This window comes from Toxorhynchites rutilus, chromosome 2, assembly GCF_029784135.1.
Source record: "Toxorhynchites rutilus septentrionalis strain SRP chromosome 2, ASM2978413v1, whole genome shotgun sequence".
Lineage (NCBI taxonomy): Eukaryota > Metazoa > Arthropoda > Insecta > Diptera > Culicidae > Toxorhynchites > Toxorhynchites rutilus.
Window position 1 is genome coordinate 226821845 of NC_073745.1, and position 72089 is coordinate 226893933.

The 72089-nt window shown below is 39.2% G+C and overlaps 2 protein-coding genes across 2 annotated transcripts; one reads left to right on the forward strand and one right to left on the reverse strand.

The window, feature by feature from the left end:
- Window positions 1–12452: 12452 nt before the first annotated feature.
- Window positions 12453–14642, reverse strand: LOC129770284 (neurofilament heavy polypeptide-like). Its single transcript, XM_055773013.1, has 2 exons — window positions 12866–14642; window positions 12453–12805 (listed from the first exon to the last, which is right to left on the reverse strand). The coding sequence occupies exons 1-2, from the start codon at window positions 14596–14598 to the stop codon at window positions 12547–12549; spliced, it is 1992 nt and encodes a 663-aa protein (XP_055628988.1). The 5' UTR covers window positions 14599–14642; the 3' UTR covers window positions 12453–12546.
- A 15987-nt stretch (window positions 14643–30629) lies between these two features.
- On the forward strand, window positions 30630–31440 carry LOC129771837 (uncharacterized). Its single transcript, XM_055775911.1, has 2 exons — window positions 30630–30748; window positions 30826–31440. The coding sequence occupies exons 1-2, from the start codon at window positions 30662–30664 to the stop codon at window positions 31384–31386; spliced, it is 648 nt and encodes a 215-aa protein (XP_055631886.1). The 5' UTR covers window positions 30630–30661; the 3' UTR covers window positions 31387–31440.
- Window positions 31441–72089: the final 40649 nt, after the last annotated feature.

Below are 72089 nucleotides of genomic sequence, written 5' to 3' on the forward strand. Positions count from 1 at the left end.
TTATTCAACCCATTTCCATTTACGTTTTAAAACCAACGGAACACGATGTGAATTTCAATTGGGCTAACAGCAACGAATATTTCTCCATTTTTCCAATTTTTCTAGTCGCATAAACTTTCCTTGGGTGAAAAAAAATCGTTTCATTATTCAAGTCATTTGAACACAACCGCAATTTTACACTTACACTTGTGTTAAAAGTTTTACAATGCATGATATTGATATAAAATTACACGAAGCAACCAACATCATCTATTCAGTTCAATAAAACATCATTCTTCAACCAATCCATCGAAAGATTTTTATTGGAACGAGAATAAATAAAAACCAATTGCTTTGGTTCGCACTCATTCATCGCTCCCAAATTGTGTGCCAGCGCGTATGCAACCAGCAATACTCACACTAGTTACAATGAGCACAATCCATTTGTGCGCGTCGCTTGTCGAACCATCGATCACGAGGATATTTACATGCTGATTTCTCCAAGACACCTTGAATTTGAAGTCTCTGTTAGGGAATACATGTCGGGAAAAACAAAAGCTCCCCCTGCTTTCATATATTTGCAATGCCGATTTTCCCCAGGCAGCTTGGTTTAGATGTCTCTGTTAGGGAACACATTTCGGTGGGAACAAAAATTCCCTCTACTTTAATGTATTTGCAATGACGTTTCCCTTCAATTCCGACCAATCAGAACGAGGTATTTCCGTTTGGGGATTTTTCGATCGTTTGATCGTTAGTTTCATATAATATATTATTTAATTCATTGTGATGAATTGTTATGGAGTGCTCGGATCGATTGATGTAAATACCTCGCAAATCCAGCAGGAAATAACTGGCCAATAATTGTAAGTACATGACTCGCCGCATGTGTCGTCAATTTCGATCAATCAGAAGTGGGTATTTCCGTTAGGATAGGGGTTGAGATTTTTCATTTGTTCGATAGTTAGTTTCATGACTTACATTATTTTATTCAATGTGAAAAATTGTTATGGAGTACCGAAATTGATTGACGTAAAAATCTTATAAATCCATCACGAAATGACTGAGCAATAAGTGTTTGAAATTGGACAATTTTCACGATGTGGACGATTTCCGATTTTCAATTTGTACCCCAATATGTTCCCGAAAGATGTAATCCTACGTCAAAAAAAAAAAAAAGAACGGAAATCGTATTGTGTTATCATTCGACAATGTGCTAGCTAAAAAAAAATTAAATGAATATATTAGGCTGTCAAAAAAGTCCTGCGGTATTTTTTTTGAATTTTCATTTGTTCATAAAATTAGTTACAATCATCTGTTTTAAGTCAAATATGCGCCGTTTTGTTCGATGACTTGTTCCCAACGAGATGCCAACTTCATAATACCCCTGTTATAGAAGCTCGCTTCCTTATTGGCAAAAAACTCGGATAGCCAATTTTCACAGGCCTCTTTTGTGGCTAACTTCTGACTACCTAGCTCGTTCGCCATGGACAAAAACAGGTGGTAGTCACTTGGTGCAAGGTCCGGACTATACGGCGGATGCAAAAGAACCTCCCTTCCGAGCTCCCGTAGCTTCTGGCGCGTCACCAAAGAAGTGTGTGGCCTGGCGTTGTTCTGATGGAAGACAATGCGGCCTCTGTTTATCAAAGATGGCCTCTTCTTCATGAGTGCTACCTTCAAGCGGTCCAGTTGTTGGCAGTACAGGTCCGAATTGAGCGTTTGGCCATTGGGAAGCAGCTCATAATAGATTATTCCTTGACAATCCCACCAAACACACAGCAGAACCTTCCTGGCCGTTAATGAGGGCTTGGCCACCGTCTGGGCCGCTTCAGCGGGCTTCGACCACGACCGTTTGCGCTTCACGTTGTCGTAAGTGACCCACTTTTCATCGCCAGTCACCATCCGCTTCAGTAACGGGTCGATTTTGTTGCGATTCAGCAGCGATTCACATGCGTCAATACGGTCAAAGATGTTTTTTTTTGCCGCAACGTGTGTGGCACCCATACATCGAGCTTCTTTGTGAATCCAAGCTTCTTCAAATGGTTAATAACGGTTTGATGACTTATCCCCAGCTCTTGGCCGATGCTACGGCTGCTACTATGCCGGTCTTTCTCGGCTAATTCAGCGATTTTGTCGCAATTTTCGACGACAGGCCTTCCGGAGCGTGGTGCATCTTGGACGACCTTTACACCAGAACGAAAACGTTGAAACCATCGTTGTGCGATGGAAATGGAAACTGTATCGGGTCCATAAACTGCACAAATTTTATTGGCAGCTTGAGATGCATTTTTGCCTTTGTCATAGCAGTACTGTAAAATATGTCGGATTTTCTCTTTATTTTGCTCCATATTTACGACACTATAACTCACAAACGACTTAACCAAACAAAACACTGTCAAGGACTTTATTATAGGGCGCAAAATACCTTTCCAACAAGCTATAGTATGACTCGATACAATGAATACAACTAGAACTACGCGCTTACAACGACACCTCGCGGAAATACCGCAGGACTTTTTTGACAGCCTAATATTTTTACTTACATGTCACTCATCCAGTGTACGAATACGGAATTAAAGTACCTGGATTGTAATTGTTATCACTTCAAATCAAGAATTTTCAGTTAGGGGGTTTGAGATTAGTATAAAAGTTGACACCTTTTACAAATTTAAATTCAGCAGTTGTATTTCCCGTTCACATCATACAGGGTTTTCCAACTTTAAATTCCGAAAGTAAATTGAAATAAAACACACTTAGAATTCGAATTTCGATGAAACTTTTATTTCAAATTAAAGTTTGGTTTATGCCATTATGTGTGAAATACAACATCATTCAAATGTCCACCTAGGGCTTCTTGCACACCTTGATCCGGAACAGGTAATTTTCGATGACTTTTCGGCACATATGGGACGGTATCTCAGTCATAAATTCACGAATGTTGTCTTTCAAATGTTCAAGAGTTTGCGGAGAGTTGGCATAGACACGGTCTTTCGCATAACCCCACAAAAAAAAGTCTAGCGGGTTCAAATCGCATGACTGGACGGCCAATTGGCATCACCAAAACGCGAAATTATGCGTCCCTCAAATTTCGTTCGCAATATGGCCATGTTCGGTCGTGTTTTGTGGCACGTGGTGCCGTCCTGCTGAAACCACATGTCATCCGTATCCATATCTTTAATTTGTGGCAAAAAGAACAGTTAACATGCGCCAATAGCGCTCACCATTCACAGTTACCGTCTCGCCGTCCTCATTTTCAAAGAAATACGGCCCGATGACTCCACCAGACCATAATGCGCACCAAACAGTGACTTTTGGCGGATGCAATGGCCTCTCAACAATCACGTGTTGATTTCCTGAGCCCCATATACGGAAATTTTGGGTGTTCACATAGCCACCGAGCTCGAAATGTGCCTCATCGCTGAAGAAAATTTGATGCGGAAATTCAGCATTTTGCTGCTGTTGTTCGTTCACCCAATCGACGTATGCCCGACGCATTCCATGGTCACCACGCTCTAATTTTTGTACCAGTTGGACTTTATATGGATGTAGGTGCAAGTCCAAATGCAAAATTCGCCACAATGATGTGTTTGACAAGCCCAATTGCTGAGCACGCCGTGGAATTGAAACATTCGGTTCATCCTCCACACTGGCAGCAACAGCAGCAATATTTTCGGCCGAACGCACATTACGATGATGCACAGGTTTCACAATATCCGCTACGGATCCAGTTTGTTCGAATTTACGCACTACATTAGCGATTGTGTGCTCTGTAGGCCGTCCATGATGACCAAAATCCGTCCGTAATGCTCGAATAACATTTGCCGGTTTTTCATCATTTTTATAGTATAACTAGCTAACCCGGCAAACATCGTCCCGCCCATTTACTTGATTAATTCTCGAGTAATGCAGAAATTTGTGTTTTATTTGTATGACAGCCCACCCTAAGAGAGGGGGGAGGGGTATCTAACCACCATAGAAACATTCATTGTACCCTAAAGTTTCCATATGCCTAATTTGGTTTAATTTGCTTGATTAATTCTCGGGTAATGCAAAAATTTGTGTTTCATTTGTACGGCAGCCCCCTCTAAGAGAGGGGGAAGGAGTATCTTAACACCATAGAAACATTTATTGCATCCTAAAACCTCCACATGCCAAATTTGGTTTCATTTGCTTGATTAATTCTCGAGTAATGCAGAAATTTGTGTTTCATTTGTATGGCAGCCCCCCCTTTGAGTGGGGGAAGGACTGTCTAACCATCATAGAAACATTTATTGCACCCTAAAACTTTCACATGCCAACTTTGGTTTCGTTTGCTTGGTTAATTTCCGAGTAATGCAGAAATTTGTGTTTCATTTGTATGGCAGCCCCCCCGTAGAGAGGGGGGAGGGGTCTCAAAATATCACGAAAACCTTCCCCGGCCCCAAAAACCCCTACATACCAATTTTTATGTCGATCGGTTCAGTAGTTTCCGAGTCTATAAGAATCAGACAGACAGACAGACATCACTCCATTTTTATATATATAGATAGATGGATAGATTTAACAAAATTAACACGTTGTGCGATGCTAAAACGATCCATATTGTAAAATGGCAGACATTCAACTAACGATATGACGCTTTGGTTGACAGCTATGTCAAACGGTTGTCAGCGCAGGGCTGTATACTTTCGGAAGCCCGAAATGGAAAACCCTGTACAACAGCAATAAAGTCGCTGTACAGCAAGAGGCAAGAATATATGTCTCTAATGCCGAGCGATGGTTTCGGATTAATTCGAAAATGAAATATGCCACCATTTATGGGCTGCAATTTATATCTCTGATTGGATTATCCACGTTTAGATGTGCTGCTGACGTTTGTGGCGAGTTGAAATGGATCAACGAGGAATCAGTGCTGCGGTCTGAGAGGGTGTCATGATGGATTGATATGTGGGTCATACATGCATGTATGGTTGGTGAAGGAGCGTCGAGTGTAAAATGTGTGGATAATGCAAATTATGTCATGTTTGTTCAACGATCCAACAAATTATAATAACAAAATAACTGACGTTCTTTTCACATATTCGCTGTCAGCTGTAAATACTCGTTATGCACAAGAAAACCATATTTATTCTGCATCAAATTGTTATTGATTTACACATGGTCAATATACATGTCTCCTGTCAATTTGACAACTGCGTATGTTAACACAATTAGCAAAGCCATAGGTATGTATATTTGATATGATTTTTCTCAGTTATAATTCATATTCCTGAAATTTTTGTAACGCATTGCAGGAAAACATTCATCATTAAAGTGAGTGAGAATGGCATTACAAGAATTGCGTTTCGATGTGGATGGCCAGATCATAAGCAATGCTCTTGTCATCGGAACAGTAGCAAGTCGAGTTAACTCCCTGAGCAGCTGCAAGATAATAATGACATCTGAGGTTAGTAAATTCTCTAATCTAATAACACCAGCTGGTTCTTGCTCGCAGATCGGTCCCCTGCAGGTTTATATGTTGTACAGTAAGAAAAATGTCCGAGGGAAGAGTGTGACTTGTATAAAGTGGATTCCAGCCTTCGGCCCTTCTCACGGTGGCTCCGCTTTCGCCGAAACAGTTTGCAGAGTCCCATGGAGCATTTTCTCGTGTCTCCCTGTAGTACTCTTTTTCCCCCCTCATTCGCCCACTTATGTTTCCAAGTAAGGCTAAAATGATACAATTGTACAGCAAGGAAAGCGGTCCTCTAGCAATGTGTTTTTTTTGCTACAAAGAAACTACTTTTTTCGCGCGCCAATATCTTCAAGACTTGAACTGAAGATTTGTTCCTTCGCAAACACAAGCTGATGGAATTTATCATCGCTGATACGTTCCCCTCCACAGTCTGGCTCCCGCAACAGCTTCCCGAATGGTCCACTCAGCAGTGTAGCATACAAAGAGAAATGGCGTTAAAAAGCGCTTCCGAGTGATACATTAGCTTTGGAGATGAGAAATTGCTTTGTGAAATATTTGACAATTAGATCCGCTTGACTGATTGTTGGAAGTACCGAAAATGGATATTGCACTTTTTCCTGCTGTCATGAGCTTTTTTTTCTCTCTCCTGAAACGATATATCCGTCCGGCATTAGTGACTGACTGTCGACGACTGACTTTGTGCCGTCTTCTGTTACCGTGGACATGTTGACAAATTTAATTTTGGCTAGGTGTATGAAATGAAGCCGGTGTTTGATAATAGAATAACGACCAGTTGATGGGGTGGAGGCGAACCGACGTGGATGTTATGTAACTCGTGAAACACAATTATATCAGGTCGATTTGCAACCTTTGAAATTTATTTTTGAGAACCAATTCATTATATGTTTTTCGTTTTTTACATGTAAAGGGTACCCACATAAAATTGCATCACGGCAAAACACTGTTTTTACCTAGTTGTTACCTAGTTGACTGATCCTTTTCAAACTTTCAGACAATTAAATATAACCCATTAGTAAGCTTTTGGCATATTTATTTCATTCAACTTCAATACCATAACCGTATGCTCGCACCTTTTGCTTCACTCCACTCATAAGGTTCTGTACAACTTCTGGCTGAGCTTCTTTTGTGCGTAAACCAACTTTTTCTTCATGTCTTCCTCAGATTTGCCCTCCTTGGGATGCTTCCATAGTGCCTGCTTCATAATAGCCCATTTTTTTCGATGGGTCTTAGTTCCGGTACGTTGTGAGGGTTCATGTCTTTGGTTACGAAATTGACCCCGTTGGCTTCGTACCACTCCAGGACACCCTTTGAATAGTGACACGAAGCTAGGTCCGGCCAGAAGATCGTAGGGTACTCCTGTTGCTTCAACAGAGAATTCAGACGCTTCTGTAATCACTCCTTGAGGTAGATCTGCCCGTTCACAGTCCCAGTGGCCACGAACGGCGCACTTTGTTTGCCACATGAGGAGATCGCTTGTCAAAACATGTATTTCTTGGACATGTTTTCATGTATGGACAAACCATGTGTTTTCAAACTTTGAAAATTTCTGCTTCCTCACTTCCTCGGGAACATCAAACTTGTGTTGTGCGATGGAGAACAGTAGCAGGAGACTTACATCATCATCTATTATTAGACAATAAGGTTTCGTCAGCATCTGGGTATACAGTTTCTGGGCCCGTGACTTTCCCACCGCAGTTTGCCGTTCGTCACGATTTTGAGCCTTCTGCACTTTGTACGTACGCAGTCCCTCCTGGCCCTTGGTTCTCTGAACAAAAGACTGGGACAGGTTCAACTTTTTAGCCACATTCCTTGGCGAAGCATTGGGATTCCGCTTGAACGCTTTCACGACACGTGTGTGATCCTGATCACTAATAGAACATCCATTCTGACCGCATTTCTCCTTCCATTCGATAGTTTCGTAGTAACGTTTAATTCGCGACGTTGCTTTCCGGATGATACCATTTTTTGCTATTGTGTTATAATTTATCTAAAGTTTTTTTTCAAACAAACGTTATCCGGCCGGATAACGAGTAACTATTAAAAATTATCCAAGTAGCTGTTCGATTTTTCGAACACTTGACCTAAAATGGGTTGAACATTATATTTTTTAATTCTCAAACGTTTAGCTGGAGAAAGAAACTAAACTTTGGAGCAGGGGTACCATATACACAGAATAATCTGTATTCATCTAGATTTTTCAGACTTCTGTAGTGAATCTGTAGTTTTTTGACAGTTTTTTTTGAGTTTTATCCAGAATTTACAGATTTTTCAAAATAACGTTCCAATATGTGTTGTATCTTTAAGTCGATAATATTTTTCCCAATTCAATTTGATGTGTAGATTAGTGATGAAACGGATAGTGGTTTGGCCGGATATCCAGCGGCCGGATATTCGACTCTTTATTAGCAAATACAAAATTAAAAGAAACGACATGTGGCAAATAAACGTTCAATGTAATAATGAAATTTTTCGTTTAGAGTTTTCTATGAACGTATCTATATATATATATATATATATATATATATATATATATATATATATATATATATATATATATATATATATATATATATATATATATATATATATATATATATATATATATATATATATATATATATATATATATATATATATATATATATATATATATATATATATATACTGAACCTACTGAACCGATCAACATGAAAATTGGTATGTAGAGGTTTTTGGGGCCGCCGAAGGTTTTCGTGATATTTTGAGACCCCTCCCCCTCTCTAAGGGGGGCTGCCATACAAATTAAACACACATTTCTACATTACTCGGGAATTAATCATGCAAATGAAACGAAATTAGGCATATCGAGGTTTTAGGGTGCAATAAATGTTTTTATGGTCGTTAGACTCTCCAGCCCCCTCTTTAAGGGGGGGGGGGGTGCTGCCATACAAATGAAACACAAATTTCTGCATTACGCGAGAATTAATCAATCAAACGAAACCAAATTTGACATATGGAGGTTTTAGGGTGCAATAAATGTTCCTATGGTAGTTAGATACTCCACCCCTCTTTTTAAGGGGGGGGGCTGCCATACAAATGAAACACAAATTTCTGCATTACTCGAGAATTAATCAATCAAATGAAACCAAATTTGGCATATTGAGGTTTTAGGATGCAATAAATGTTTCTATGGTGGTTAGATACTCCACTCCCCTCTCTAAGGGGGGCTGCCATACGAATGAAACACAAATTTCTGCATTACTCGAGAGTTAATCAAGCAAATGGAACCAAATTTTGCATGTGAAGGTTTTAGGGTGCATTAAATGTTTTTACGGTCTAACCTCTACCACACTCTGTGAGGGGGAGCTGCCATAAAAAGTTAAACGGGGTCGATTAGAAGATCAATCAATGAACAGTTCTGCGATTGGACCCATGAACATGCTCATAGTAAGAAAACGTGAATGTTTGAAGGTATTGATAACAAAAAACAAATTTTGGGCGGGACGAAGTTTGCCGGGTCAGCTAGTATACATATTTTGCATCTGTTTACTTCACCCTGATCATGCTCAAATTAGTTGTTATGAAACATTTTTTGAAATTACTGAAAATATTTTATTTTATCACATACACAGAGATTTTAATCAAAGAAATGCGGATTTCGTCATTGATTTTGATAATGAATTTATTTTGCTTCCAGTTGTGGGTGATAATAAGACTCTGCAACTTATTTTTGATAAAATAGCCGGTCTAGGATTGAATCAAATAAACAATGTTTATAACGGACAGAAATGCTATTTGAACTTCTTGTCGACAAATATGACCGAATATTTCTGTGTGACTGAATCATCAACTCTACTTTGGAAAAAATGAAGCTTTCCACACAGCTTTCGAATATTTTATATTTATAGAAAACATTCAAAAACCATTTGATTATGAATTTGAGAAAGTCTCTGATTACATATTTTTGGTTGTACTAACGTAAGGACATTCATCACTATTCACTCACGAGACGCGACACGGAACTAGGACACAACACTTATAATCCTTACAAAAATTCAATGGGTTCAAATTACCTTTTTTGTCGACCGGGCGACCGGCTCGATGTTGCCCATCTACTGGACGAAAAAGGTAATTTGAACCCTTTTAATGTTTGTAAGGATTATAAGTGTTGTGTCCTAGTTCCGTGTCGCGTCTCGTGAGTGAATAGTAAGTCTCTGATTACACTAAATTAAACTTCCAATTAATTAGGTGTAGGCTTAACAACATCAATTGGCAGGGCATATTTAGAAGTGTGGAAAACATTGAAGTTGCAGTGACGATTTTTCACTCGATAATCAAGGAAATTATAGAGGATGAGATACCAACAAGACGAAAAAGAAGAAACATAACCGCAAAATATCAGGTTTGGTTAAATCGAAACATAAAGAATCTAAAAAATAAAAACCAGAAGGCACATAAAACTTATAAGAAATACAAATTTGACGCAAATATTGAAAATTATCTGAACATTTGCGAACAGCTCAACTCAACTGTTAAAAACGGCTTTGAAGATTGCAATCCAAAAACAGAGTCTGACATAAAGTCTTGCCCGGAAAGATTCATCAATAACATAAAAACAAAATTAAAAAGTAACGGTTGTCCATCACGCATGCACCTTGAAGAAACCGCGGGGAATAACCCAGAAAAAAATGCATCCACTTTGCAATATTTTTTCAAGAGTTTGATATTTAAACATAGGAGGACGACCGAGATCGTAATTTCTTTGCATTTCTTCCAGAATTTCGATGTGATGTTGGCGTCAGACAACTAACTTACAGTGAAATTTTAAACGCATTAAATAAGCTTGACGGAAATCCACCGATACTTATAAAAAAATTGGCATCTGAATTAACTCATCCACTTTTATGGCTTTTCAATAATTCATTGGAATCGGAAAGGTTCCCAAAAATATGGAAATACTCCTTTCTTGTACCAAATTATCGTGGAGCAGCAATTATTTCTTGCATCCTAAAATTCTGTGAGGCCATAAAAAAATCATAAACTGTGTGAGTGGTTCTGCCATAGAAATGAAAGACGAATTTCTGCATTACTCGAAAATTAATCGAGAAAATTTAACCAAATTAGGCATCTGGAGGTTTTAGGGTGCAATGAATGTTTCTATGGTGATTAGACTCTCTACCCCCCTCTCTAAGGGGGGTGACATACAAATGAAATACAAATTTCTGCATTACTCGAGAATTATTCAAACAAATGAAACCAAATTAAGCATACGGAGGTTTTAGGGTGCAATAAATGTCTCTAAGATAGTTAGACACTCCACCACCCTCTCTAAGGGGGGATGCCATACAAATGAAAGACAAATTTCTGCATAACTCGAAAACTAATCGAGCAAACGGATGAAATTTTATAGTAAAAAAATAATTTTAAATGGTAAATTGGAAAACCGATCAATGAACAATTCTGCGATTGGACCCATGAACGTGCGTTTTGTAAGAAAACGTGGATGTGACGAAAAATAAATTTTGGGCGGGACGAAGTTTGCCGTGTCAGCTAGTTTTTTATAAAGAAAAATTAATAACTTTGAGTAGAGTTGAGAAATTGTTTGCAAAGTTTTGCATCGCAAAATGTTTTGCAAATGCAAAATGTAAGCTCTAAAAGTCTTCTGAAGACAGTTTGCATGTAAAATTTGCAATATAAAAGTTTAAAGCAAAAAAATCGTTTTTTATGGTGACCCTAAAGCAAAAAGCACTATATCGGTTATTTCAAGAGATAGAAAAAAAACTGCAAATTTCCACTTAAATGCACCTCCTGGATCATTGTGCAATGGTAATCAAGTTGGAGCTCTGTACACTGACTCTAGTAATGTTTGCGATCGTGTTTATACACCTACTCAAAATGAAAGGGGTGTAAGTGACATGTTCGATTTTCTCTTCATCGTCTTTCTCTCTTTCTCACACGCATAGCATTTTGTTGTTTTGGTACAGTTTGCAATGAAGAGCTCCTCTAATTTACCCCAAATTTTGATCGAGGCTAGCGAAAACGGTTGAACGTATCAAAATGAAACGTTCAAGTAGTTTATTTATCTATTTGTCGCCAATCTAGGTAGACCAAAACACCCTTAAATCTAATTGAGGGGCTTAGAATGCAAGGGGTATAAGTGACTTGATCGATTTCTCTTCGGCAAAAACGTTCCTATTTGAGTTTGCTATAGAACCCGATAGATGAGGTTCTGACTTAGCTTCCACATAGTCAAATACAGCTGGGAATGAGTTTGCAGCTAAGTTAGGACCGAAGGAGAGAGAGAGTCGATGTAGAGAAATCGATCAATTCACTTACACCCCTTTCATTCTCAGCCCCTCAATTAGATTTAAGGGTGTTTTGGTCTACCTAGATTGGCGACAAATAGATAAATAAACTACTTGAACGTTTCATTTTGATACGTTCAACCGTTTTCGCTAGCCTCGATCAAAATTTGGGGTAAATTAGAGGAGCTCTTCATTGCAAACTGTACCAAAACAACAAAATGCTATGCGTACCCTCAAAATGAACGTAACTTGAGCTGAGTTTTAGTGTAGAAATGTTTCCAGTGGATTGATGCAAACAATACTGCCATTTATCTATAAATGATTCAGTTATAGGCGTTCAAAATCATTCAAGGATTCGTTACATGTTCAATGTTTGAGATTTATATTTTCACACCCTATACAAGCACCATCAAGCACAGTAAAGCGTAGTCCTATGATAAAATCGTGTACTTCACTCTCGGTTGGGTTCCGACATTTCCCCAACGATTTCGAAGTTTCGTTTCTGGATCTTTTTGGGTAAGATTTACTCTTGTTACCAAAAATAACACGATCCAAAAATTTTGAGCCCAGCGTGCTCAGCGCTTGTGGAAACGCTGCTAATGTTCCATTGAGGAACGACGATACGCATGTTTAGTGATAGGGTAGGAGCTATGATCGGATTGATGGTCTCATTAAACAACCTCAAAAAAATCGTTTTATTCTGAAGAATTCCATCCGCGAATTGACGAATTGAGTTCCATAGAATATTTTTGTGGGACAGGACAGTAATGGTGTTCTATCAAAATATATTTTCACATTTAAGTCATACGAGCAATGTGTTTGCTTCATCCAAAGTTACATCGACGCTGTAGATGACGGCCGAAACTTCCTCGACGCGGTAAGTAAAACCGAACCGGGTGAATTTGTAGTTTGTATCAATCCTGGGTAGCCGGGAAATATGACATGATATCCCGGGAACCACGTCGGAAGTGATGAACCCTGCAACTGAATGAAATTCTCTTTTTTGGGTCGATTGAGTTTCAAATCAATGTCGTAGAAACTGTCCAGCTTTTGGGGCTCTGCTTGTATTGCTTTTGTCGCTATTTTTTGCATGCTATAATAAATATTTTGCAGTTATGTTTGAACAGGATGAACTGGAAAGTGGCAAGCTTACCTCTTTTCCAGCACCACTTTGGCAGCAGTTTCACTTGGTGCCGGGACCAGACTTGCATTCAGTGCTATCTCAGCCGTTGCCCGATCCAAGCTGTTTATTGTGTTTATCTCTTCGACTGGAATGTTTTCAGGCACTATTGCGTCACCAGCGGCACCGACTATTTCCGTCGTGGGAACTGTCTCGGGAAATAAGCATTCAACAGTTTTTTCAGGAGAATCGGTCAGTGACACTCCCTTTTCTGTCAGTTCCATTATTTCTGCCATTTTTATGGCCTTATCCAATTCTTCCTCGGTTGGAGCAATGTACGTAAATTCCTGTGCTTCTTGATACTGCCTTCGAATATCCTCGCGTTCCTCTCTGGAATAGGGTCTTCTACTAGAAACGTGCTTTTTCCGTTCCTCAAGTAGTCTACGGTATTCTTTCTGGCACTCTGCACGTTGTTTATAATTATCGATTCTCTCGCGTCGAGCTAACTCACGCTGTGCCCGTCTTGCTTCAAAGTTGGGCGAAACATCACCCGGAGATTCCTTTATGCAACCCAACTCCGGTCGTAGACTTTTTCTTTGTCTAGCAGCGATCGCTTCCGCTTGTGCTATTTTTTCTTCGAACTCCCGATTTTCAAGAATCTCTCGATTCCACTCGGCAGTGACCTCTAGGAGTTGTCTCATTTTCGGACTTTGCGTTACACCATATCTCTCGCGAAACGCTGGCATGTCCAGCGTTTCAGTTTCTGCCAGAGGGCGACTTTCTCGGGTGTAAATTGTCTTGAGTCTCTCCAGAATTGCACCTTTCTTAGCTTTCAACTCCTGCATCTCGGCGGTCGCCTGCTGAAGCCGATTCAAATCGGCCCTCAGTGTTCCCGCAAACTGTTTCGTTGCAATCACTGAGGGTTCCTCGGGGAACTCGTATATTTTTTTCTGCTTAGGTTCTGCCCGAGTAGGTCTCTGGACAGGTTTGCGAATTGGCGTTTTAGCGGTAGTGGCCTTCGGTGAGGGTGTCGGGGCCCAGTCAACAAACTCTACGTCCCGTCCAGCGACCTTGTATGTGACGGCGGTCTCATCGAACTGAAGCTTCCGAACTGGCCTCGGTGGAGTGGGTGGTGTAGTTCGCAAAGTGGGAGGTTTTATCGTCGCAGTAGAACTAGGCGTGGTAGCGGGTCGGGTTCGGGTAAGTGGTGTTCTTAGCTGTGAATCTCCACGCGGGACCGATTTTGGGATGAGCTTAGGTGTTTTAATATACGCCGGTTTAGGCAGCAGTGATGTAGACACCACTCGAGCAACGGGGATTGCAACATGAGCAGTGGTTGGTGGTCGAAGTCTCGTTGGTTTTGGTATTGCGGCTAGCTTCGATGATCCTGGAAGTGGTATGAGTTTGGCTTCCCCCGGTCGGGGTAGCATTCTTCGAGGAGTTTTCAGCAGGATTTCGGTACTTGACGATGGTTTCTGTAGCGTAGAAGTTAGGAACTGCCTTTGAGCAAGTGGCGGAGCCAACCTTGAGCGGGACGGCGTTTTCGGAGGTGCGTTGCGACTCAATGGGAGTGCTGCTCCACTGGGCGCTCGGATGTCGCTACGAGGTGGTGCAAGTCCCCCTGGAGGAACACCAGAACCAGGTGGTCGAAGCTGTCGTGCTTGGCCAGGGTTGCGACTTGGCGGTTGTATTCTGCTGACGGTGGCTCTAGTGGGACTTTGACGGAGGTGCCGAGGCGAAATAATTTCGGTTAATTGAGGATTCATCACGTCTAAAATTTAAGTACTGGCAGGAGTTTACTGAATTGTGACTGATATTAAAACAGATAAAAAAAAACTTGTAATGGCTTGCTTTGTCGCAAAGAGATGATGAAAATTTATAATTAAACATATAATATAATAAATTTGTAGTTTTCCATTTTATATAAAGAAACAACCCTTATCGCATTGATGTCATAATATTAAAATCACGGCTTGTTTGATCAGTATGGCGATTTGTATAAGCAACGATTACCTTCATCTCCAATCAAGACTACATTTTCAAAAGGTGTGAATGTGAAAATTACTGTAGTATACTAAAAAATATTGATTTACCAAAATGATATGTATAATCACTGATATGCTTATTGATTATACAGCAAAAATGTTTACGGTGGCGTTACGATTTTAATTATCATATATACTGTTAAAAAGATTGGTTTTGGTAGAAATTTGAAGTAACGTGCAAATTTCAAAATGTCATGAAAAATCATTTTTCAGTTGTCTAGGATCAGTTTTCTACCAGTTGTTGGAGATAATATGGACTTTATTGTGTCAAAAAATTATATTTTAAAAAAATGTAGTTCTTGAGATATTCCAGTTTTGAACATTATTTTCAATTTTTTCGGACAAAAATAAGTATTTTTCTGTGTGTATTTTTTCAGAATTGTAATCTATAATTTTGCCTAAGACATCATTTCTATCAAATAATCCGTTATAGTTTATTTTCCGAAATGATACCATTTTTGCATAAGTCCTTTTCAAAAAATGGTCGTGATCGTATTTAAAAAACTAGTAACGCGAAATGGCATCGTACCTAGTTGGAAAGGTTTCTGCCAAATCAAAAGTATGAATTTAAAATGGTTTCGTGTTGATTGGTGGAATCCCTCTCCTATCAAAAACGGCACTATCTTAAAATGAAAAAAGACTCGAGCTTCGAGAAGCAAAAACATTTCGAGCCGAATCCGATTCACTTCGCATGATTTAAATTGTTCGTTATTCAGTTACTTCTTGCACATATGTTTTAATATAATATGTTATTATTATTATCGACCATAAACAAATCATAAAATGAATTTCATAACTTTTGTTCATTATTCATGTCTGGTCAAAGATTATAATGGAATAACAACCAAGTAATAAGTTTTATAAAAATCAATAACTGATTTCTTTCAAAGAATTGGTGCCAACACAACGCGTGTCCCCCCTTTTGTACAACTTCTATGTAAGCGACATTGACAATTGCCTTACACAAAATTGCAGCTTAAGACAACTTGCAGATGATGGAGTAGTGTCTGTCGTAGGATCAAAAAAATCCGACCTGCAAGAACCCTTACAAGATACTTTGAACAATTTTTCAACCTGGGCCATTGGGCTAGGGATCGAATTCTCCACGGAGAAAACAGAGATGGTGGTTTTTTCTAGGAAGCATAGACCAGCAAACTTCAACTTTTGGGTAAACCGATCACTCATGCTATGTCATTCAAGTATCTTGGGGTATGGTTCGACTCCAAATGTACTTGGGGGGCCCATATTAGGTATCTGAGTAAAAAATGCCAACAAAGAATAAACTTTCTCCGTATAATTACCGGCACCTGGTGGGGAGCCCATCCCGAAGATCTTATAATGTTGTATCGAACAACTATTCTCTCAGTGATGGAGTATGGCAGTTTCTGTTTTCAATCAGCTGCCAAAACACACCTCATTAAACTCGAGCGAATTCAGTATCTTTGTCTCCGTATCGCGTTGGGATGTATGCCCTCAACGCATACCATGAGTCTCGAGGTTTTGGCAGGCCTACTCCCACTAAAAGATCGCTTCAATTTATTATCTCTTCGGTTCTTCATCCGGTGTAAGGTCATGAACCCATTGGTGATCGGAAATTTTGAGCAGCTGATCGGGCTAAATTTTCATTCTGGATTCATGACTTCATATCATGAATTCATCGCCATGCAGGTTGATCCTTCTTCGTATATTCCCAACCGTGTTTGTTTTCCTGACTACATCAATTCCTCTGTACATTTTGATCTGTTCATGAAGGATAAAATCCATGGAATTCCAGATTATCATCGATCGGGGATCGTTCCTACGATCTTCAATGCAAAATATGGGCGTATCAATTGTGATAATATGTACTTTACTGATGGGTCCTCTATGAATGAGTCCACAGGATTTGGAGTGTTCAACGAATTTTTTAGCACCTCCCATAGTCTTCAGAATCCTTGCTCAGTGTATATTGCTGAATTGGCAGCAATACACTGGGCGCTGGAAAGCGTCGCCTCACGACCTTTTGAACACTATTACATTGTAACGGATAGTCTTAGCTCTGTCGAAGCTATCCGTTCAGTGAGGCCGGAAAAGCACTCGCCGTACTTCCTTGAGAGAATACGAGAAATTTTGAGTGCTTTAACCAGACGCTGTTATGTCATTACCTTTGTCTGGGTCCCTTCACATTGCTCAATTCCGGGTAATGAGAGGGCTGACTCATTGGCAAAGGTAGGTGCAATTGAAGGCGATATTTATCAGCGTCAAATCGCCTTCCATGAATTTTATTCTTTAGTCCGTAAAAATACCATCGCTAACTGGCAACGTAAGTGGAACGAAGATGAATTGGGTCGGTGGTTTCATTCGATTATCCCTAAGGTTAGCCTCAAACCATGGTTCAAAAGTCTGGACTTGAGTCGGGACTTTATTCGCACCTTCTCTCGACTCATGTCCAATCACTGTTCGTTAGACGCGCTACTCTTTCGTATTAATCTTGCCGACAACAATCTTTGTGTTTGTGGCCAAGGTTACCACGACATCGAACACGTTGTGTGGTCGTGCGAGCTGTATCTTGTCGCCAGATCGAATTTAGAAGACACCCTTCGGGCCCGAGGAAAGCAGCCCATGGTGCCGGTGAGAGACGTGTTGGCTCGGTTAGACCTTGATTACATGTCCCAAATATATGTATTCCTTAAAGCTATCGATCTTCGTGTGTGATTGTCTTTATACCCTCAGTTTTTATTTTTCCTTTTCCTTTGTGAGAGATCGGATCCCTTCTTAAGAATAAGATGAAATGTAAATACATATTAGATATAAGATAGGTTTAAGAATTGAGTGTGATGAGTGTGATTGAGAGTGTGAGTGAGATCATTGTCAACATATCCTCATATTCCCTCCTTTTCCTGAAGAAAATATGTCACCCTTCTAAGCTCGAGTCGACCGCGAGTAACCGGTTTCCTATTATATTAACATTAGAATTAAGGAAAAATGTATATATACTAGTAACAATACAGTAAGGAGTTCGGCTCCTTTAAACTTATGTAACTGAGCCTGTAAAAATAAACGATTTGAATAAAAAAAAACTTGTATGACACCCATACATCCAGCTTTTTTTGGAATCCAATCTTTTGCAAATGGTTCCGAACGGTTTTATGGTCTATACCCAGTTCCTGACCAATCGAGCGAGTGCTCACATGCCGGTCTACTTGGATGATTTCAACGATTTTATCGGTTTCCACGACGATTGGCCTACCAGTACGGGGTGTATCTTCGACAGCCACTACACCAGAACGAAATCGATCAAACCAACGCTGTGCTGTGCGAATCCTTACAGTATCGGGTCCATAAACTACACGATTTTTTTCGGCCTTCGCCTTCGTTGCAGGTAGTAAAAACGTAAAATATGGCAAATTTCTTGCTTGGTGGACTCCATCTTTGACGCGCTATAACTTGAGACTAAAAAGGACAATCACAACACTGCCAAAACGACACTTGTAGCACAGATTGTCGTCTTTAAATAGCCGTATAGTATGACCCGATGCGATAAGTACAACACAAGATATGTTTAAGTGTTGCAATGTATTGACAATATACGACATTTCTTTTTCCCCAACCCAATATAATCGAATCTGTATATAATCGAGTCCGACCTGTATTTGGGTTTCATGAACCCATGTACGGAATAAAAAAAAAACACATTTAGAAGATGATTTTTCCGAAATTTTATATTGAAGGAACTTTATTAGAACGCTACTCATTCACAAAAAAGATGCAGCAGCATTTTTTCCAACGAAGGAGGAAGAAAATCAATAACCATTTTACCTCAATAACCATTTTGTCAAGGTTTTTGGTGGGATTAAAATCAATGTTCACTGGAAAGCAAATTTACAATTTTTTTTCTACGAGCAAAAAAAACAAAAAGAAAAGGTCGATTTTCGTTTTTTCTTTTTTTGGAGTAGAACGAATCGATCCGAACAATTGGAAATCGGAGAGGCAAAGATCGATCTTCTAAATATCGATCCAAGATCGCCCAATCATATTCACTATCACTAATTTGACATCCTTAAAAGCTACCCAAGTGTTGACATTATGTTTTTAAAATTTGTCAGACGGTGAGATTAAAATCGATGAGCACTGGAAGTAAAAACTCTAAAATCGAAAAAAACGAAGGGAAAAGCTCGATCTTCACATTTTTTTCGGTTACAATGAATCGATCCAAAAAATCGGAAACCAAAATGGAAAAGAATAATCTTTTGAAAATCGATCTAAGATCGATTCTTCTGATGAACGATTATGTCAACCGTGAAATGAACGGAGGACATAAAGAGCAAAATGAACAATGCTTTGTGCAAACAAATTATACACAAAGCGTTATTGGAGTGTCAGTCTATTCTTTGTGAAATGGCAAATTAAACAGAACAAGTAGCAGCTGTCAAAATTGTGCACATGTCATAGAATGTTGCCAGTTTGAATGTGTATACCTCTTTGAAACATTTGTTATCCATTCAAAATTACGTTCGTAAAAAGAGATACGATTGTGTGATACCTTGAATGAATATAAAAAAAGGAAAAACTGCCGGCGTACTGATTTATGGTTGAAAGTGAATGGGGAGACGACCTAACATCTGAATCACGATTGAAAAGTTTGAGTGTTCAAAACAGAGCATGTATCTATTCGAGATCCGCGCAAGGGTCGAACTGTTCTCGTAACGTTGTAACAAAGGGGAAAAAGAGTGTTTCGTGAGGGATGCGTCGCTCAATTCACGAAAAATTGTGACACACCCCCTCCCTAGTTCCCAAATAACTCTCAGAGATGCATACACCGTAAAGACAGGCGGACACGATGGCTTCTGCGCATGATCCCCGTCACGGCTACTATTTCGTGAGTGTCTTTACGACGTTGTGCTTCGTGTTTTTTGTGTGATGAGGCAACAGACGAGTGACGTCACCGTTCGCTGTTTGCTGGACTTTTCCCAGTATCATTAGACAAGCCAACGATTGAAGTTAAATTTCTCGTCAAATCCAGAAAATGATAAAATTGATCATATCTTTTCTCTCGCTCTCGTCGTTGGTTGCTGTTCTGGTGCCATCTTAAAGCTGATACTCTGTGTTAGTGTGGTACGAATCGATAGAGCTTTGAAGCCGCACTTTTTGGGGGAAATTTCCCATCATTTCAGGACAAAGCGAGACTACGCCAGTTACGGTCGCTGGAGGGTCATCGTTCTCCGGTGTAAAGTGTGACGGTTTCCCTATGTATTGGCAATTTACAGATACTCGGATAATGATTTATTTAAACATTGTAAAAGCCTTTAAGCTTGAATAAATAATCGAGCCTTCCATTGATCCAAGAGTGGCAATTAATTTCAAGAGCAGCAGTGTGTTTCCCAGTTCGACGTGGATCATTTGATATTAAATAACCATAAATATAACACCAGCTGGTCTGTAAAGATGTTTGCTTGACGATAAATTATATAACACACCGGCGTATCTTGAAGTGCAATATGTCCATAGATCTGTTTCTTTCTCAATGTACTTTCTTTTTACAATTGGTGTACTATACATTGCTTCTCTGGGACAAGAAATGTGTGCTTCGGTCGCGTAGAACGGTTTGTACAATTAAGGAGGTGTCGTCCACTTTGCATTCCATTTATAGCGTGCCCCCTCGGATATCCTGTGCCTTTCAGCATCGATATCACATTCTGAAATCATTATAGTTCACCCATTCCAATAGCTTTCGTTTCGATTCCTTTTGCACTATATAGCCCATTCAAGTATCGGTGGTTGGCTTTCTCTTTGTTGCTGTTGGGGTTTTTGTTTTGTTTCGTGCACTTTTTTTTTCGATCGACCGAAATAAAAGCCTACCTTTTTCGAGAATCGTAAAAACGTTCCTCGTTCTGGTTGGCCCGAATTGTTTGGGTTGCCCGTGTTGTCCCCAGACGGTCATATCTGGAATCAAGGTAATGTAAATTTAAATTACGATAATTTCAATAAAAAGCAGCATGACTGTTTTGCTGTATTGTGGTGAATACGCAAATGAAAAGGTTGGTGTGGCTCTGGTGGTGTTTGCCGCCTTTGTAGCAAATAGCTATTTTTTTTGGGAGGAATAGTGATGTATTTATTGCGCAGACTGGTGAAATGGGAAATAAAAATACAATTCTAATGTTTCCCTCGGTGTAACATCTCAGTTGAAATTTTATTTGATTACAATTTTATCGTTCTTTTTTTGCTGCCTGTGCGTGTCCTAATTTTAGGACTGAGAACGTTCCTTCTAATTCCTTGTGTAAATAGAGATATATGCTGTGAGTGAATACTATTGATCAGATTTTTTGTAGAGAAATTTAATTTTAAATGAGTATACGTTCAACGTGAAAATGTGTCCGGAAAACAGCATAGTTTCAATTTGAGTTTGGATTGAATCTAAGGCGAGTGCCAACCTAATTCTAATCTCGTGCAGTTTAGGAGGATTACAATTAGATTGACACTCGCCCTAGATTCAATCCAAACTAAAATAGCAACTTTACTATTTTCCGGACACGTTTTCACATGCCCTTCATTTAATCTTAGACATGCCAGGAAAAGGCGATGGTGATTTTAGAACGATTAATGAGTGTATCAGTGAATTTTCTTTTCAACTGATAGTCCCGATTTGTCTCACAGTCTAACCTTTAATTTCGTCATGTAGTCGTGCATAACATTTTTGAGCACAATTGTTGTTCAAGTGTTTCGGACTTCGCCATATCGAGTTTCGAAACAAATAAACAGCAAATATCATTTTTTCCAAATTCATTAATTTTTATAGGTTTCAGTTACATAAGTTTTAAGGAGTCGATTGCCTTTACATTTTTGCTTAATTTTGTGGGGAATAGGATGGAAAACCGATTACTGTCGGAAGACTCGATGTTAGTAGGATGATATATTTTCTTCCGGAATGGGAGAGTATATAAGAACATTGAGACAACCGAGGCAAACATGAAGATATATAGCTTTTAGAGAAAGATAGATTAGAGACATGACATGTTACCAACCCATTTCTGACTGGTACATTGAATTGCTTCCTTTCGAAGTCCGAAGGAAGTTTTCTCAATTCGACCTTGTGAAAAGACGTTTCTCGCACGACCAGATGACATGTTTTATGTCCTAATTGACGAATTTCATGCCAACTTGACTGGCCGTTGGCAGCACCATCTCAGATATCAGTGGAGCGTTGTGGGTGTAAAGACATGGGTTATTTAAGCAACTTTGCATACTTGAAATATTCGAAAAATAATTAGACTACTTTTTGGAAAAAGCCAAAATGTTTTTCTTTATTTTTTACAAAATTGTATAACATAAAAAACTATTTTTTTTTATTATTCGTTTATTTTTACAGGCTCAGTTACTTAAGTTTAAAGGAGCCGAATTCTCAAATATAATTTTAAAACTATATATATATATAAACAATTTTCTTACATCTATGGTTAGTAAGGTGGAAAACCGATTACTCGCGGTGTACTCGAGTTTAGGAGGGTGACATATTTTTAGGAGAAGGATGGGATATAAGGAAATTGTAACAATGTTGATGAACACTCAATTTATAAATCTATTCGTATATCTATAGTGTATTTACATTTCAACTTATTCTACTATTTATAGCAAGGGGACGAATTACCCGCAAAGGAATAAAAAACTATGATACCTACAAAATTCATGCCAAAGGATGAAATGTAGGGAATTGTTGAAATTTTAACAAAAAATACCACTAATTTTCTGGAAAAAAATTTCGCTGAAAAAAAAGTTATTTTAAAAATTAAATTCCCAAAAATATATTTTTGAATAGCCCTTAAAATTTTCAACAAGTTGTCCATACCTCGGAAGATTGGCACTTTTACAGAGAAAACGTTTTTCTAACAACAACTTTTTTATGTTTTCTTTGAAAGAAATACAACTAATCCTAATTTTTATTAAAGTCAAGACAGCGATATAGTGTATTTCACAAAATTTTAGATCTTATTAAAATATGAACTCGAAGATGTCAACTTTCTATCTGTTATAACGGGTGTTAAATAAAAAATGAGAATTTTTTCAATCACATATAAAAAAAAATTTTTTTTTCATCGATTTCAGTATTTTTTATTAATAACATAATGTATTTTCTTCAAAAAAATGTCAGTGAATGTTTGAGTAAGGGCCGTGGTCTGCTGTTCGACGCAACTTTGTCGCGATGCTCTCACAAGAACGTTGTACGGTTCTACGAAACGCATTTCCAGCAAGAAAAAAAGTTCACGGTGGCACATTTTAAGGTAGAAAATGTACCTGTCAGTACGGTATATCGTATCCTGAGTTCCCTGAACGTAGAGCGGAAGGTCGGAAGTGGTCGTCCGGTGACGATAATGACGAAGCAGAGAAAGACATCGTTAAAGAAGCTGTTTGACAACAAGGACGCAACCAGCCTGCGTGACGCCGGTCGGAAATATGGCTGCTCCCACGTATTGATCTATCGGACCCTCAAGATGGAAGGAATCGTCTGCAGGAAGAAGACGAGGTCGCCGGAGTACACGGAGGTGCAGATTGAGACGGTTAAATCACAGTGTCGGTGGATGACCAAAAAATACCGCGAGACGTCTTTCGTTCTGGACGACGAAAGCTATTTTCCGCTGTCCAAAACGCATATTCCAGGAAATGATAATTACTACTCCAGCGACAAGTCATCCACACCGCCTGAAGTGAAATACAAGTTCAAGCACAAGTTTGAAAAAAAAGGTTATGTTGTACATCGCCATTTCCAACCGAGGCATTTCAAAGCATTGGTTTAAGCCGAGCGGTCTGGCAATCAACCAACAAATCTATCGAGAAGAGTGCCTCGATAAAATCCTGAACGAGCATCACGCGGATGGGAAGTACGTCTTCTGGCCGGACAAGGCGTCTTCCCATTACGCCAAGAAGACGATGGCGTATCTTGAGGAGAAAAAGATACCGTTCGTGCCGAAAGATCGTAACCCAACAAACTTGCCCCAGTGCCGCCCAATAGAGAATTTCTTTGGCTCACTCAGTGCCCTAGTGTATAAAAACAATTGGAGGGCCAAGGACACGAAGCAACTGACTACAAGAATCCGGAATTGTATCCGGAAAATGGACGTAAGTGCCTTACAACGTTCTTGTGAGAGCATCGCGACAAAGTTGCGTCGAACAGCAGACCACGGCCCTTACTCAAACATTAACTGACATTTTTCTGAAGAAAATACATTATGTTATTAATAAAAAATACTGAAATCGATTAAAAAAAATAACAAAAAAATTTTATATGTGATTGAAAAAAATCTATTTTTTTATTTAACACCCGTTAGTTTTTAGAATATAAGTCATTTTTGCATGAAGACTTCTTAAAAAATAATGTTTTTCTCGTAACATTTTTGTTTGCAAATTCTCACGTTTGACATATTTTCGACATGTTTCTAAATAGAGAAAAGTTAGCAGAGCGTGCAAATTACGATAATTTATACATAAAAATGTTACGAATTAAACATTAATAGTATTTAAAAAAAAAAAAAAAAGTTGTTGTTCGAAAAACTTTTTCCATGTAAATGTACTCTTTTTCCGATGTATGGGTGACTTGTTGTAAATTCAAATGGGCTATTTATATCATTTTTTTCAGATTTTTAGAAACAAATGTTTTTGAGAAAAATAAATTTTAATTTTCAAAATATTTTATTTTTAATAATTTTTTTTTTAAAACTTTGTTTGATATTTTTTAGTGAAAACCTAAGTAATCTCCTACTTTTTATTCTCTGACCAACTTTTTGTAGATCTTATAGTTTGTAAATGAAGATTTTTGGAAAAAATTAAAAACTCAAAATTAAAAAAAACCCACAAAAAAATCTATCTGACCTACAAAATTTTAGTCAAAGAATGGAATGTAGGAAATTATTTTGGTTTTCATTAAAAATTATCAAAGAACTTTTTGAGCAAAAATTCAATTGAAAAAAAAATATTTTGAAAATTAGAAACCATTTTTCTCAAAAAACATGCTTTTAAAATTCTGAAAAAATAGATATAAATAGTCCTTCAAATTTCCAACAAGTTTTCCATACATCGGACGATGGGCACTTTTACATGGAAAAAGTTTTTCTAACAAGAATTTTTTCATGTTTTTCTTTGAAAAAATACTATTAATGTTCAATTCGTTACATTTTTATGTACAAATTATCGCATTTTAAATGCTCTGCTAACTTTTCTTTATTTAGAAACATGTCAAGAACACATAAAACACATTGTTGTTTTCTCTGTAAAAGTGCCCATTTTCCGATGTATGGACGACTTGTTGGAAATTATAAGGGCTATTCATATATATATATATATATATATATATATATATATATATTTTTTTTTTTTTTTTTATATATATATATATTATATAAAACTTTTATTATTTAATAACTTTTTTACTATTATTTTTACTATTATATATTATATATTATAATATTACTATATTTTTACTTACGCAGACTTTTGCATCTTTTAGTCTTAGATTGACCATGTGAAAGCAGTACTACACGCTACATATGAATGCCAAAATGACTCTCATCCAGACTGATTCGAAAGCTGTATGAATAAAATTGGTGAGTTGGGAAAAAATATTATTGAGATCAAGCCATAACTAGTATTGGTTCGTTATTTTGAAAAATCTGTAAATCTGTATGAAATCCAAAAAAGTCTTTAATCTGTATCTACAGATTGTTGGCTTCAAAAAGTCTGAAAAATCTGTATAAATGCAGATTATTCTGTAGATATGGTAACCCTGCTCGCAATGTGAGCCAGTATGTAGGCAACAAAATTGCTCGTTGCGTCGGGGAGGAAAGCGAAGTGTTAGTGCAATCCAAAAAACATACTCATTTCAATCGTCAAATAGTTTAACTTTTTTACTATATTTTATGTTCCTGTTTCAAGCAAAAAAAAAATGCTAGATAAATTTCCTGTCTAATGGTATATAACACGACATATGTCGCAATAACGATTTTGAGTAATATGCGTTTAAAAACTCTTATGAATCGTTACATTTTTCGTAGGGTGACCCCCTTATATAGAAATCAAAGACAGAGTCCTATGTCAAAATATATTCAGACGCGGAAATCGTAAGAAAAATAATGCGGTAAGCATTACTTGGCAGCTTAATTCTTCTTCTTTAGTTTTGGTTACACAGTCAACAAATGTTTCATAATTGACCATAACTTCGGATTATCAACGGGATTATACACCGTGGATTTGGGATAGTTTAACAGTCCAGTAAATTAACGAGCGGATAGTTCTTGATTTCTATTGCGAGTGAGCAATATCGAGTCGCGATGTGCTTGTTCCGGTGACGCCACCAGGAATTCTCAAGTGGTTTCCCAGGGATCGACAAGATACTGTATAAGTTGTGTTACGTGAACCAACTTGTTATAAGAATGTCTAATTCTTTAGTAGAAAGTATTATAGCAGTAATTTGTATTAATAATTATTATTTACACATGATATTTACTGAATTTTATGTCTAAGTTTTTGTTTTTTTTAAGTTTTTGAATGTGTATTTTGTATGAATAAGAGAATTTTTTAAGGAGATTGGTCGAATGTATCACTTTATTCTGGAAAAGAGGTCTCTTGCTTAAAATAGTTTAAGAGTAACTGATGTGTACTTATAATGTACTTATCCTGACAACAAATACCAACTGTTATTCTATACATTTCCAATGCAATCCAGTAAAATTTTTAGAATTTTAACTCATAAGAAATGGTTGCATTTTCTTGTGTCCGGTTGTCTTTATGTTAATTTTTGGCTACTCATCTGTCTATGTCCCAGTATCATTAATTGAATAGCCCTCGGAATTTGTATGGAATTCATGATATTTTTGAGGTAGGACTATGTTTAAAGTGAATATATGGAGAGATGGTGGGGGCGGCGTTGGCCGGGGTTAAATGGAAATCTAAACACTGAGCATGTAGGAAAAAATGAAAAATTTCAGTTGCTTCTAGCTCGAGCAATTCGTACTATATCGTAAAGATGTTTGTATAATCGAAAGGAAATATTTCTGTGCATATACAACCAGTGTAACAGCGGAATACAATCTGATTCAAGCGAAACATTGGGTCGTAAGCTCCACCCTTATGTGATGCTTGAGCCAGTCAGTATACACTTATTTCGCTGCAGCGCTACAGAAATATGTGTATTGGTTGTTCGTCCGAGGTGGTCACACCCTTGCATTTGTTAAGGGTTGGATTGTTGATTTTTTTTTAAATTCGATGATATTTTTTTCCTTCATTCCTTCATCTTCATTGCTGCTCAGGCTAAATCTCAGAAAGTCGATTTTGGGCCAAATTTTTTTTCTCGAGATGATATCAGATCTGGTCGTTTCATGCATTTTTAAGTCATTTGGGATTGAACAAAAAAAATCGATTTTCATAAGTTCATGTACACCGGACGCGGGCTTTCCGGGTTTTTGAAAAGCTATAACTCGTGCTAGTCTCCAATCACCTGGAATGAAACGCTTTCATTCGTTGAAGAGCAATTTCTCATGTTTCGAGCTACTCTCCATAATTTCTTCATTGACGTTCCTTGTGACAAAACTCCCACGAAATTTCGCCAATAAGCACGTTTTTCCTCTTTGATCAAGTTTTGAAATTGATTTTCAAGGGCTAAATATTATCAATGGCTCCACGTTTCCGAAAAGCTTTAAATGCATTTGATTTATCTAAATAAAGCTTGGAACACTGGCTATCCTCGTGACAAAACTTCCACGAAATTTCGCCAATAAGCACGTTTTTTCCCTTTGATCAAGTTTTCAAATTGATTTTCAAGGGCTAAATATTATCAATAGCTCCACGTTTCCGAAAAGCCTTAAATGCATTTGATTTATCTCAATAAAGCTTGGAACACTAGCTATCCCACCATGGATTGGGAGGCCTTCGACGAGTAGTGGAACCTGAGATGGGTTTCATTTGAGCGCGAACCGCACTGTCATAGATCAAACGAGAAAGGAAGTTATATTCCTCCAATGAAGATATACCATCTCTGAAATTGATGACTAGCACGAAGAGTCGCACTGGCAGCCTCAATTTGTTGATCATAACGTAGTTAGGGAGAGCAGAACCAGCAAAAGTTACTCGAAATTACGGCGTAAATTTAGTTTTTCCTCCTTCTTGGGAGACTTTCCCTAGTTGGCGGCAGTCCAAGATGTTAACACTCACCAAAGGGAGTTTTTCAAATCTACCAACTCCTTCTTTTATCATTTCACACGTCAGACCCGTTTCAGTAACCACCTCCGAGATTTCTACGTCATGGGATGGCACGTGAACACGATATTCTAGGGTGAATCTTTTCTGGTCGATCACAATATCGTTTGAGTGTTGCCGATCAGCCACGACAACACGCAGTTTGTTCGGTCTAATCTTGGAGATTCCGACCACGGAGGAGTAATATCTTGCCGGATCTTTCAAAACCTGAATGACATTGATAGATTTTTCGTTTGGTTTGGGCCAGAAGAAAATAACCCACGGGCTAGCTCCAGGTGCATCTTCTGGATAGACCTTGACACGGGGAGAGGAAACAACTGAAGGAGACTGGTAATCAACTGAGGAAGAGGTCGACGGTGGAGCGGAGGCGGGAACAGCAGGGTTGGGAGGTAAGATCGAGGGTTGAGTGGGAGCGGAAGCGGGAGATTGGGGGAGTGAAGCGGAAAGGTCCGAAATTTTCTTGAGGAGGACTTGTTAGGGTGGGTTAACTCTTCCTCTGAAGAGAGATCTCTTCACTCGTAACTCATACCATTTGTATAAACACCAAACACGTGATTCGAACCATGTGAAAGACAACATAACCTCAAAGTGCGCCAACTGTCTGTTTGATACAGCTTCAGCTATTTTCCAGCACCCTCTTCGTCGATATTTCTTTGTTCACCACCCTCAGCCGTTAAATGTAATCAGACAGTTTTGTTACGATCGGACACAAGCTTGTCCATTTTCCCTTTGGTGTTCTGCGGCATAGAACCACTGATCACTGCCGAAAGCTTGAGAAATCAAGCGGTTCCGATGGATGTTCTATTTCTCGTCTCTCGACATTCTCTTGTGGCAGCGTGTCAGAACTTCTACTTCCCAGTTGATCTATCGTACTGTTTCCCAAACGCGGTGCAATGGTTTTGTTACCTTTATGTGGACAATTGACCTTCATACGACCTTCCTCCTTACATCGGAAGCATTTCTGCTTTAGTCCTTCGTAATAGACTCTCCCCTTCCTATTACGGAACCTTTCTTTTGAATTCTAAGTACACTCCTTGTACACCGTTGAACATATTCAAACCCAGATCGGCTGGAAATTTTTCTCTAACCATTCGCTTCACAATTCCGCACTTACTCAGCGCAGTAGAAATTTCAGAGTCTGGAATCTCCGGCGGCAAATCAAATATGTGCACATATCTAGTTATACTTGATGCAACGGTCATTTCGGAGTTTTGGGCCAGAGAATCTTGCATCGCATTATGCAATTCAAACTTCACATAAACACATCTAGCTTCCGATATATTGTATGTTGTTTCAATTGCATCCAGATCTTTCACAAAACTCGCCACTTCCACCAATGATGGTGCTAGCGCTCCCATAGGAAACCGGAAAGCCAGAGTATTTTTTACGAGTTCGTCATCCATTTTAACACTTTTCTTAGAGAAGATTAGGAGAAAAACAGCCGATGATACGCTTAAGGTTGAAAACAATGTGATTCAGGATTCGAAAGCACGTCCTCACACAACGAAATCAAATCGACAACTGGAGTTTGAAAATACATGCTATCGGAAAACGCTACCAAGTTTATTAAACCCAACTACATTAAATAAATTTAGAACTATTTGTTTTTCTTCTAGAAAAACGACTAGGGTAGATGTTGTTAATGCTACAGCCAAAATAAATATTTAGCACAGCTTGACATTCTCATTGAGTAAGCTTGAAAGTATCATTTAAAGCGCTTTCCACTCATACTGGTACATCATTAGAGAGCAGAATAAGCACATATCGAAGGTTCTACGTTAGATACTTTAACGGAAGGTATATTCTGAGAGTAAAAGAAAGTACAACTTCAGTTTATAATGTGGTTTAATATTCTCGTGCATTGGTATAACAGCACCAATGGTTTTGTGGAACAGTCTTTCAACCCAGCCGGTCTTGGTTTAACCTCTGCTTGGCATCGTTAGGGATTTTTTGGGTAAAATTCCGAGCTGACATTCAGTCTGAGAGAATGAAAACTCTGCTCCATACATACAAACATTTTAACACTCTTAAAAAAAAGGGTGCTTTTTTGTGCATTTGACGCTTTAACACAATAAAAGGTGTGTTGTCTGCCAAGGATGACATTTTTTCTGTCAACGCTAGTTTGGGTGTAGCAGACGATCAGCGAAAATATCCAAGATGCTGATATACAATACGAAGTGGCTGCTGGATGTTTCCGCTTTTATCAAGAAGTGCCACCTGAAGAAGAATTTGGTTTTTTGGTCGGAACTGGCCTTGGTCCATGATGCCAAGAGATCACTGAAGGAGATGCTGAAGCTAAACATTGTACCGAAGACCGTCAACCCTACCAATGTCTCCCAGCTACGACCGACACGATTTGTTTATCATCTGTGGCGGCACGTATTTTTCGGATATCCCGAAAAAGTTCAATACATTCATTTCGAACTGAATAAATGGTTCAACAAAATTCGGATAAGAGCGTTCGCGTGTAATCGGAGTAATCAGGTACGAAATAAGCATCAAGTCAGCACCGATATTTTTCTGTAATTCGAATGACACTGATGACATCGACATCGAAAACGAAACGATGGATGATCAAGAATCTGATATTTTCACCGATGAAGATCGTAAAAATGAAAAACAAGCCATATTGTCAATGAAGTTTTTGCAGGCAGTAAGTTCGTAAAATATTGCCAATATTTTTGCCCAGTAAAGAGCTCAAACAAAATTGTCCATTACTTCCAATGGTAGATCTGCTGCATAGTTTGCGTTGCGACACACATCTTGGGATTCATCGACGACACGGAACCACAATTTCACGAAGTGCTTTTCTGTGGGGTGTATGCAGGATACGCACTGGTGACGATATTTTCAAGTTTGTGTATGTTACGGGGACTTCGCAAGATAAATTACATCATCGAAGCGGTTGTGTCACTTTCCGGATTCGTGGCGTTCATAGGTTGTGGATTCATTGCGATGTTCTACGTTGAACATGACATCCATATGCGGTATTTCACCCAAAGACAGGAACGGAACCATCTCTTCTTTATCCATAGCCGTCAGGAGAGTATTTTCTCAATGGTGGCAGCGGGAATCTTTCTTATGGAGGGTTCATTCATGTTGGATATTTTGGGAGTGTTTGAGAAACTGTTCGAACCGACCACGGCAGAAGCGATTCGCGAGAGGAAAAAGGCGAAGGTTTACCAGCGACTTCGGTTGAAACCATTTTGGTTTATAATAACTGAGAATGTTGTGAGGATTTGGCGTAAAGTGTGCAGTAGAGGAGGAAATTCCGAAGAGAATATTGATTAATTTGTCACCACTTTGGAGAGTATTGATAGAATGCCACTAATATTGCGAATAAAAAAAACTTACATACCAATTGATTCAAACTTTTTGAAATATTTCCAGACTAACTCGGTATCGGTTGGAAGGGAACAAACAAGTGTAGATGAAATTTATATGCCCACAGTGCCCTAGATGGAGCCATATTCTCTATCTTGCCTCGCTATTCTAGTTCTGTCTGAGTGTGGAACAGCCAGCCACGAGATAAAGTTGAGATATCCCACTTTCCTTCATGCATATAGACACATCAGCAACCGAGCTGTTACCATGATTCTGGCTTTTCCCTTGTGCTACAGCATCTGTTTCAAGTTGCATTTCTCTGTGCCAGAGAGCAGAAACGGAGCCGCTAAAAGAATCATATCGCGAAATCATGCAGGGAGAAATAAATACTTATGGTTTTACGCTTCCGGCAGAACCACACCGGGATCGTAATTCAAATGTTTACTTTTGGCAATTTGTTTTTAATGGAGTGGAATATATACGCTCTATACTACGGAGTTTGAGCCATAATTCGAAAGGCGCTTGTAACATGATACTTTACGTTCCATCGCAGCCGAAGCTGCGGTCTCTGAGCTGGACCACTATTAAGACGATGGTAATGGTTGAGCAAAGCATTCCATGAACACGACAGGCCCAACGATAATCGAAATCTTTTAATGGACCTCAATTTTCTTTTGTGGTGAACCCCCCCATTCTAAGCGGCCATATAATGTGTTATGGCGGTCAATTGTACTTAAAGTGGAGGGATGAAAACGACACGGTCCTTCCCTCGCTCAAACGGTATTTGGCTCAATACTGGGAGATCGGTGCCAGTATTAGTAATCTAAGCCGAAAGGATTCTACCCAAGAACCACGCAGGGTGAAAAAATCATCAACCTTCCAAGACTATTTTCGGCTAGGAATGCAATTGGTTTTTTGATAGTGCTTTCCATTTTTTATTAAGCATCGAGAATGAGACCAGTGATGGAAAAAAGATAGTAAAAAATATCGTATCTGAGGTTCGGATTGCATCTCTGTAAATGTGTGTCGCCATGTTCACCGGTGCCAAGGTGGAAAATCACGTTTCCGCTATCTCCTCCTATCCTCGCTGTCTCTTTCTCTCTCCGTCTCGATCTCGATGGAAAAACCCAGTGGACCTAGGAGGCGGCTGCTGAACTAGCGAAACGGGAAAAACTATTTCACACAATTTTCCACGTCTTTAGCGTCTGAAACGATCCTATTTCCCGGATGGCACCTGATATGCATTTTGAGAACATCCACTTAACCCATCCTATGCCGTATCTCGATGTTCGAATGGTGCTGCGCAGAGCCGCGATGCCTGCTTCGAGATGGGTTGTTTGCTCTAGATGCCGGCTAAATTAGAGTAGAATTGAGTTTAGCCGTTGATTTTCCATCTCTCATTTCTGAGGGAATGAGATAAATTCGTTCGTTTTTTTCACAGCTTCCGATCATGAAATTATGTTGAGAATTTTCGATTAAATAAGATATCGTTTCATCGAAAACACCTAGAACGTTAAATTGAATATAGCAAATGACGAATTTCATGCCAACTCGTCTTAGGAGTTGGCAGCACCATCTCAGATAGTAGTAAAACGTTGTGGGTGTTAAGACATGGGCCATTTAAGCAACGTACTTGAAATATTTGAAAAAAAAATTAGGCTACTTTTTGGAAAAAAAACAATTTTTTTTCTTAATTTTTTGCAAAAAATTATAATTTAAGAACTATGATAACTACAAAATTCTTGTCAAAGGGAAGGAAATTGCTTGAATTTAAAAAAAAATTCCAAAAATTTTTTGGAGAAAAATTTTGATGACAAAAAAGTTATTTTAAAAATTAAAATTCATTTTTCTCAAAAACGTATTTTTTTTAATTCCCAAAAATATCTATATGAATAGCCCTTATAATTTCCAACAAGTCGTCCATACATCGGAAGATGGGCACTTTTACAGAGAAAAAGTTTATCTAACAACAACTTTTTCATGTTTTCTTTGAAAAAAATACAACTTATCCTAATTTTGTTTAGAGTCAAGATAGTGATAGGGGGTCTTCGTAGCCGCTTGGATACGCGTTCGCTTACTAAGCGATCCGTCGTGAGTTCAAACTCAGGACCCTCAATTGACCATCTTTGTGTTGTTATAGAATAACTACGTCCACGCAAACATCATCAGCGATGGAGATCGATCCACGGTCGGAATTAGATCGATTCATCCATACAACTGCTCTGCTCTGCAAGAAACATCGGGCTGCTGTTCTATAAATAACCCAACAATGATCAATATCAACTGTCTCCGCTGTCCGGTCTGCTGAACAATGGAAGAACAGAAAGAATACCCTTACGCCGAAATGGCTACTACTGTGTAATTTACCATAATGTAATGGAATAGAAAACTAAAACGCCTAAATGGCTACTACTAACTACTGTGTAATTTACAGTTTATAGAAACATAAACATATGTACATGTACACGATTAAAACCCGGCTCTGTTACAGCTAAAATGCTAATGAGCCTAATAAATAAATAAATGGGATAAAAAAAAAAGATAGTGATATCCCTTCGGGCTGGAGGAAAGCAGTCCAATGTGCCGGTGAGAGATGTGTTGGCTCGGTTAGACTTTGATTACATGTCTCAAATATATGTTTTCCTTAAAGCTATCGATCTTCGAGTGTGATTGTTCATACATCCTTTTCCCCTCCTTTTCGTCCTTCACGAGCTATCGGTTCCCTTCCTACTAACATTAGAATAAGTTAAATTGTAAATACATATTAGATGTAAGGATAGTTTTAAGAATTGAGTGTGAAGTGTCAGTGTGAATTAAAATATAAACTTTTGTCGATGACATGAACTTTTTTATACTCTTTTATAATTTTTGAAATATACGTCATTTTTGTATGAAGACTCCTGAAAAAAATAATGTTTTGCTCGTAACATTTTTGTGTGTGAATTCTCAAGTTTGACATGCTCTTGACATGTTTCTTAATAGAGAAAAGTTAGCAGAGCATTTAAATTGCAATAATTTATACATAAAAATGTTACGAATTAAACATTAATAGTATTTTTTCAAAGAAAAAAAAAATTGAAAATGATGTTGTTCGAGAAACTTTTTCATTGTAAAAGTGCCCATCTTCCGATGTATGGACGACTTGTTGGAAATTATAAGGACTATATCATATAGATATTTTTGGGAATTAAAAAAAAATACGTTTTTGAGAAAAATGAATTTTAATTTTTAAAATAACTTTTTTGTCAGCGATATTTTTTTAAAAAATTTTTTGGTATTTTTTGTGAAAATTTGAACAATCTCCTACAATTAACCTTTTGACAATAATTTTGTAGGTATCATAGTTTTAAATTATAATTTTTTTGTAGAAAATTAAGAAAAAAATTGGATTTTTCCAAAAAAGTGTTCTAATTATTTTTAGAATATTTGAAGTATGCAAAGTTGCTTAAATGATCCATGTCTTAACACCTACAACATTTCGCTACTATCTGATATGGTGCTGCCATCGGCCAGTCGAGTTGACATGAAATTCGTCAAAAGCTCTTCATTTAAGATGTGTGGAATTAATCAAATACTCTTAAAGATTTCCGATCATATTTTTTACAAAATATATATCAATCACGGATAGCGACTACATGTGTACAGTGTGTATAAGCTTAAGTTCATCTACTCATTTGCGCAGATAATAAAATCAACTCTTTACCCCGTTCAAAAAGCTCCTACTTACATTTTAAACAAAACAAAACAAAGCATGATACTGTTATTTGGCTGACACAGTACCTATGTAGTGCGATAGAATACATATCAAAGATCGGAAAACGAAACTGGACAGGCGAAGACTTCATCAAATATCTTTTTTTTATATAAAGAAAAGTCGCACAGAAAAAAAATGCACAAGAAAGGAAATCGCATAAAAACAGGTTTTCCTGTACTGTTGAAAATATCACTGTGTGAAAAACGGTGGGAGATATTCAAAGTTCGTCAAGTTCGAAAGTTCATCCACAAAACAGATGAATATTTTTCTTGTAATTTTTTTCAAGCCTCACAAAATGCATACAAAAATATATTTTTTCCGACTCTATACTTTATTTACTCATAGATAAATTGGGAATTCTGCGCGGACAAATAATAAATGGAGCAGACTTCAGAAGAAAGATTTGGTGGCCATGATAGGACATCCGGAATGAGTACTGAATATAGATCGCGAACATTCTTCTTTTTCTGGGTAAAAATTATAAGAGGTTGTATCAAGAATTCTGGGAGGAGGAAGTTTGGCCTGATATCAATCCCTTGGATTATTCAAGCCCCTTATGCAACAATTGGATCGCTAAAGTAAAAAATAATGAACGTCCTGACGTTACTAAATCGTGACATGGTAAAACAGGGTTGCCGTTTCTGGAAGTGTCTTACAATGGTCAGCGACTACGAAGGCGACTTTTTCGAATAAAATCCTCTAAAAAAACCTTTATTGTTTAAAAGAAAATGCATAAAGTAAATTTCAGTACACATACGATTTTTAAATAATTATTTTATGACATACATCACATTGACAAAGCATAAAGTCAGCAATGCGTACGTGTGATTCAATAATACACAAGCACTCTGTTTCTTACATACCAAATGAGTCGTAAACGGACGGAGCTTACGTTGCAGTATTTTCTCTCTTCACTGTATGTACAGAACGAACAGTACATTTGCATTTCGGGCAAGCGATTCACGTGTGTTTGATTCGCAGTTTTTTTAACAATGATGCTACATCCCATGAAGAGATTGGATCTTATTCACAACATTGTTCCGCCAATGAACCCGGTCCATAGTTGCAGTTCTCCAGCTCCCGGCCGAACCGATTCTCGCCAAGTCCTGCTTCACCTGGTCCAACCACCTCGTTTGCTGGGCTCCTCTTCTCCTCTTGTTCTTGTTCCCACCAGATTCGAGGCAAACACAATCTTTGCAGGGCTGCTGTCCGACAATCTTGCAACATACCCTGCCCATCGCACTCGTCCAGCCTTGGCGACTTTCTGGGTGCAAGGTTCGTAGAGTTGAGCCAGTTACTGGTTCATTCTCCTTCTCCATACTCTGTTTTCCAGTACCGAGTGCTTGTGAGTCCTCTTCGAACATCGTCCATGTTTCGTGCCCATAGAGAACAACCGGTCGAATCATGGATTTGTACATGGTACACTTCGTACGGAGACGGAGTTTGTTGGACCTTAAGGATTTACGGAACCCGTAGTTAGCGCAACTTCCGTTGACTGTGCGTCTTTGAATTTCACGGCTTTTTTTGTTGTCAGTTGTTATCAACGAGCCAAGGTAAACAAATTCCTATCCCACAGAAACGGGTCTGATGAGCGTATTAATAAAAAAGCGAGATGGCAGATTTAAAAAGGTCCCTTTGATGAAAGTTAAAAATTTTGACTATCATCAATTAGTAAAAGTGTCCCGAAAGAGGGAAAAACAAACTAGTTTCGAGTAACTTTTTCTGGCTCTGCCATCCCTGACTACGTTATGGTGGACAAATTGAAGGTACCGCTGCGATTCTTCGTGCCGAAGCCCATGACTTGCAACAAATGCAAGTCAGTTGGTCACACAGCAGCTCATTGCGCCAACAAGGAGCGCTGTGCCACTTGCGGAGAGCAACATGTGGGCAAAATCTGCAGTGCGACTGCGCATAAGTGTCCATTAGGGTGGCTGCGAAAATGGTCAAGTCAAATTTCAAAAACCGACCATGTACATTTTGTGTATTGGCCCAAGAAAATGACCTGTGCAAAAGTTCAGCTCAATCGGACATGATTTGGGGGCGTCTCAAAGCATTTAAAGTTTTTTTTGCCACTCAAGCTAAGTCCCAATAGGTCGATTTTCGGCGATTGATCTTGGGAGACTTCAACTCTCACGGAACTGCCTGGGGGAACAGTACGACGATAATCGTTCATTGTTGATATATAACCTTTGTAACAGCTTCAATATGATCGTTTTGAATACTTGGGAAACAACACGTGTACCTAAACCTCCTGCTAACCCAAGTGCTCTTGACCTTTCGCTTTGCTCGAATTCACTATCGTTAGATTGTAAGTGGCATGTAATCCAGGACCCCAACAGTAGTGATCACTTGCCAATCAAAAATTCCATCACCAATGGGTTGAATTCCTCTGAATCTATAAACATGGGATATGACCTAAAAAGACACAATGACTGAAAAAATTATGCGTACGCGATTGCTCTAGCCATCAATTCCAGAAATGGTTTACCTCCATTGGAGGGTTATAACATCCTTTCTCGTTTGATTTATGACAGCGCAGTTTGCGCTCAAACGAAACCCATCCCAGGTTCCTCCATTCGCCGAAGGCCTCCCAATCTATGGTGGGATAGCCAGTGTTCCAAGCTTTATGTAGAAAACTCGAATGCATTTAAAGCTTTTCGGGAACGTGGAACCATTGAGAATTTTCAACTTATTCAGTCCTTGAAAATCAATTTGATTTGATTTCTCTTGATGAAAGGGAAAAAACGTGCTTATTGGCGAAATTTCGTAAGAGGTTTGTCACAAGAAACGTCAAAGAAAAAAAAAATGGAAATGGAAACCTGCATCCGACTTCAAATCGTGTCGCCCAATAGCAATGCTGTCTTGTATTCGTAAATTGTTGGAGAAAATGATTTTGTTTCACCTTGATGGATGGGTTGAACCAATGCACAATGGTCCAGGAGATGCAATTAAGTGGAAATTAGCATTTAGAGCTTGACGGTTATTCTCTAGACAAAAACTGTCTTAGACAAAGTTGTTGCTCATGATAGAGCGCTCGTTTTTATGTTGTCAAAAATAGGGTGACCGAAATTATCGATGAAATAAAAAATATAACTTTCTTATCTTTATAGATAGAGGTAAACATAGTTCCACAATGTTCTAGCTCCAATTATTTGAGACATCTTTGTAGAACAAAGTTTTTCTCTACCTCTTGAAATAACCGATATAGCGCCTTTTTTTTCTAAGTTACGTTAGGGTCACTATGAAAAAACTGTTTCTTTGCTCCAACTTTTGTATTTCAAATTTTCCATGCAAACTGTCTTCGTAAGACCTTTAGAGCTTACCAATACAAACATTTTTCGATGCAGAACTTGTCGATATCTCAACTTTACTCAAAGTTATTGATATTTCTTCCCAAAAAACGCACTCTTTTCATTTGTTTGTCATTCTTTCTGGGGCTTCGCAAGTGGGGTTTCGCAAGGGCAAGGGGACGAATGATATTGTCTTGCGTTGCTTTCATCAGAAATTCAAATGGGTTATGCCGGAAAAAAATGGCTTCAGTATTCTTGAAAATAAAAGGGGCCTTTGATTCAGTTTCTTGCTTTGTGAGAATCATTTGAACTCTTCTCACGGAGATTCGACAGTAAGTCGGGTGTCCTACATGAGACTCCCCCGGGCTTATGTTTAAGTCCCCTTTTGTACAACTTTTATGTAAGCGACATTAACAATTGCCTTACACCAAATTGCAGCCTAAGAAAACTTCGAGATGATGGAGTGGTGTCTGTCGTGAGATCAAACGAATCCAACTTGCAAGAACCCTTATAGGATACTTCGAACAATTTTGAACTTTATTCCATAAAAACGTGACTTGTTTTATGATTTGACACTCTTAATGAAAGACGTAGTCGTACGTCAAAAATTCGTAAATCCGTCCAATTACTGGGCAATAAGCGTTCGAAATTCGACAATTTTTGCGATGTTTTGATTTTCTGTTTTTCAATTTGCCTCCCCAATATGTTTCCGAAAGACGCAATCCTATGTCAAAATTTGAGATAGATAAGCCTTCGAACAGCTAGTACTTTTCACAGCAGACACATGTCATCCCGGCTGTTTGCCGTTACTACGAATTTAATGACCATAGTACGTAAGAAGGAAAAAAATCCTTCCAGAATGAACTGCGGGTTGATTTTTATTAGCATCACTAGTCTCCAAATCGCTCCACTAGACATTGAGCAAACCGTAGTCTATTTTCTGGCGCACACGTGTGAACTATCACCAAGTGATGGGTGGCAATCGGTTCGCAGAGACACAGAGTCATCCCTTTTCGTTGATAAAATCCTATTTAAATATTTCCCATAATGGAATAAACGATAATGGTTATTACCAGCCGTTATCCTCCGTTTCGGAGGCGAGACCTTCTCCTACTGTTTTCGGTGGTCGCCGGAGCTGAGTGTGGACATAATGCTCACCCCTGGAATAACAGAGTGCGGCAAGAAAGTACATTCCGAGAGCTAATGGTGGTTTTAAAATGAAATTAGAAAGAATAAGAGAATGCAACAAGAACTTATTATTACATTTATTGCTTCTTCTTTTTTTGGTTAGATGGAAAATAAGTTCTCCTGAGCGGGAAAAACAAAGAGATGCTGCTGCAGTTTGGTTGCATCGGCCATGGTGGAAGTTAATTAGCATAAAATAGACGAATATTAAAGTGTGATTAGCTCTAAATGATAAGCTATTTGTTTCCCTAGTTTGCACAACGTGATATCGGTTTTGCATGCTAATGCAACTATTGTTTACTGTGTTTGGCTGCATATGTTAAATGAAGCTCAAACAGGTGTATGATAATTCTAAGCGTTATAATTCTACTGATGGTTGTGTACTGTTGGATGTTTGGAAATTTTGTCGTCTGCTTTGAATGCCTAATTGAGTATACCTCGAGTGACTTTACACCCATAAAAGTTTCACCGGTCTAATAAGAGCGGATTATAAACTTAGTTACAACTTTTTGCCCGTCGGCTCCCCATAATCGTCACCATGCTGTTGAGGTCTTGTTGATGCGGCATCATCATCCACTCGTTTGATGTAAACAAGCTTATCGTACGCGTCGGCTTGAATTGTCAAACGTAGTTGGTATATGGCAGCAGCAACTTTTCCATTCTAAATGGTAATTTTCTGGCGTACACTTATTATTAGTCGCCCTTGACTAACGTGGCATGTCTGTGAGAGAGGAAAATTCACGAAACTTTTCCTCCCACATGGAATTGTATCAAAGTAATAGCCACAGATCTTCGCTGAAAGGGGTACGTGATATTTGATGAATTTACGATGTTGGCAAAATTTAAAAAAAAATCACTACGACTTTATTCGAACAAGTCCCCAAGGACACATCCGGTAATTAAGCTCTCGGTCAACCATGAAATACATATTTGCACTTTGCATGCGTTTCCCTGGAATGAAAGCTATTTTACTCTTTTATCGTTATTTTTTTTTGGATCTTTACGATACTCACGAATCTAAAACAAGCTAACTGTGTGCATATGACGCATGATTGGGGTTTTCGAGAATTGTGCCCCACAAAAAGTCATAAAAATGAATATCTTGATTGGTACACGAACACAATATCACCCAACCAGTGCCTCCAAGACTAATTGCTGCACAACTGAAATACTCTCGGGCCTACCGTGGTCGAAAAGGTCGACAATAAAATTTTAATTAGCTTGCCTCCGACCTAACAGACGGTGGATAATTAAGAGATTTACATTCGTAAAAAGCGACACATAAAGAAAATTTAAAACAACTTTTTATAATCACCGACTGAGAGTAGGCTGAAATTTTCCGAAGTTGAACTAATCTTGAGAAAACTTTTTTTTCCTTCAGTGCAGCAACAAATTCCCATTCCGTTGGCTGACAGTTGGCCAGGAAGGCTCGGAAGGCAATTGATTTGTTCCAACTGAAAGCACTCTCCATTATGGCTTAGTGTCAGCGGGCCATGTAGGCAATATTGTAGCAAACTGTGAAATAACTTTTTATCGGATGTCCGAATAGACCTTGTGTGGGACGAAGCCAGATTAAGGCCGTATTTTACGTGCTATTGCAAAATTAATTCCAGTCGAATTTTGTCTTCGATGCTGCAAAAGGATAAAGTCGTACATATGAAGGTATTTAATAGCTTCCGAAAGTAAGCCAATGGGGGGCAGCTTTTCCCATATGTGTACCACCGTGTGGCAGAGCTGCTCCAAAGTTGTTGTCTCTGTTCATGCAGAAAAGGTAGAGAGGTTAGTTTCACTTAAGTCCTGTGACAATAAATTTGTCCTGTAACATATTCGATTTTTGGTCTCGGCTCACATTTGACCACTCTCTATCTCGTCTCTTAGGCATCCGATTTGGTTATTGGAGCATGAGAGAGAGGTACGCAAAATACGAGACTTTTTAGGTGAGCGTACTGCCGAAAGTCAAAGGTTTATAAATAAAATGTAATCTTCATTCTGGGACAGATAATCTAGCGTAAATACCGTGTATGGGAGCTTTTGGGCTGCCGGAGTATAGAAACGAAGTTGTTTGGATTGTATTAAGCATAATAAAGGACGAACCCGAGGCAAGTTTTAGTTGCTATACTGGCATTTTTGAATCCTGAAACCACATCGAAAACCAGGAGCACCTCAATTAATCTTATCGTGCGTTGTTTACGAAGCTGCACCGATACCACCATTGGAAATATTTATTGGGTACACTACTTGGACTTGCTTCGAACCTGATACATATATTTTGGAAGTTTAAAGCTAATCTGTTGGGATTTACTATTACGATTGAGTGAGAATTAGTTCTGATACCTCGGTAGAACGAGAATGTGTTGGCGCGAGATGGCGCAATGAATAATGTGCGACTCACATAGAACGTTACGGAAAAGGACGTCTACGTTCCGTCAACGTCTCCACCAACTCACAAATGCAGTCAATGCTTGCACCAGCACCGTCACGTCAAATGTCAAACGAATGATTTATTTAATGTTATTCATGGTGTTGCCACCTAAAACGATTTTAAATTGCGATCGGCATGCCTAGAATCAGTTCTATTCTTAGAAAAATTCAATGAAAATCATTGAATTATATCATTTAATTGCTCAAATCCCGTAGTCCCGACCCAAGATTCAACAGTAATAATATATAGACTATTTTCCTCAGCTAGTCGTGAAAGATTTTCACTCCGAACTTTGGAACTAAGAGATATGTTGGCATAAAAAATACAACCAAAGTCAAAACAAAAGCCGAGGCACGAAGCCCAGACAAAAACTGAACGAACCATCCCTCTCCGTCAATTTTATCTTTTCGACAAATTCTGCCGGTCGTTTTCGTTGAACGTTGAACGTAACTATTTTTACTGCGAACGATTTGCATACCAATCGAATCGGAAATTCCCTAAGATTTGTTTGATATGCTATACATTATGCATATGGTTTAAATTGATGAAAATTGGAAGCATTCCCATTTTCTCATACATTTGTTCTGTCCATTTGTGTGCTTTCCCGAACAGAGTTGTCAATAACGAGCAACGAAGGGGAAAGCGTAAGGTGTAAAGTCTCCGTGAACAAAGGAAAAGAAGAAGAACGAAGGGGAATATTTGCCTAGAGTATAAACGGTGGATCTCGCTGAGACAAACTTTCAGGATCATCATTATTCATTCGGCATCGGACTGTTGAGCAATCCAGTTCATTTTATTTTCGCTGCGCCTCGATCCAAGATTGGACCCCACCAGTGGTAATCCATCTTGGATATCGTTGTGTAGTTTTCTTCACGTTTTTCGCGCGTCATTTCAGTATTAGACTCTCGTGCAGTACGGACGCACTTTGGAGAGCGGTGAATCAGATAACGTTCGAAGTAAAAGTAGTGTTAGCATCCAACGAGTGAGCACGGATTTTTCGAAAAGTGAAGTACGCGATTGACAGCATGCGTGGGAAGAGAAAGAAGAAAAGTCTCAACCCCAACGATTCATCAAACAGCCCCGACCAGAAGAAAGGCAAACGAAACTGCAATGTATCTGTTCGTCCATCGGCCTCTCTCACAGACAGTGTTGTACAGTCTGATCGTGTCAGCAACCGTTTTGCGATCCTGGCTAACGCTGAAGACGACCAAGAATCTGCTCGAACAATTACACATCGGCAATCAACTACGCAGATCCCGGCGAAGGAATATCAGGAATCCTTCCTCCAGCAAAGCAGAAGATGAAATTACCCCCGCTGGTAGTAAAATCGATCCCCTTGGACAAAATTAAGAGGACTATGCAAGCGATCGGTGTGGACGCTGTTTACCAAATCACCAGGATGGGTATCAAAATTATCACATCGACTCGAGAGGAATATAATATATCCAAAACGTACCTGACCAAGGCCAACATTCCCTATTTCACGCATGATGTGGCAAGCGAGAAACCCTTCAAGGCGGTGATCCGAGGACTACCCGTAATGGATGAGAAAGACATCTTATCAGAACTCCGGGATAAATTCAAGCTTCAGGCACTAGCGGTCTTCCCAATGAGTCGTCGGAACAAGGAAATCTTGTATTGCAATTGTTTTTATTTGATCCACTTTGCAAAAAACACTGCATCGCTGAGAGCCCTTCAAGCAATTCGGTTGATCAGTAACGTGAGGGTTAAATGGGAAGCGTACCGAGGACCAACCCGTAGCGTGACGCAGTGCATGCGTTGCCTTAACTTCGGCCATGGCACCCGTAATTGTCACCTCAGACCGAGGTGTAACATCTGCTCTGAACAGCATCTTACTGACAGTTGTCCAACTAAAGAAGCTAGCGTCTTCAAATGTGCAAACTGCGAGGGTGACCACCTGGCTACGAACAAAACTTGCACCAAACGGGAAGAATATCACCGGATCAGGATGGAGGTCTCGAGACAGAACCAACCAGGCCAGCGCAAGAAGCCGAAACAAGTAAACATCGATATGAACGACTTTCCCGAACTGCCTCCTCTTCGATCGAGACCAGTGCCTAACCTCGCTCCGTTACCACTACCGAGTCAACAGAAGATACGCAACCCACACCCCCCATCTGATCTCCTTCCTGGGTTCAGGCCAAATCAGCCGTCCGTCGGCATTAGACAGGGGCCTCCGGAAGAAAACCAGAATTGCTGTTCGTCACATCCTCCAATGGATACCCTCACGCAAAACATCACCCAGCTGGCGACTATCATTGTTGAGCTAAAAAAGATGATGATGCAGTTTTTCACAAATCTAAACCTTCACTCTCCAACTGCTTAATTGGAATGCCCGCTCTCTGGCGGCGAAGAAGCTGGAAATCAATGAATTTCTACAAACGAACCGAATAGACATCGCGTTTCTAACGGAAATTCACCTCAAGCCTACCATCAACTTTAGCCTATCACATCATGCCGTCTATCGACTCGATCGAGTTGGGGCGGCGAAAGGTGGCGTTGCCATCGCTATCCGGAAAGGACTCAAATTTAAAACGCTACCCGACTTCCGTCTGTCGATCATCGAAGCCGTTGGCGTAGAGTTCCAAACTGCTGATGGGCCCATCACTGCCATTGCTGTATATTGTCCAATCCAGTGTAAGAACTCAGATGGTAGCTCTGTCAGATTCAAGAACGACATCCAGCGGTTGACTCGTCGAAGCGGGAAATTCATAATCACCGGTGACATAAACGCCCGTCACACAACGTGGGGAAACATCCGTGGTAACAAAAACGGTGCGGTGCTTGCCGATGACCTACAAGCGGGAAACTATGTGGTCCTCCATCGGGACACTCCAACCTTCTATTCACCGACCGGAGTTGGCTCCACACTCGACATCTGCCTTACCAACATCCCTAATGGCTGTTCCAAGCCAGTTGTGATCACCGATCTGTCATCTGACCACCTACCGGTAGTCTTCGAGCTAGAACAAAACATCGATCAACGACAGCAACATCATAGGAGAAATTATCATCGTGCGAATTGGCCCCAACTCCAGCGGTACGTTGAGGAACGTATTGACGAAAATGCCCGTTTGGATGCGGAAGAGCACATCGATCGGATGCTGCAAGCACTGTCGGACGACATCGGCGACGCGGTAAATCGGTTCATCCTTTCGACTATGGTGACGAATAAGTTTACACCCCTGGATCCAGAAACTAGAAGAATAGTGTCTCTCAGAAATTGTGTCAGGCGTCAATATCAGAGAACCGGAAATCCAACTAGGAAAGTGCTATACAAACATTTGAACAAAATTATTGCTGCTAGAGTACAAAAACTTAGAAAAATACGATTTAACAACGAACTCAGAAGTTTGTCTAAATATTCTAGGCCCTTCTGGCGTATGGCTAAAGTGTTGAAAAATAAACCGAAACCAGTGCCTCCTCTTAAAATGAATAATCGAATCTACCTTACATCTACTGAAAAGGCAAATGCCGTAGCGCAGCAGTTTAGGGCTGCACACGATCTGGGTCGGAGCATTGTTAGTCCGATGGAGGTATCGGTTGCACAATGCGTTCATCGGCTTGACGGTGTACCGATCGAGCTTGTGGAGGATCAACGAGTCACAGCGTATGAGATAAATCAAGCCATCAAATACTCCCGCAATATGAAAGCCCCCGGATTCGACGGCCACTTCAACATTGTGTTGAAAAACCTCGGACCCAAGTCATACGCTCTGCTGGCAAGCACCTTCAACCGTTGTCTGGAACTCGGGTATTTTCCACCTGCCTGGAAGACGTCCAAGGTTGTGCCGATCCTGAAGCCAGGTAAGGATCCTACGAGCCCGTCAAGCTACCGCCCGATCAGCCTACTCTCTTCCATCAGCAAACTGTTTGAGAGAATATTGTATACAATACTTCTCCGACACACTGAGGAAAACAACATCCTGCTCGAAGAGCAATTCGGGTTCCGTCGAGGTCACTCCACAGTGCACCAACTTCAGAGGGTAACCAACTTGGTCAAGCGATCGAAGGAACTCTCCAAAACCACCATCATGGCCCTGATGGACATCGAGAAGGCATTCGATAATGTCTGGCATGACGGACTGATATTTAAGCTTCAGAGTTTCAACTTCCCAGTTTACCTGGTGAAAACCATCCAGAAATATCTTCATGGTAGAACATCCAAAGTATACATTGCTGGTGCCCTCTCGGAGCCGTACCCGGTCGCAGCTGGTGTCCTACAGGGGAGTATACTGGGTCCGTTACTGTATAACCTGTACACTTCGGACATTCCTCCTCTACCCGGTGGAGGCAAACTGTCGCTGTTTGCCGATGATTCGGCAATTCACTACAACGGACGTATCATCAATGCCCTCGTAGCTAAGCTCCAAATCGGGCTGAACGCTTACGTTGAATATCTCAACACCTGGAAGATTCGGGTAAACGCGGCTAAAACCCAAGCGATTATTTTCCCACACCGTAACACGAAGCGACTTAAGCCTACATCGAGAGTGAAAGTACTGAACAGCGAGATAGAGTGGTCATCCGAGGTTCGCTACCTTGGTGTGATCCTAGATAGCAAACTCATCTTCCGTTCGCACGTAAATGATCGCGTTAACAAAGCCATCACCATGCTTCGTAACCTCTACCCGATCATCGCCAGGCGGGCTAAAACATGTACTGAGAACAAACTGGCAGTATTCAAACAAGTGATGTCGCCGATGCTAGAGTACAGCTCTCCGGTCTGGAGTGGATGCGCAAGGTCTCACCTGAATAAGCTTCAGGTAGTTCAGAACCGCTTCCTGAAACTAATACTCAATCTTCCGTGGCACACGAGAACCACTGACGTCCACCGGCTAGCTTGCTTCGACGCAATAGGAACTAGAATCGAGCAGTTCGAACAACGGCACATGGCCAGAACCCGACAGTCGGAATGGCAAAAAATCAGGGACCTTTATCCCTAAATGTTGTAAATTTGTGTATATAGTAGATTAAGTGTGTATATAGTAGGTTAAGTAAGTTTAAATCAAACCAAAATAGTTCAGTAACAACTGACAAAATGGTACAACAACCATCTAGGAAAAATTTGATTTTATATAAATTAATTATATCAGTAACAGCTGGACTAAAGATTGAATCACCATGTGGAATCTCTTATATTGTAAACTAATTGTAAATCAAAAATCAAATTAATAAAATTAAATATATAATGAAAAAAAAAATGAGACAAACTTTCATTCTTCGTGAGGAAATCAACTGAACAACATCGTTGCTGGGTGAGCTGGACGGCGAGGGATCGAATGCCTTTCTCAAGGCAATGGGGGTGGAGGAGTAATATGATGGATGAAGTAAAGTTTTCCAAGGGCCTTTTTGAAGGTTAGAGACGAATGAACTGAAGAAGTTTAAAGTCTCAAGCAAGGAAGGAAGGCAAACTTCCAGTCTCGTTCTGTATTCAAAGCAATGAATATCGCTTGTTATTCCTTGTTTTGTCACATCACCTATCTTCGTTTAGGATTGAGCTGTGGACGCGACCAAAATGCTCACTCGCTGATGTCTCTGGCATTGCAATCATTGCATCAAACTGGCGCCATTGCATTAAGGTTCTCAACTACACAACTGTGTGGGGAATCATCAAGCTAGCCTAGCTTGATGCTCACCAAGAAAATAAATGTTCTGGAATTTTGTCGGTGATTTAGTTTCACATGACGGTAGGAAAACTATCCACAAAGGATGACATCTAAGCTAACCTAGACTGGCAATATTAACCCTTTCTCTACGGCAGTGTGCTCCGTCGGAGTGCTACCGCTGAATGGAGCATTGCGCCGAAAAGTATGCACATCGCGCTGGTGTGATCGATGTGCATTATCACCCTCATGTCACCCTAAAGACGACGCTCGTAGTGAAAGAGTTAAAAGAAAGGGCTTCTGTTGAGAAAAGCGCAAAACGAAGATAAGTGTGTGTATATTTAGTTGCTTCAAGCCATCGATATATGGATATTTGTGTGCGTACGTGCGTGTTTCATAACCCGTACGTAAAAATAGTGCATCTTCGCTACGCTGAAACCCCATTTGTATCTGCTCCTGTGTGCATTAGCCCTGTAACGATGCAACAATCGCCTAATTTTTAATGCTATTATTGACGATTGTTTGGCGTTGCAAATTATGCAGTCATAATGATAAATATAAACAAGGAGAGAAGTATTATCTCTGCCTTTTTCCAAATATTATTTGGGGAATACCAAGTTATTCAATAAGTTCTAATAAGTTATTAATTTATTTGGGTTCGCGTGCCAGTCGCAAAACTGCTTTCAACTAGGATTGCATTTGCGCTAATCTTGTTGAGATTAATAGATAGAGTTTTTTCGTTTATTTAGTCACCAAGAAAGTAAATGTCGTTCTGGAGTTTTGTATGTGATTTGGTTTCGCTTGCCAGTAGCAAAACTTTCTCTACTAAGGATGACAGCTGCGCTTATCTCGAGCATGTAATGTTCTGCGAGCACAATAATGAATCATCAAACAATTGTCGTCAAATGATTCTACAATAAAAAAACAAAACATTTCAGCTCTACGTCAACAATGCGGTCATGTCTTGAACACAATTTCCTATTATTATTTTTTTTATTATTTATTTGAGAGGCTTTCAGCCTCCTTGACCGCCTCTGTACCGACGGCAGTAGACATTGCCGCATGGTTAAACAAATGACATAAGATATACATAAAAATTAACAGAAATTGTCCTCGGACCATGGCTCCAGGTCAGTGGAGAGGAAACCTTGCCGTTGAAGATGCCAAAGTGTTCTTATTCCCCTTCATCGTGGAGGGGAAGGAACAAGGATCTTCGTGGCTCATCCATTGTACACATGTTAGATCCTGAAGAACAATTTGGCATCTTTTAAATAGCAGAAAAGCGCTGCTACCCTCGCTGAATCGTTGCTTGGTATGTCCCGTACACTCCCGCTGATTCCATAGCGATTTCGCAGATCATCAAATTTCGGGCAGCCACAAAAGAAAATGTTCGACGGGTAGTGGTCGCAGAGTAGACGGAAAGGTCCTCCGTTGAAACTGTGCGAGACCGAGAAGTGGCCGGTTCTCAGTCTGGACAGGATTCGTTGCTGTCGCATCATTTTAACATCCTCTAATCCTGCAATCGAGACCTTAACCTTTCTGAGGAAATGCCCTCTCTCTCTGCGAATCACAGTTCGGACCAGAAGGCGCGGAAAGAGTTGGTGATCCACAACTTCATGTCATCAAGCGGCACCTCCCGAGTGAAAAACGGTCCGATGTGACCGATTCCGGCAAATCGGTTGGCCACGGGCAATAGGTTTTTCTGACGGTCTGTATGGGTGTCTGGACCTAGTCGCACCGATGGCATCAATGGCACTTGCAGAATAGGAGACGACCAGCAGCGGCTTGTGAGTTGGGAAGGTGGTTGCCTCGAAAATGCCGGCCACCTTTGCCGAGAAGACCTGGTAGATGTCTGCGACTTTTTGCTGGAATTTAATCTGTTATAGCCATCGCTAACCCCAAATCCAACTCTTGCTGGTCCTTTTGAGCCGGCCGTATGCCTGATTTCGTGGAGACGGTATTTTTCTGTGATGATGGCCTTGAAGCGCTCTGGTAGACCGGCCGAGCTCACCCCGGCTCGGAAGTTGTTCCTGATACCGTTCTCCACGAGAACAGTTGGGAACATCCTGTCGTTCGCCCCAAACCAGGATTGTTTTGCCATCGGGGGAAGGTTGAAATGCGCCACCCGCTGCAGTACCGTGTTACTAAGGACGATCAGGTTGGTCTCACCCCTACCACTGGTTTTCGACAAAAAGCTGGCAGTCCTAGTTACAATGGTCGAGTCAATGATTAGGTTGATGGGGGGTTCCGCAATTTCAGCGCAGACGGAGGCAGCTGGTGTTGATGCCAGAGACAGTCCGAAGTGCTTTATTATAAATCGGTGCCAGAGTTTTTGGGAGCTTATCTCCGGTCAAACACGTCAGCTCGAGACCATAGGTGAGGCGGCTGCTGATGATAGCTTTGGCCACCCGTAACCTGATCTTCCTGTTGTTGCTCCGGTGCGGTTTGGAAATGGTTTTCAGAAGGTTCAACCGGGTGGCACAGCTCTCTTAACTTCCTCGAAATGGTGGAGGAAGCTAAGTTTTTGGTCGATCAACACCAACACAGGATCTTTAATGTATTTCGACGAGGAATGTGTTCTTTGTATAGTTGGATCCCGGAGGTGGGACCTTGGTGTCTGTGGCCGCATATCACCATATGGCCGCATTTATGCGCTGAAAATTTTAATCCTCTCTCGGCCGCCCACCGGCCAATGGCGTTGGTAGCTGCCTGTATCCTGATGCGTGGGATCATGTGGGTGTCACCCACAGCCATCAGAAGAATGTCATCTGCGTAGACGAACAAGAAGGCAGGCAGGATCTGGAAAAGACTATTCATGACGACGAGAAAGAGGGTGATGGCAAACACAGAACCTTGAGGTACTCCTGTCTCCTCGTGGAAAACTCGGGAGCTGATGTTACCGATTTTGACATCAAAGGTTCGGCGTGTGGTGAAGTTTTTGATGAAGTGCAGTAGTTTGTCGGGTCGTTACGTTGCCGGTGTATGTGAATGTTTTCATAAGGATTGCATGGTAGAATAACTGACGTAACGTGACGTGACGGGACGTGAACGTGACGTGGATGTCGTATGTGAATCGCACTTAACAGTGGGTGCGGTATCTGACGTTCTACCACACTCCTATACCGAGATGAAGAATAGAAGGTGGGAAGATTCACGGGTTTTGGTTGTGTTGAACTTTGATTGTATCAGTAGCCAGGAAGATAGGAATTTCAAATACCAGGCATACCAGTCAGTTACTCAAATGGTACAAAATTGAATGTGTCAACGAATAACGTTGAAAGAGGATATACAGAAACTAATTCCATATTTCCAAAATATATTTTTCTCAATATAAAAAATAGAACATGTCACGAACTAAATTTTTTGATTTTTTCTTTGATTTCTTCTTATATCAGAAATAGTATTCTGATGTCTACTATGTTTGGATTTTAGAGCAACTTCATGGAAGTTTATCTCTTGTCAGCAATTGTAATTACTTTTTTCGTAATTAGGGTGCTGAAGACTTCATTCGTCTAAACTAAGACGCAAGCGGAAAACATTTTTGTCTCAATCCAGGTCATACGGAGTCAAATAAATTTATTTTTTGCTGCCCGAAAGAAGAAGTGAACTAAATTCTCAGAAATTGCTGCTACTGCGAAAAAAGCTAAACGTCATAAGGCACAACACGAGAGATTTTGTTTTATTTTCATCAGAATAAACTTCATCAAATTTATATAAATAAAAATGAGTTGGTGTCCGTTCCTCACAATTTAACTCGATAACAGAGCAAGGTTTTAAAGAGCTGTATCAGGTTTGATGCGGCGTAGTCTTAAAAAAGTTATGCAAATTATTCGGGATGTTTTTTTTTTATTAATTCGTTTATTTTTACAGGCTCAGTTACTTAAGTTTAAAAGAGCCGAATTCTCAAATATAATTTCAAAACTATATATATAAACAATTTTCTTAGATCTATGGTTAGTAAGGTGGAAAACCGATTACTCGCGGTGTACTCGAGTTTAGGAGGGTGACATATTTTTAGGAGAAGGATGGGATATAAGGAAATTGTAACAATGTTGATGAAGACTCATTTCATAAATCTATTCGTATATCTATAGTGTATTTACATTTCAACTTATTCTACTATTTATAGCAAGGGGACGAATTACCCGCAAAGGAAGGAAAGGAGGGTTTAAGGATGTAGGGACAATCACACACGAAGATCTATAGCTTTAAGGAAAACATATATATGGAACATGTAATCAAGGTCTAACCGAGCCAACACATCTCTCACCGGCACATTGGGCTGCCTTCCTCTAGCCCGAAGGGAGTTTTCTAAATTCGATCTGGCAACAAGATACATCTCACACGCCCAAACAACGTGTTCGATGTCGTGGTAACCTCGGCCACAAATGCAGAGATTGCTACCGGCCAGATTGAAACGAAAGAGTAACGCGTCTAACGAACAGTGATTGGACATGAGTCGGGAGAAGGTGCGAATAAAGTCCCGACTCAAGTCCAGACTTTTGAACCATGGTTTGAGGCTAACCTTAGGGATAATCGAGTGAAACCACCGGCCCAATTCACCTTCGTTCCATTTGCGTTGCCAGTTAGCGATGGTATTTTTACGGACTAAAGAATAAAACTCATTGAAGGCGATTTGACGCTGATAAATATCGCCTTCAATCGCACCTACCTTTGCTAATGAGTCAGCCCTCTCATTACCCGGAATTGAGCAATGAGAAGGGACCCACACAAAGGTAATGACATAACAGCGTCTGGATAAAGCACTCAAATTTTCTCGTATTCTCTCAAGGAAGTACGGCGAGTGCTTTTCCGGCCTCACTGAACGGATAGCTTCGACAGAGCTAAGACTATCCATTACAATGTAATAGTGTTCAACAGGTCGTGAGGCGACGCTGTCCAGCGCCCAATGAATTGCTGCCAATTCAGTAATATACACTGAGCAAGGATTCTGAAGACTGTGTGAGGTGCTAAAAAAATCGTTGAACACTCCAAATCCTGTGGACTCATTTATAGTGGACCCATCAGTAAAGTACATATTATCACAATTGATACCCCCATACTTTTCATCGAAGATCGTTGGAGCGATCCTCGATCGTTGGTAATCTGAATATCCATGGATATCTTGCTTCATGGACAGATCAAAATGCACAGAGGAATTGATGTAGTCAAGGAAACAAACACGGTTGGGAATATACGAAGAAGGATCAACCTGCATGGAGATGAATTCATGATATGAACTCATGAATCCGGAGTGAAAATTTAGCTCGATCAGCTGCTCAAAATTTCCGATCACCAATGGGTTCATGACCTTACACCGGATGAAGAACCGAAGAGATAATAAATTGAAGCGATCTTTTAGTGGGAGTAGGCCTGCCAAAACCTCGAGACTCATGGTATGCGTTGAGGGCGTACATCCCAACGCGATACGGAGACAAAGATACTGAATTCGCTCGAGTTTAATGAGGTGTGTTTTGGCAGCCGATTGAAAACAAAAACTGCCATACTCTATCACTGAGAGAATAGTTGTTCGATACAACATTATAAGATCTTCGGGATGGGCTCCCCACCAGGTGCCGGTAATTGTACGGAGAAAGTTTATTCTTTGTTGGCATTTTGTACTCAGATACCTAATATGGGCCCCCCAAGTACATTTGGAGTCGAACCAGATCCCAAGATACTTGAATGACATAGCATGAGTGATCGGTTTACCCAAAAGTTGAAGCTTTGGTTTTGCTGGTCTATGCTTCCTAGAAAAAACCACCATCTCTGTTTTCTCCGTGGAGAATTCGATCCCTAGCCCAATGGCCCAGGTTGAAAAATTGTTCAAAGTATCTTGTAAGGGTCCTTGCAGGTCGGATTCGTTTGATCCTACGACAGACACCACTCCATCATCTGCAAGTTGTCTTAAGCTGCAATTTTGTGTAAGGCAATTGTCGATGTCGCTTACATAGAAGTTGTACAAAAGGGGGCTTAAACATGAGCCCTGGGGGAGGCCCATGTAAGACACCCGACTTACTGCCGAATCTCCGTGAGAAAAGTTCAAATGTTTCTCACAAAGCAAGTTATATAACATATTATTCAATAGAGGCGGCAGACCCCGAGAGTGTAATTTGTCTGACAAAACCTCTATTGCAACAGAATGAAAGGCCCCCTTTATGTCCAAGAATACTGAAGCTATTTATTTTTTTCGGCGTAAGCCATTTGAATTTCTGAAGAAAGCAACGCAAGACAATTGTGTTCGTCCCCTTGCCCCTGCGGAACCCATATTGTGTATCTGAGAGTAGGCCATTCGTTTCAACCCACCGATCAAGGCGAAACAAGATCATTTTCTCCAACAATTTCCGTATACAAGACAGCATTGCTATTGGGCGGTACGAATTGAAGTCGGACGCGGGTTTTCCGGGTTTTTGAATAGCTATAACTCGTACTTGTCTCCAATCATCTGGAACAATATTATTCTCCAGAAACCGATTGAATAAATTCAACAAGCGATGTTTCGCCACATCAGGGAGGTTTTTCAGCAAGTTGAACTTAATTCTATCCGATCCCGGAGCAGAATTGTTACATGAAAGCAGAGCAAGACAGAATTCTACCATCGAAAACTCGGAATCAAGATCGCACCTATCTTGTGGTATATCTCGAACAATTTTTTGCACAGGAGCGGAATCAGGACAAACCTTCCGTGCAAAATTAAAAATCCATCGATGTGAATATTCTTCGCTTTCATTCGATGAAGAGCGATTTCTCATGTTTCGAGCCACTTTCCATAATTTTTTCATTGACGTTTCTCGTGACAAACCTCCCACGAAATTTCGCCAATAAGCACGTTTTTTCCCTTTGATTAAGTTTTTAAATTGATCTTCAAGGGCTAAATACGTTTGAAAATTTTCAGGGGTTCCACGTTTCCGAAAAGCTTTAAATGCATTCCATTTTTCTACATAAAGCTTGGAACACTGGCTATCCCACCATAGATTGGGAGGCCTTCGGCGAATAGTGGAACCTGGGATGGGTTTCGTTTGAGCGCGAACTGCGCTGTCATAGATCAAACGAGAAAGGAAGTTATACTCCTCCAATGGAGGAAAACCATCGCTGGAATTGATGGCTAGAGCAATCGTGTCCGCATATTTTTTCCAGTCAATGTGTCTTGTGAGATCATATGCCATGTTTATAGATTCAGAAGAATTCGACCCAATGGTGATGGAAATTTTGATTGGCAAGTGATCACTACCGTTGGGGTCCTGGATTACATTCCACTTGCAATCTAACGATAGTGAATTCGAGCAAAGCGAGAGGTCAAGAGCACTTGGGTTAGCAGGAGGTTTAGGTACACGTGTTGTTTCCCCAGTATTCAAAACGGTCATATTGAAGCTGTTACAAAGGTCATAGATCAACGATGAACGATTGTCGTCGTACTGTTCCCCCAAGGCAGTTCCGTGAGAGTTGAAGTCTCCCAAGATCAATCGTGGCTCAGGAAGGAGTGAGCACATGTCAACAAGTTGCTTGCGGCTAACCGCAGCTCTCGGAGGCCAATACAAGCTGACAATACAGAGGACTTTGCCTCTGATGTTTGCATGACAAGCAACAGCTTCGATCCCTCCAATAGGTGGAAGGTCAATTCGAAAAAATGAGTGGTACTTATTGATCCCCAATAGCACCCCTCCGTATTTGTCATCACGGTCCAAGCGCATAATATTAAAATCGTGGAAAGAGAGATCATCTCGCGAAGAAAGCCAAGTTTCGGACAGAGCAAAAACATCACAATTGGAGTTATGAATTAAAAATTTGTATGTATCCAATTTAGGGATAAGACTACGACAATTCCACTGTAAAACAGTGATATCTCCGACCTCTCTATTTGAATTAGACATCAAGAGAGATAATCATTGCAAGGAGGGGCCATATTCGGGATGTTGGTAAATTAGAAAGTTGTCCTTTTAGCGTATGAAAATCATTCGGAAAATTGGAAAAATTGAAAAGACATTTTGCATATCGATATGCATAAAAATGATTTGGTGTCCGTTTCTCAAGATTTAACTCGAGAACGGAGCAACGAGTTTAATAGTCAGTATCGGGTTTGATGCGTCTTAGTGTGCGTCAAGTGTATATGACAAAAAGAAATAATATACCGCAAATACAGATCGCGTACAGAAAAATAATTTAAGAGTGATCGAAAAATATGAAATGTGGACGCGACGATGTTCACCGGGTCAGGTAGTATCAAATAGTTCTTTTCAAAATTCTAAATTTCTTTAAACCAAACGAGTTCATCAAATACATTCTTTTTGTAATTTCTTCAATCAAGTGCGAATAACGTAAAATTACGTCGTTCGGAAATTCATTAGGGATACAAGTTGAATCTTGAGAACGACAATTCATTCCCGCTCGACGCTATCCGGCGAACGATGTTTACTCAACAATTTCTCAAACGGGAAGTGGCGGTTTGAGGAAGGGCAAAGTGATCGTAAAATTTATGTAGACTGGTTGAAAGTGACATATATTTTGCCTATTGGAAATGGTACACAAATTACATCACACATGAAGGAGGGAAAGAGTTTAGTGATTCGCGACAAGCTCAAAGCATTATGTATAGGGCAAACATGAAAAAGCGAAGAATACATTTAACATCAGTTATTACCCAGGGAACTTAATTCCCAGGATGTTTGTTTATTTTCGAAATATTGCCTTTAGGGCTCTCTCATGGGCTAAGCCCTTAGACTTCAGCAAATCCCAACTTGGGCAGCCACTAACCCTCCAGAATCCGACGACTCCAGAATGGTTCGCCCGAGTGAAGTAAATGGTCTGCTTTTCGGTTTGTGATTTGCATTGTAATTCTTACTAGTGTTTTCGAGCTCCTTGCCTGTTAGGAGTTTTGGCGTTCCAGATGTTGAACTTGGCTGACTTGATACTGATGGTTAACTTGATTTTGAGAAATAAATACGTCCTGGTTTGCTTCCGAAATTGAACTGTTTATCTCCTTGATATCTTGATCCGTTTGGTTTGTCCAACTAAATTGAACTAACTTATTGAGTAAGAATCTATATATCGCAAATTCTTACTCTAGCTTAAAATTAAATAAGAGAGAAAGGATCTCCCTTTTCTACTCAGATAACCGAAACCGCAATGGTTATCTGCCTGCCTATTTGTTACATAAAATTCATCCCATGGTTTCCATCGTTTACTAACGCTAAAGGGGCTCAATTTGGTGAATATTTTTCGACCTAACTATTTGCTGATTGCTGGCAAAGGAATCCCTATCTATATTTTTCTGTTATTATCGTTCGCTACGCATCCCGCGTGGGATCCTAAATAAACATTTTTGTTTTTTTACTCTATTCCTTCTCTGCCCTTCGCGCTCATTCCATGCGAGGTAAAAAGCGAGACCTAAACAAAACAATTTTTATCATCTCTCGAGTGGCCAATACAGCGCTCTCGCCTTGGGTCTTATCGAAACATGCTTCCCACGAAGAAGGTGAAAAAAGAGAAACATCTAGCTAATTGCCGGCCATAAATATTTACTTCTATTCTTTCGTCTAATTCGCTATCTCTGGCACGCTTATCTTGGGAGCTGTATAGAACAGTTGAAGAAAAGAAAACGAAACCAGTTTTGCGTGATTTGTTGAATATATTTTTGCTTTGCTAGCCGTGTCTTACGTCACCCGCATATTAATCATGGCTGAGATGAAATTTTAAACAGGTACCTATATTTATAGAATTTTGTGATTTCAATAATTTGTTGTTGTTGCTGTCTTGAATTATAGAGACTTGAAACTTCTTCAATTCATTCGACTCTATAAATTATTTGCTTTCAAAGCATACAACTCGTATACATTTTAGCTTTCGAATGAAGTAATAATCATGTCACTTTGTTCGGTCGACAAACATTCATTCAACCATTTTTGAGAATTGACTCAGATGCAACTTCAAACAAATGATCACTAAACCAACGATAGTCCTACCTTGCGGTTATACCACAGATATAACCCTCTCCTTTTTTCTATAAAATAAATGGTGTATTTGATGAAAAATTCAAATTTTCAGTTTTTTCTTTATAGGTCTGTATATTTTTTTTCGCTACACTAGAAATATTGTTTTAATTTTTGCATAACCAAAGGCCCAATAATGTGAGCTAACAGAGCAGTGACAAACAGTGTTTTTGGGGTTAACGGGCAGTGGCAACTATATTGCCACCAACTTTTTCAATAGTTTATTTTTTATCAAAAGTTAAATATGTGTTCTTACTCATGTGAGGAATATGTACTCTGAAGTTTGAGTCGATAGTTTGCCTAGTTAACACGGCATAATAACAAGATAAATGCATCGGCTGGATTCGCTTGAATCTCGATTTCGTCAACGGACAATCGAAATTGGTTCTGCGTTGATTGCCGATTTGTCGATCAAATGAAAAAAAAATCTATCAAAATATTTGAATTCAAAAATAATTTTTTGACGAAGGATTACGTCTTTCGGGAACATATTGGGGTACAAATTGAAAATCGAAAATCGAGCACATCGTGAAAATTGTCCAATTTCAAACGCTTATTGCTCAGTCATTTCATGATGGATTGATGAAATTTTTACGTCAATCGATTTCGGTACTCCATAACAATTTTGTATATTGAAGAAAATAATATGTGTCACGTAACTAACTATCGAACAATTGAAAAATCTCAACCCTTATCCTAACGGAAATACCCACTTCTGATTGATCGAAATTGACTACACATGTGGAGGCGATCTGGTGTACTGGTGACATCCATGCCTCTCACGCTAAAGGTCACGAGTTAAATTCTCACTCCCGACATTCTTCCAAAAATGGAAGTAAAAGTGACGAACCAGCCAAATGAGTTGAAAGTCACTATAATACAGATAAAAAAAAATAAAACACATGCGGCGGGTCCCTAACAGAGACATCAAAACCAAGCTGCCTGGGGGAATTGACATTGCAAATACATGAAAGTAGTAGGGGGTTTTGTTCCTACCGACATGTGTTCCCTAACAGAGACATCAAAACCAAGCTGCCTGGGAAAAATGGACATTGCAAATACATGAAAGTAGGAGGAGTTTTTGTTCCTTCCTAAATGTATTCCCTAACAGAGACATCAAAACCAAGGTGTCCTGGGGAAATCGACTTTCGCCCCCAATCGATATGCAAGTTGGGGGCATTTTTATATTGCAAATAAGGTGAGTGATACGATTAATTCTAGCAAATAAAATTTAAATTTGGAACTTTAATGTTGGTTGCTTCGTTAAATTTCATCTCAATGGCCGATCGTGTATTGTGAAAAATTTAGCACAAGTGTAAGTGTAAAATTGTATATGGTAGCAGTTGTGATAAAAATGACTTGATATATGGAACGATTTATTTCATATTTCATAAATAAAAACCAAGGTGTGTTCTCGCTCTAGAACGGGTCGTTTGGTTTAAGCTGTCTGTTTTGTTGTGTTCATTTTCACCCAAGGAAAGTTTATACGGCGAGAAAAATTTGAAAAGTGAAAAAATATTAGAAAAAGTGATTTCCCATATGCTCTACATATAGTATTAGGTGCTATTAGTCCAATTAAAATTCGCATTGGGTTGAATAAACACTCAGAAAGTGAAAGTTATAAAAGAAAATTACCTTTCCCATTTCAAATATGTTTTCTCTATATTGAAGTAACATGTTTTTACTGATGAGAAAAATTTATAATTGTGTTCGGTATTGGTAACTATTTTATATTCCATTAGTGAGTTTTTTCATATTTCATCCATACATAACATAGGAGGCATCTCGTCTAGGATCACAGAGGGCGGTTTTCATCATATCTCGTTCCACTTCGGTATCTTTTATCTGATACGCACCATCCAACGACTGTTTACCATCTTTCTGTCATCACTACTCGGTAAACACTGGTGGAGTGAACTAACAATATTCAACAATCAAACGAAATTGCCCATTTCAGGGCCATCAAATCATTATCAAAGAGTTTAACGATGTAATTCTTCAAACATATCCAAAATCAACATATAGCCTAACGGAATCCTACGTTAACTATGCGGTCGTGTCTCGGACACCACCCTCCTGTGACTTTTTTTTTTATAGAAACAAAATTATTTTTAAAATTTAAATAATTTTTTCTCAAAAACATGTTTTTTTAAATAATTTTGAACAAAAATTATTTGAATAGCCCATATAATTACCAAAAAGTCACTCATTCATCGGAAGAAGGGCGCTGCCTCAGGGAAAAAGTTTCCCTAACAATATCTTTTACTTCAAAGAACAAAAAAAATAAAACCTTAAGAATCAGGAAGGATAGCATCATTACCCATCGCTCTTATTGGAAGACCCTTTAACCCCATTGATTCATGTAGGAGATTTATTCTTATTTCGAACAAAAACTAATTTCGAAAAAAGTTGCGTCGAATGCATTAATAGAAATGAAAATCAAAGCAATAAACATGTGCCCGATTTTTTAGTGCCGGTGAAAATCTATTCACTGCAGAAAAACGTCCAACTTTCTCTGGTTCAAGCTAAAGAGCACTTACAATTCAGGTGTACAAATCCTAGCGATATCTGAATCACGCTGATGAGAAGTTTTAATCACCACGTAAAAGACGACTTAATTGTTTCCACGTTGTTCGCCGAAGGAGCTGCGAATAACACACTTTTTTCATGGTAATAACGTTCTATCGCCCAGAAACTATAGCGCTCTGTTTTCGAATGTTAGGGTTTACATGAGACAAGGGCGCAAATCTTCCTTCACTTTCGGATTTCGGAGTGGCTGCTGGTCTTGGTGTAAACTCACGACTGTCTTTAACTTGCCCCCCTCTCGCTTATCCTTTTTATGCGATCCTGTGGAATGGAAGAGATTTACTTTCGCTCGGTTGCTTAGTGTGCTGTTGCTTCTTAAACCGTTGCCTTATTTCTGTGCCGAAGTTGAATTGAAGGAAAACTTTATTGTTAGGATAATTGAAAGTAAAATAAACTTCGCAAAAGGTACACTCATTCCCACTTTGCACCGCTCATATAACCCTGAGGCACAAAGCCGCCGTGGAGAGTAGGGGAGGGGATAAACTTGACTGTCGAAAGTTTTCTTTTTCTGGTGCGAAAACTAAATGCGCAAATACGTACCCACCAGCCAAGAAGCGCCCAAAGAATGAACGAAATTGAGGACAGAATTCTAATTAAAACATCCGGCAAGAACAAATCTTGACTATTAATAGCATACTCCAGGCTTTGAACATTCTTTCCCCGAGAGCTCTTGAGGTACAATCTACCGTGGCATGTATATGATAATATGCATTTTATTTATCGTGTCCTATAGATTATTTTTAGTTCCAATGAATAAAATAAATGTTTCAATGCTAGCTAAGGAATATTCGGTTGAATTTATCAGTTATTTCGTACCTAGTCGAAAATTTACAACCTATGCCACAAAGCGTTCCAATATAACACTGCCTGAGAAACATTTACGTTTCATTCCATCTTCCATCGCAAAGTTGTTGAAGCAAGTCAGTAACGACTACCCATCCGAATATTTCACTTGTTTGGTCTCCTTAAAAGGTTCGTCTTCCCCTGGAATGTACTTGTACACAATCTTGGTGCTCGTCGTTTATAACTCGTAACCGTCTCGTTTTGTGTTCAAACTTTTAACTACCCAGCACATCGAATACACCTAACACCTGACCTCGTCCCCCTGCCCTTCACCCTATCGGAAAATTGCACGATAAATGCGTCGAATATATATTGTATCGTAAAATTCCGATAATAATGTGCTCTAAAATGTAATGCATTCTCCATACAGTTAACTTACCATTGCCGGGATCTGCTTGGTCGGCTACAAAATTGTTAAATTCAATTCAATTGCATCCTGCACCAACTCCCCCATCCTTCTCTTGACCGTGCCATCCAAACTTCAAATGCAATTCTTTGAAGTGCATATAAATTTCTACATCTTAGCTATGCTGCTGTAGCGTTAAAATTTGCTGGAGGAAGTTCGCCCTCGGGAAATCCTACGGCGGCTTCAGAAGGTGCTTAGAGACTGCCTGCAAACTGTGAGTACCAGAAAACTAACACTGACTGGGGGAGGAAATTGAAATGCGCAATGTGCTCATCCACGACGGATGCAACACGGCCAAACCGGATACTGCCTTCAGCTCGCATGCTCGTGTCATTCTCGGTTCTAAAATGGAATAAAGATTAGTATCTAGATGATTTCGAGTATCATCGAAATCTAAATCGTGTGCGAGCGGAAATTCATCTGTTGTGTTAATGTTTATGCAATACTATTTGTATCAATTATCTCGTGATATCAGCTTCACTAGATTGGATCAACAGTGGATTGAAACGATCGTTTGTTTATCATAATTCATTGAATGGCCGATTTTATCAGGTAGAAGATTGCGATTTAAATGATAGTTGTATTGATGCGAAACAATTTTATGAGTAACTAGCTGACCCGGCGAACTTCGTCCCGCCCAAAATTATTGTTTTGATATGAATTCTTGAGAATTCTTCTAAACTTTTTCTCATCATAACATTGTTTTATGGGCAGAATACAACAAATACAACAAAATGAAGACGGCTCAAAAGGCACCTTCCCTTCTTCGGTTTTTTCGATTAGCAACACATTTGGCCTTACATTTTTATTTTAATAGATATATATTGGTGCGTTTAGGTGCGATAGTGCGTTATTTCACCTGAAAATCCATTTCCACTTTCAAACAAAGATCGATTTAGATAGCGCAAACATCGAATGGACTGCCAACGCTTATCATGATGTAAATGTTAAACATATGGGAAAATTTGGAAAATGTTCCAATTTTCCTCTCCATAACATTGATCTACGGGCAGAGACGAATACATCAAAATGAAGATGGCTCAAATCGCACGATTCCTTCTACGGGTTTTGCGCTTAGCAACACATTTGGCCTTACATTTTATATTTATATAGATCATATGAAGGCTTGAATATTCTATCAAGTTTATAACTACTTAAAATCCATATATGCACTGATTTGCATTGGTACTCATAGTTGCCTTCTATTTACGGTATGGATAGATAACTACAAAAATGAGCAGAACAAATATATGGGAAAATGGGAATACTTAGAATTTTCATCAATGTTAACCATTAAATTGGTTTGTTCTGTGCTGTTTTCGCAGGTTATGGCATTCTACCCCAAAGGATCAAAGGGGTATGTCGTCAGCAAAGTGTAGGTGGTACCCGTGGTTAAGAAATCTCACAAGATGACAGAGCTCCTAATCGAGGAGTATTGGGCCATCATCAAGCAAAACCTGTAGAAGACCCAGAGATCTGTTGGAAGCGCGAAACAGTGTAAACCAAACTGGCATTCTAGGACGAACAAAGAGGACAAGGTTTATTTTTTTCTTTGTTCAATTTTGGTCGTAACACACAGTTATTTGTGAAAAATGCAAATCAAAAATGGCTGCCGCCACAGAATAATAATATATTAGGATGGGGAAAAAGTAATCCATTATTTTTGGGTTAAATTCAAAACTATTTTTAATATGCTTCGGATTGTCCGATTTGGGTCAAATATACACCGTTTTGTTGGAAAATTTGTTGCCTTTCTAAAGGTGGCCTCATGATGTCTCTGACTCTTGGTCCTTATTAGTGAAAAACCATAGTAATAGATTTTTACAATCTGCTCTTGATCCCAATTTTTTTTTCCAAAATATATATTTTATTAAGGCACATAAGGCGTTAGCTTGACGGGGCCGGGAGTTCTACATTTTGACAATTTTTGTCGTACGACTATGTTAGTAAAATGTAACCGATTACTCGCGGTTGGCTCGAGGTTAGTATTACAAAAATTCTCATAATTGGGATGTGGGACGTGGTGTACCATCCAAATTTCTTAACACTCTGGAAATTTTCCAATGCGATAAAAAGATGATGATCGTTTGGTGCTAGGTCCGAGGTCCGTGGATGCATTAAAACATCCCAATCAAGCTCTCGGAATTGTGTGACCTTGCTTGTTGTCCTGATGGAATACAACGCCTCTTCTGTTGGCCAATTCTGAACGTTTATGGTCAATCGCTAGCTTCAAACGGTCCATTTGTTGACAGTAGTAATCATGCATTGCTCTAAAAAAAAATAACAAAAATTCAAAACAAAATGTAAAAAAATTGCGTTGGATTTCCGTTATTCAAAGTTAATAGTTTCATCATATGCCCCACGATTTTATTTTAGTGCTTTAGATTAAATGAAAGGGTGTGATAACTACTAACTGCCACTTGCATAATATTTTTTAGCTTTTAGAACATTTTCTGTATTCATATTTCTGTATTCTGGATTTTTTATTTTGTATTTATGTTCAAACTTTTAAAGTTAAACGGTTTCATTGTGATAGAACATAATAATTCTATCACAATGAAACCGTTTAACTTTAAAAGTTTTGTTTTTTATATTTTCGTTTGAATAAAATAGCTGCTCAGCGATATGTGACCCTTTGATACGAAATATCGTAGAAGGCTGCGCTTTGTTAACGTAGGACTACGAAATTATTTTGTCAATTCTCTCACTTCGGTATTGTTGCAGATTGGATCGAAATTTTTGGAAAAAAAACTTTATAGTAGAAAGTTGTAGTGGCCCTGAGAAGAACCGATGGTTTGCATGGATTTGAAGGATTAGTTGAACATAGTTGATTTATGATTCATTCTTTCCCTCGCGTATGATGCGTAGAGTTCGAGAATAATGAGCACGCATCTCAAGTGTTATTTTTCTTGGTTTTATAGTTATAGCCGCTATCGCGGCGGTCTTTTTCCAGTTGACATACACACGGCAACATGTGATTATATGTTTATTCTATCACTACCACCACCATTATTCTACATTCAAAAAAATGGGTGAGTTATATCTATGATATAATCACAAGGTTGACATAGGATTACCGTTGGCACAGTATCATTTGTCTTTCAATCAAATTATTGATTGAATGAGCATTGTGTGAAAAAGCATTTTGTGTGTGTTTTTTTGCAAGTGACGTTCATATTAAGAAAACTATTTGCGTCTACTCTCATTTAATTATAATTTGATTATCTTTGTTCCCGTGATCTGGCTTATACTGGTCTTACATTTGTAAATAATTTGCTTCATTCATTGTTTCTTGATTCAGTTTTCACGCAAATTGAATTTATTGTAATTGCTTTTAACATTCAACGAACGAGTGCATTTTTCTAGAACGATGACCAGTTGGTCGAAGGATTTTTAAGAAATTAAGTGCTTTATTTCCAGAGCGAGAAAAGGTGCTCGGAAAGGAATGCTCCAGATCACGATGCATGCATAAAAAAGGCATAGCCTAACAGAATTCCTGAAATATAACGAAATGACGCATGTATGGTGGAATTAGAGGTACGGTCGCTAAGGGTTAATATTTTGATTTTGTTGTGGATAATGTTTTTGCGTGTTTATATGTGATCATAGCTACGATAATAGCTGATACATGTCAACAAAACATTGTTTTGTTTTGTAGATAGTGTTTAGGAAAAAATAATATTTGATCTATCGGATCGTTTTCTTTTGTTCTTTTTCTATTGTTTTATTTACATTTGCTTTTTAATTTTACTTAATAAATTTTGAATTAGCAGATTCTAGATTCTGTTCCCTATTCATTTCTATAGTTGGATTTAAGCAGAATATGCTTTATATATGTGTTTGTGTAAAAATAACTGTTGTTTTTGTGTAAATACATAATTATTTTCGATAAGTTCTCTATGTTACCTTCTCAGGTTTCACAAAGATAACTGTCCGCCGTCAGGATTAGATTTCTGTGAAGCGTGCGTGCGGTGTATATGAAACATATCGCCGAGATGACAATTTCTAAAGGAGCTCCTTCGGTCACCTTCTTAGGTTTCAAAATATAATTACTATCAGCTGCCAGGATTGAAATTCTAAGAGTACGCACGATGCATAAAGGAATATATCGCCGGATCGATTGGTTTTAGAGGAGTTCTCTCGGTTACATTCTCAGGTATCCCACAGTAAACTCTCCGCCGTCGCGATTTGATTTCGACAAAAAAAATCGTGTGATGGTCAAATGAATTTTATTTATTTATTTATTTTTTTTCTGTATTATAGTGATTTTCAACACTTTTTAGCTGGTTCGTCACTTTTGCTTCCATTTTTGGAAGAATATCGGGAGTGAGAATTGAACTCGTGATCTTGAGCGTGAGAGGTATGGATGTTACCACTACGCCAGATCGCCTCCACAAAAATGAATTTTACATGTTTCCCTTTCCAGGATACATGAATATAATCTACGCGGCAGTGACACATGAGGTTTTCGGATTTTCATTTCAATGAGTGGTCGATAGTTCACGTTTACATAATCACATCAGTTACCTCAGTGAACCCTGATTATTACCCCTTCCTACTAACAACTATTCCTTCCATGATAATCGCTAGGGAACCACGGCGACTCTTCTGGCGGCGACCCTTCTGGCGGCAATTATCATACTAACATTCCTTCCCAACCCCTGGTGACTGTAAGGACGTGGTCGCCGTCGTTATTGACTATTTAAAGCTCGAATCATCGAAACTTCCACAATGAGAATGGTTTGCAACTCCCAAGCGTCATTCGGTGTGTTCTTCGTGCAATTTCGCTGGTTCAGGTCAATCACGGAGAGCAACTGCGAAGTGTACAGTCTACCCAAGCTCAAGCTCAAGCTATAGAGGCTTTAAACTTGAAAGACCATTTGCTTCTAGCATCTCTAATGACGATTCTCCCAGGTTCCTTGGTTTTTTGAGTCCGCGTTGGGGAAACACATTACGGTCGGCACAAATGCAAGCGAGTACAAAGGAAACCGCGGCTTGCACTATGATGTCACCACTACATTGACTGACAGACAATACACCCTTTATACATCCAGTATATTCATAAAAACGAAAGACGTTGCGCAATTCACAAAAGCCCGTTTTGTTCATAGAAAACCATTTGTAGAGTTATATTTAATTTTTTTAATTATACTAATTTGTGCCTAGTTCTAGAATCGAACATATAATGACAAATCTCTATAGTAGCATGACCGAAAAAGAACTTGAAATTATTGTGAACCCGAGCAGGGGGTCCAACGCATCTAAGGAGGATGGTTATAATAGCTGTTTTTTTTATCCCTTTTGTTTATTTCAGGCTCATTAGCATCTTGGCTGTAACAGAGCCGAATTTCAATCGTGTACATGTCACATGTTTATCATATCTATAATTAGTACATTACACAGTTGCCATGTTTTCGGCGTTAGAGTATTCCCTTCTATACCATTGCATATGGTACACATTTACACAGTTGCCATATAGGCGTAAGAGTTTTCGTTCTGTTCTTCCATTATCCAGTTAGACCGGACAGCGGAGACAGGTGGATTGATCATTGTTGAGTTATTTATAGAACAGCAGCCCGATGTGTCTTGCAGAGCAGAGCAGTTGTATGGATGAATCGATCTTATTTCGACCGTGGATCGATCTCCATCGCTGATGATTGTTGCGTGGACGTAGCTATTCTGTAACAACACAAAGATGGTCAATGAGGGCCCTGAGTTTTGAACTCACGATCGATCGCTTACTAAGCGAACGCGCAACCAATGTGGCTACTGAGACCCCCTATAATAGCTGTTATCCATGATTATTATGCAAAGAAAGTAAAGAAAAAAAACCCTAAGCCAGGGGTGACATTGCGCATTTCGATACGAGTAACTCGTTTCGAGATAATTCAAACTCGAATCGAAATGATTTTAGTATTAAGTATCTTTTTCGAGTTAATATTTTCAGTGTACTAGATTTCGAGCAAAATTTGTCTCGAAGAGAAATGTCAAATTTTTGTGTTTGTAAACAAAGCAAACTTCACGGCTATTGCATATATCAATGCCGAAAATCAAATTTAATTTGATATTATATTAGAATTTTGATTAAAAAGAAAAGATTGCGAAATGTTTTTTGATGACAACAATATGGAAGAAGAGAACACGCTTATTCCACAGAGGCTAAAAATGACTCTCTTTCGCTAAGTGAAAATGAGTGAGTTTGTCTTATAGATGTTTCCGATATAAATAATAATAGTTATTCTTTTGTTTCAAGTTTCGGCTGTAGAGGAGATGTATCTAAAACGCGCCTGCCGGGCAATTTGACCCGCCTAATTTTCTCGTATATCAGCAAGAATAGAAATGCAATGGATATAGACAATGCTAATCAATGATAGAATCCTACCATGCAAGTTTTACATTTGTAACATGGTTTAAAAAAATAAGAAAAATAATTTTCTTTGGAATCAATTTTCGATGTAATTTTCTACATCATTTCTATAAGGTTTTTGTTGCTTGAGACCGATTCAGAGGCGATAACTGTGGGTCATATTTATTGAGTCGAGTTCCTAGTGAATATCTCAGGTGAAGAAAATGATAAGAAAGGATTCATTTCCTTCTCAATTTGATAATTTTTGCATCAGCTTAAGCCAGCGCTACACGATGCTACGAACACCCTCGAATGCTGGACGCTCGATGATTCGACGCATCGTGTAGTCGACTGACGAGCTACGAACCTCCAATGTCGAGTGTCGAATATTCGCGTTGGAAGGTAATCCGTTCGTTGTGGATTACCTTCCAACGCGAGTGGCACGAGTCAAAGGATTTTTGTCATTCGTTGATTAGACACTCGACGACATTCGATACACCGCTACACGATTCGTCCGAATCTGTCTTTGACAGATTGGTTTGTTTACAAGTTTTAGATGACGGAACTTTGAAATTGATTCATAAAATTCTAAATATTCGGCAAAATATTGCAGTTTAATAATGTTGATTTCAAGCTTCAAGCTTTCAAGATTTTTTTAATTTACAGCCCGATATCAGTACAATTGCTACGGCAGCAATTTCAATACTCGCATCGTCATCCAGTTTCCTAACGTTTTTGATGGTAAATAAAAATAATAAACATTCGATCCAAATACTCGCCGATTGTTTGGACCGATTGCATTGAATCGAACATTCACTTCACCGTGTAGCAGCACATTCGTCACAATATTTGTCGATTCATCGAGTCAAATGTTTGAGTCCAACATTCGAGTGAAACGTTGGACGAATCGTGTAGCGCCCGCATTACCATCGGGCAGTATGGCATACCCTCGATCGGGGCAATTTGCTCGCTTTCGGCCGTAAACATTCTCACGAGAGAAATAGCTTGTATGTGAGGGTTGCCAGATGATTTCTTCAAATATCTCTGCATGACACGATTAAATGTCTTCAAATGTAATCATAATGAACAAAAATGAGCAAACCATCACGATATTTCTAAATCTTGTTCGGTAAATCACACAAACAATTGTTTTCACATACTTTGAAATGACCTCAGTATGTTTTTACAAAATTAAATGTCTTCAAAATGAAAACGTGTCTTCACATCTGGCATCTATATTATGTGCTCAGAGAATGCAGGAAAACAAGAGCGCGGACTGGAGAATTAATGCACGAATACTGGGAGAACACGCTCACCGGAGGAACGGTTTCTTCTCTTCGCTGGTGGGCATGAAGGGAACAGATTGATGGAATCTCTAATTCATACAAGCTGTTTCTCTGAGCTTCATAGTCTCTGGGAGAAACAACTCATGACCATATTATACTTCTGCTGGGCCATTTAACACCGTATGATTGGAAATTTAGAATTTGGGTGCTTTACAAAATAAAATTCGTAGCACTTTTGTTATTTAGTACAACAAATACTAAAACGATTACAGATGACTGAGGGTTAACTAATCTACGTACTGATGTAGTTGTTACCTTAAATTTTAAGAGCACTGTCAAGATAAATCCATTCTCGCTTAGGATGTGCGTATTACACACTTCTCTTACATATCAGACTTAGTCCAGGAGCATTTAAAAATATTTCGGATACAACCGTGTTCCAAACAACTTTCAGAAGCAATTCTACTCCTGCAGCTTTAAAATTAGAGGTCGTTTTGAATCTTTTGGCTTCTGATCGTACCAAATTAATGCAATGAAGGAGAAAACTTTTTACTTGGTGTGGCTCAACCAACAGTTTCATCAGTGTTCAATGAAATGATACCACTTCTGGAAAGAAGCTTATGCGAAAAAGGGATCGAATTGGATACAACATCATTCAATGAAACAACCCAATATTTTTTCGACAAATTCAAGATAAGTAGACATTCTAAAGCCTACGGAAAATGAACAAATGAACTGCAAATATTATGTTTATTGTATTTTTTTGTGATTCCATAGTGCTGAAATAAAAGTATTGTATGTGACATACTTGTACAAATAGACGTCGAAACCAAAAAAAATGCAATTGAAATTTTCTTTGATGCAAGGTTTAATATTAAAATCAACGTTTCACTAGCATTTTCCTATACGACGATCAACCATTTCTTGTCGAGACATTTGTTCTCGTTCCGAATTAAAAAATGCTCGAACATAATGTTACGTAATGTCAAACTACGTTCGAAATTCTACTACTGCCTTATTCATTTCGCTCGTTTCGAGCTCGCTTCGAGATTCATAATGGCAAAAGTGGTCGAAACGAACAAAAATCACTCGTTTCGAAATGCGAAATGCCACCCCAGGAGTTCCTCCTATTACCTGCTCAGGTTGAAAAATATATAGTCTATTTGAAGACGGGTATTTTTCCGTCGCATACATTTTTTACGATCCACAAAAAGGGGGACCAAATGAACGTTGATAACTATCGAGGAATCTCTGCCCTGAGCGCGGTTACCAAACTCTTCGAACTCGTAGCTATGGAACCGATATTCTCCCATTGCAAGCAATACATTTCCATCGATCAATATGGATTCATGTCGAAGCGTTCTACCACAACGAATCTTCTCTCTTTCACAACGTACGTATTCGATGGAATCTCCAATGGTATGAACCAAACGGATGCTATCTACATCGACCTGTCAGCCGCTTTCGACAAAATCAACCACGATTTTTTTGTGAAAAAGTTAGACAAGCTTTGTTTCAGCGGAAATCTCTTGCATTTGTTGAAATACTATTTGACCGGACGCTATCTCACGGTGAAAATTAGCGATGGACTCTCTGTTGAATTTTCGGCTACATTAGGAATACCTCAGGGAAGTCATCTCGGTCTTTTGAAATTTTTGATCTACTTCAATAATGTGAATCCTTCGCAGACGAATTTCAAGCTGTTTTACCACGTAAAGTCTGAGGTTGACGCATTATTTCTCCAACGACTATTGGAAATTTCCCAGAAATGGTGCGTATGACACTGAATCCGAATCAACGCTCAATGATCACTTTCTCAAGAAGAAAATATCCAATTCATTTCGGCTATCATCTTGATGGTGTTCCGCTAGCCAAAGTCGAATATGTGAAGGATCTGGGTGTTTATTTGAACTCCAAACTCCAAAGCACATGTCAACTACGTCGTCGGTAAAGCCTCCCGCAGCCTTGGATTCATTATGCGAATTGCGAGAGATTTCACCGATGTCTATTGCTTGAAATCTCAATTCAGTGCTTTAGTTCGCTCTACGCTGTAATATTGCTCATCGATTTGGAATCCATGTTACCTGAATGGAGTCGACAGGATTGAAGCCGCACAGAAACGGTTTATTGGGTTCGCTTTACGGCGTCTACCGTGGAACAACCCTCAATAGCTGCCAAGTTATAAGAGCCGATTCCAACTAATAAGTCTATAAACATGTACATGAACGTGTACGGAGAGATCTAATCCGCGCATTATTGATGTATGACGTCTTGATGGCTAGAACAGAATGCCCAGTGATTCAATCTCGAACTCTACGGAACTACTTCTTCCTTCGAGTACCTTTTGACGTAGGATTACGTCTTTCGGGAACATATTGGGGTACAAATTTAAAAATCGAGAATCGAGCACATCGCGAAAATTGTCCAATTTCAAACGCTTATTGCTCAGTCATTTCATGATGGATTGATGAAATTTTTACGTCAATCGATATCGGCACTCCATAACAATTTTTTATATTGAATAAAATAATATATATCATTAAACTAACTATCAAACAATTGAAAAATCTGAACCCCTATCCTAACGGAAATACCCACTTCTGAAAAAAACGCCTCTTTGGTTCCGAGATATGTTATGTGAAAAATCCTCATCTTTCCAGATAAAATATAAAAAAAACTATAGCGCCTTTGGTCTCGATATTATGAAAACAATAAAAAACGAATACAATCGATAATATCGAGAGCAGAATTAAATTTTCTGCAGGTATAGTATTTTTTAAGACCAGGTGATTGGCTTTAATTTGATATGTCGATCATCTGAATCGGTCTAGTAGTTCAAACGTTATGAATTTTTGAGAAAAGTCATTTATGACAAAAATGCGAAAAAATTGTTTTTTGGGCCACCCTGAAATGGAAAAGGTAACAAAAAAATAAAAAAA

Bases quoted from the DNA above. Each gene is read 5' to 3' on its own strand.
- LOC129770284 (XM_055773013.1), bottom strand. From the start codon at position 14,598: ATGAATCCTCAATTAACCGAAATTATTTCGCCTCGGCACCTCCGTCAA. The intron at 12,806-12,865 runs GTAAGCTTGCCA...TATTTATTATAG, and splicing joins AAAGTGGTGCTGGAAAAGAG to CATGCAAAAAATAGCGACAA.
- LOC129771837 (XM_055775911.1), top strand. From the start codon at position 30,662: ATGGATGATCAAGAATCTGATATTTTCACCGATGAAGATCGTAAAAAT. The intron at 30,749-30,825 runs GTAAGTTCGTAA...TTCCAATGGTAG, and splicing joins CAATGAAGTTTTTGCAGGCA to ATCTGCTGCATAGTTTGCGT.